The sequence below is a fragment of the Arachis stenosperma genome, chromosome 6 (assembly GCF_014773155.1).
Source record: "Arachis stenosperma cultivar V10309 chromosome 6, arast.V10309.gnm1.PFL2, whole genome shotgun sequence".
NCBI lineage: Eukaryota > Viridiplantae > Streptophyta > Magnoliopsida > Fabales > Fabaceae > Arachis > Arachis stenosperma.
Genome location: NC_080382.1, coordinates 46,803,142 through 46,875,230, shown reverse-complemented (window position 1 = coordinate 46,875,230; position 72,089 = coordinate 46,803,142). Strand labels below are relative to the sequence as shown.

Here is a 72,089-nt window from a genome sequence, read left to right as displayed (position 1 = left end):
TCAAAGAATGGGTCCACCTTAGTGATGGCGGCTAGTTCTTCCCCTTGAAGATCCAATGGAACGCCTGAGCTCCTCTATGTCTCTTCCTTGCCTTTGTTACTCCTCCCTCATAGCTCTTTGATCTTCTCTAATCTCATGGAGAATGATGGAGTGCTCTTGGTGCTCCACCCTTAGTTGGTCCATGTTGTAACTCAAGCCTTCCAAAGAGGTGTTGAGTTGCTCCCAATAGTTGTGTGGAGGAAAATGCATCCCTTGAGGCATCTCAGAGATTTCTTGATGAATTTCCTCATGCTCTTATTGAGGTCCATGAGTGAGCTCTCTTGTTTGCTCCATCCTCTTTTTAGTGAGGGGTTTGTCCTCTATAATGAAGATGTCTCCTTCTATGTCCATCCCAGCCGAATTGCATAAGTGACAAATGAGATGAGGAAAGGATAACCTTGCCAAAGTGGAGGACTTGTCAGCCACCTTGTAGAGTTCTAGAGGTATGATCTCATGAACTTTCACTTCCTCCCCAATCATGATACTATGGATCATGATGGCCCGATCCATAGTTACTTCGGATCGGTTGCTAGTAGGAATGATGGAGCGTTGGATGAACTCCAACCTTCCTCTAGCCACAGACTTAAGGTCCGGTCTTCTCAATTGAACCGGCTTGCCTCTTGAGTCTCTTTTCTATTGAGCTCCTTCCACACATATGTCCATGAGGACTTGGTCCAACCTTTGATCAAAGTTAACCCTTCTAGTGTATGGGCGTGCATTTTCTTGCATCATTGGCAAGTGGAACGCCAACCTTACATTTTCCGGACTGAAATCTAAGTATTTCCCCCGAACCATTGTAAGCCAATTCTTTGGATTCGGGTTCATACTTTGATCATGGTTCCTAGTGATCCATGCATTGGTATAGAAGTCTTGAACCATTAAGATTCCGACTTGTTAAATGGGGTTGGTGAGAACTTCCTAACCTCTTCTTCGGATCTCATGTCGGATCTCTGGATACTCATTTTTCTTGAGCATGAAAGGTACCTCAGGGATCACTTTCTTCTTGGCCATAACTTCACAGAAGTGGTCTTGATGGACTTTTGAGATGAATCTCTCCATCTTCCATGACTCGAAGGTGAAATCTTTTGCCTTCCCTTTCCCTTTTCTAGAGGTTTCTCCGGCCTTAGGTGTCATAATTGGTTATGGAAAAACAAAAAGCAATGCTTTTACCACACCACACTTAAAAGGTTTGCTCGTCCTCGAGCAAAAGAAGAAAGGAAGAAGGGGAAGAAGAGGAAAATAAAGGAGATGGAGGGAGAGATAGGTTCAGCCAAAGGAGTAGGAGAGGGTTTGTGATGTGTGAAAATGAAGGAGTGAAGAGAGGTATTTATAGGGAAAGAGAGGGAGAGTGGCCGAATGGAATTGGGTAGGCTTGGGAGGGAAAATGTTTGAGGGAAGAGGGATGGAGGTGATTGTTGAAGAGAATATAGGGAAGATAATAGGATTTGATAGGTGAGAGGTGTTTTGGGTAAAGTGTTATAGAGATGTGTGAGGGGGAGAGAGAGAGGTGGGGTAGGTGGGGATCCTATGGGGCCCACAGATTCTGAAGAGTCAAGGACTTCTCATCCCTGCTCTAATTAGCCGTGCAAAAAGGCCCTTAGAGTGCAATTCTCGTGTTTAACGCCAGACTGCTGCCTGTTTCTGGCGTTAAACGCCAGTTTTTATACCTTTCCTGGCGTTTAACGCCAAGCTATTGCTTGTTTCTGGCGTTTAACACCAACTTGGTGCTCTGTTCTGGCGTTAAACGCTAGTCTGGTGCCTATTTCTGGCGTTAAACACCCAGAATGGTGCCAAACTGGGCGTTTAACGCCCATTTTGCTACTCTTACTGGCGTTAAACGCCAGTAAGCTTATCCTCCAAGGTGTGCTGTTTTTAATGCTGTTTTTGAATTTGCTTTGATTTTTGTAGTTATTTTTGTGACTCCACATGATCATCAACCTAAAGAAAACTTGGAATAACATAGATAAATAAAAATTGGTTGTGGCCTCCTAACACCAAACTTAGAGTTTGAATGTGGGGACTTTGTTTGACTTTGTACTGAGAGAAGCTTTTCATGCTTCCTCTCCATGTGTACAGAAGGAGAACCTTGAGTCTTGAATACAAGGTAGTCCTCATTCAATTGAAGGACCAACTCTCCTCTGTCAACATAAATCACAACTTTTGCTGTGGCTAGGAAAGGTCTGCCAAGGATGATGGATTCATCCTCATCTTTCTCAGTGTCTAGGATTAAATCAGTAGGAATGTAAAGGCTTTCAAGCTTTACTAGCACGTCTTCTACAAGTCCATAAGCCTGTTTCATTGAATTGTCTGCTATCTCTAGTGAGATTCTTGCAGCTTGTACCTCAAAGATTCCTAGTATCTCCATTACAGAGAGTGGCATGAGGTTAATACCTGACCCTAGGTCACCCAAAGCCTTCTCAAATGTCATGGTGCCTATGGTATAGGGTATTAAGAATTTACCAGGATCCTGTTTATTTTGAGGTAAAGTGTGCTGAACCCAGGTATTCAGTTCATTAATGAGCAATAGAGGTTCATCCTCTCAAGTCTCATTACCAAATAGCTTGGCATTTAGCTTCATGATTGCTCCTGAATACTGGGCAACTTGCCCTTCAACAATCTCTTCATCTTCTTCAAAAGATGAATAGTCATCAGAGCTCATGAATGGTAAAAGGAAGGTCAAAGAAATCTCTATGGTCTCTGTATGAGCCTCAGATTCCTTTGGTTCCTCAAATGGGAACTCCTTTTTGTCCAGAGGACGTCCCATGAGGTCTTCCTCACTGGGATTCACGTCCTCCTCCTCCTCTGTGCATTCGGCCACTTTGGTTATATTGATTGCCTTGCACTCTCTTTTTGGATTCTCTTTTGTATTGCTTGGGAGAGTACTAGGAGTAGTTTCAGTAGCCCTTTTACTCAGCTGACCCACTTGTGCCTCCAAGTTTCTGATGGAGGACCTTATTTCATTCATGAAATTGAGAGTGGCCTTAGATAGATCAGAGACAATATTTGCTAAGCTAGATGGGTTCTGCTCAAAATTCTCTGTCTATTGCTGAGAGGATGATGGAAAAGGCTTGCCATTGCTAAACCTATTTTTTCTACCATTATTATTGTTAAAGCCTTGTTGAGGATTTTTTTGATCCTTCCATGAGAAATTTGGATGATTTCTCCATGATGGATTATAGGTGTTTCCATAGGCTTCACCCATGTAATTCACCTCTGCCATTGCAGGGTTCTCAAGATCATAAGCTTCTTCTTCAGAAGATGCTTTTTTAGTACTGTTGGATGCATTTTGTAATCCATTTAGACTCTGAGAAATCATATTGACTTGCTGAGTCAACATTTTGTTCTGAGTCAATATGGCATTCAGAGCATCAATTTCAAAAACACTCTTCCTCTGAAGCGTCCCATTATTCACAGGATTCCTTTCAGAGGTGTACATGAACTGGTTATTTGCAATCATTTCAATGAACTTCTGAGCTTCTGTAGGCATTTTCTTCAGGTGAATAGATCCACCTGCACAATGGTCCAATGACATGTTAGACAATTCAGACAGACCTTCATAGAATATATCCAGGATGAACCATTCTGAAAGCATGTCAGACAGACACTTTTTGATCAGTTGCTTGTATCTTTCCCAAGCTTCATAGAAGGATTCACCTTCTTTCTGCCTGAAGGTTTGAACATCCACTCTAAGCTTTTTCAGCTTTTGAGGAGGAAATAACTTGGCTAAGAAAGCCGTGACCAGCTTATCCCAGGAGTTCAGGCTATCTCTAGGTTGAGAGTCCAACTATATTCTACCTCTATCTCTTACAACAAAAGGGAAAAGCATAAGCTTATAGACCTCAGGATTAACTCCATTGGTCTTAACAGTATCACAGATCTAAAAGAATTCAGTTAAAAACTGAAAAGGATCTTCTGATGGAAGTCCATGAAACTTGCAATTTTGTTGCATACTAATTGAGGCTTAAGCTCAAAATTGTTTGCTCCAATGGCAGGGATTGAGATGCTTCTTCCATGGAAGTTGGAATTTGGTGCAGTGAAGTCACCAAGCATCTTCCTTGCATTGTTGTTGGGTTCGGCCATTACTTCTTTTTTGAGATTCTTTGTAAGGTTTTCTCTGGATTGTTGTGCTTTAGCTTCTCTTAGCTTCTTCTTCAGAGTCCTTTCAGGTTTAGGATCTGCTTCAACAAGAATGTCCTTATCCTTGCTCCTACTCATATGAAAAAGAAGAGGACAGAAAAAAAAAGAGGAATCCTCTATGTCACAGTATAGAGATTCCTTTATGTGAGTAGAAGAAGAAAAGAATAGAAGAATGATTTAGAGAGAAGAGATGAAGAATTCGAACACAGAGAGGGAGAGAGGGTTCGAATTATAAGGAGAAGATGAGAGTGTTAGTGATTAAATAAATAAATAGAAGAAGATGAGAGAGAGAGAGTTTTCGAAAATAATTAAAAGGAAAAGGAAAATATTTTTGTTTTTATTTTAAAATTTTGTTAGAATTCAAAAATTAAGAGAAGAAATAGGATAAAATTAAAATTTAAAACAATTAGTTAATTAAAAAGAATTTTGAAAAAGAAGTTAATGATTTTCGAAAATTAGAGAGAGAAAAGTAGTTAGGTGGTTTTGAAAAAGATAAGAATTTTTTAAAATCAAACAAAAAGTTAAGTAGTTAATTGAAAAAGATTTTAAAATCAAATTTGGAAAGATAAGAAGTTAAGAAAGATTTTGAAATTGATTTTGAAAAAGATATGATTTGAAAAAGATATGTTTGAAAAGATATGATTGAAAAGATATGATTAAAAAGATATGATTGAAATTTATTTTGAAAAAGATTTGAAAAAGAAATTTAGAAAGATTTGATTTTGAAAATTAAGTTAATAACTTGACTAACAAGAAACTAAAAGATATAATTCTAGAATTTAAAGGTTGAACCTTTCTTAACAAGAAAGTAACAAACATGAAATTTTTGAATCAATCACATTAATTGTTAGTAAAGTTTTTTGAAAATTTGAAATGAAATTAAGAAAAAAATTTTGAAAAACAATTTTTAAAATTTTCGAAAAGAACATGAAAGAAAAGATGAAAAAGGTTTGATTTTTGAAAAAGTTTTGAAAAGATAGGATTTTTGAAATTGAAATCTTGACTTGACTAACAAGAAACAACTTATTTTAAAAGTTTTTGACTAAGTCAACCCAAAGATTTCGAAATTTATGAGTGAAATATGGAAAAGATATTTTTTTGATCTTTTTGAATTTAATGAGGAAAGAGAAAAACCACAAAATGACTCAACACAAAAAAATTTTGGATTAAAATAAATAATGCATGAAAGAACACTTTGAATGTCAAGATGACACCAAGAAAACTTTAAAAATCATGATGAACATCAAGAACTTATTTTTGAAAAATTTTCAAGAAATGAAAAACATACAAGACACCAAACTTATAGATTCTTCATGTTTAGACACTATGAATGCAAAAATGGATTTGAAAAACAACAAAAGACACAAAACAAGAAAATAGGAAGATCAGACAAGAAGACTTATTAAGAACAACTTGAAGATCATGAAGAACACCATGCATGAGTTTTTGAAAAAAAGTTTTTGGATAAATTAAGAATATGCAATTGACACTAAACTTAAAATTTGATTCTAGACTCAAACAAGAAACATAAAATATTTTTGGTTTTATGGTTTTATGATTTTTTTTGTATTTTTTTTCGAAAATTATTATGGGAAAAAGAAAATAAGGAATTCAAAATTCTTAATGAGAATTCCAGGAATCATGCAATGTTAGTCTAAAGCTCTGGTCCAAGAATTAGACATGGCTTATTAGCCAGCCAAGCTTTAAGTAAAAGCTTCGGTCCAAAACACTAGACATGGCCAATGGCCAGCCAAGCTTTAGCAAAACATTGTATACAATAGCTATGTGTGTAACAACCAAATTGATGGGAGTCAAGTAACACGCTTTTGTATTGAAAAGTGGAAGCCTCGCTGCAACAGAATTAGACATGGCTTCACAGCCAGCCAGGCTTCAACATATCATCATGAAACTCTAGAATTCATTCTTAAAAATTCTGAAGAACAAAATAAAATATTTATTTTTGTTTATTATTATTATTTTTTTCGAAAATAAAAAGTAAAAAGCTTAAACATAAAATAAAATTACACAATCTAAGCAACAAGATGAACCGTCAGTTGTCCAAACTCGAACAAATCCCGGCAACAGCGCAAAAACGTAGTGCACGAAATTGTGATCTCAATGGCGCCAACAACTTGGTACGCACAATTGTAATCTCAACTCTTTTTCACAACTTCGCACAACTAACCAGCAAGTACACTGGGTCGTCCAAGTAATAAATCTTACGTGAGTAAGGGTCGATCCCATGGAAATTGTCGGCTTGAAGCAAGACATGGTCATCTTGTAAATCTTAGTCAGGCGGATTCAAATGGTTATGAAGTTTTGATAATTAAAAGATAAATAAACATAAAATAAAGATAGAGATACTTATGTAATTCATTGGTGGGAACTTCAGATAAGTGTATGGAGATGCATTATTCCTTCTGAATCTCTGCTTTCCAACTGCCTTCGTCCAATCCTTCATACTCCTTTCTTTGGCAAGCTGTATGTTCGGGTATCACCATTGTTAATGGCTACCTCCCGTCCTCTCAGTGAAAATGGTCCAGCTACGGGTTACGTAGGGCTAATCATCTGTCGGTTCTCACTTGTGTTGGAATAGGATCCAGTGATCCTTTTGCGTTTGTCACTACGCCCAAAAATCATGAGTTTGAAGCTTGGATGGACGCGTGACGCACTCAAAATGATCCACACGCTCTAATTGGGCTCCTGTGCGTACGCACAAGTAGCTGTGCGCACGCACACATCTCTAAACTCATCTCCTTTGATTCTTCAAGTTTCTTCCACTTTGTATGCTCTTCTTCCACTTTCTCCAAGCCATTCCTACCTTATGCACCTGAAATCACTCAGAAACAACATCAAGGCATCGAATGGAAATTAAATGGAATAAAATAGATTAAATTGGGCACAAAAGTGCATATTTTCATAATCAAGCACAATTTGGGAGGAAAGTTCAAAAGCATGCTATTCAAGGGAATAAGTGCAAGTTTATGTGACGAAATCCATTCAATTCTAACCAAAAATCATTATCAAATATGGATTCATCACTTGTGCCCAAGTTTATGGTTCGGTCCTTCATTTTTCTTGCTCTCTTTCATGACTGAGATTTATTACTTGTTGAGGCCAAATGCTCTGTGTCAAGGCAGCTCTTTAAAGTAAGCTTTCAGCCAGCATTCCCACCCAGTTGGTTCAAGATGCTAGGTTTTGAGACACCCCTAAGGGCTTACTTGCTCAAGCCTCTCCTTAGCATACATACATAATGGGCATTTAGCTTGTTTTATCTTTGGAAATTGATGCCTAACACCTCTTTGGGCCACTAAATGCTTTGTCTCAAAGTAGCTATTGATAGTGGACTTTTGGTTGGCACTCCCGAGTTAGTTAACCCAAGTTGCCAGGTGATGAAGCACCCCTTAGAACCTAATTATCCAAGCTTATCTTCGTACAAGAACATCACAGGCATATATCCAAATCTCAAGCCAGTGGTGCCCAGCCTTGTTTATTTCTTTTTGTTTCTTTCTCTTGCATTTTTTTTCTTTTATTATGGACCTTTTTTCACTTGTCAAGTCTCATAACATGTAACTCAAGTTCATATCTCAAAGTCATGCCAACCTCTAACCTTATTCATAAATCAACTAATGAACCAGCACATACCACCACATAACCTTATTCTGTCTCATATCAAACCATACCTTTACTCTTTCTCTATTTAACAATAATTTTTCTTTTATTCAAGCATAGGAAACAAAGCATACAACTTAAATAAGATGAAGATGAAGCAAGAACTTAGACTCGCAAGCCATAATAGAATGAAAACAAACAAATTAACCGATAGCAAATGACTCTAATAGGACACTAATCAACAGGGGACACTTGCACTTTCAATTAAGACATTTAAACTAAAGATAGGAAAGTAAAGATGCAAGCTTTTGGAGTCCACTTGTTTCCTCTTTGTCATCACCATCCTTAGCTTCTGTGCCCTTCTTCACCTCTTTAGATGATGGTGTCCATTCCTTCTAAGTGATTGAGTGTCTTCCTGCAAGAGATATTGAAAGTTGCTTGTCTCCCAAGCACTTGAGAGGTGGTTAGGATGCATGTATGCCTGTGATTTTATGGACCTAAGTTGGTGTGGAAACACCAAACTTAGTTCCTTCCCTACTTCTATATGCAGTAGAGTGAATACATGCATGAAACATCAAGTGCTTTTATTAAGAAAATAAACTATGAACTAAAAATTAAACAACTATTAAGTAGTTTCTCTGATTGTTTGGAACCGGTGACTAATTATGCTGAGGGATGCAATGTGCTCTTAATGAAATTTTGGTGTTTCCACCAAACTTAGAATTACACATTCACCCTTGAATTACCTTGGTGTGCAACACCAAACTTAGTTCTTTGCAATACAGAGAAGTCTACTTAACTCTTTTACTGAAGCTTCTAGGAAAAGAAAACTACCTTTGGTTGGGTTGCCTCCCAACAAGCGCTCTTTTAATGTCATTAGCTTGACATCTTGTCTTTTGATCATGGAGGCTGAAAATCATAGTGCCTCAGCTTTTCTCCTCTTACTGTGAACTTCCTTTCAGTTTCCTCTTTGATGATCTCCAGGTGTTCAAGTGAAAGGATCCAGTTTATAGTATAGTGCTCAGATAATTGTGGATACACCTTCATTGGTTGGTAGTTTAACATCACTTTATCCCCTGGTGAGAAACCTTCAGTGGAGATCTTCTTGTTTCTCTACCCTCTTGGCCTCTTCTTCTCCTTTTCAAGGGGTAACTCATGCTTTGGTGGCTCAATATCTGGCAAGTTCTTGTTGAGGATCTCATCTGGGGGTTTTGGTTCTAGTTTCTCATTGACTTCTTTTGTCTGTTGAACCATTTCTACTTCTTTCATGCATGGGTTCAGAAGCCTTGGAGTTAACTCCTAGAATGCCTCCTTCAAGCTTTGATCTCTGGTCTTATCCCTCATGCATTCTTATTCTTGAGTGGGCTCATGTAGGGTCTTGAAAACATGAAATGCTAGGTGCTCATCATGCACTCTCAGCAATAATTCCCCTTTTTCAACATCTATCAATGCTCTGTCTGTTGCTAATAAAGGCCTCCCCAGAATGATGGGAGTGTTAGGGTCCTCTTCCATATCTAGAATAACAAAGTCTGCTAGAAGAAAGAATTTTTCCACTTTCACTAGCACATTTTCCACAACTCCCAATGCTTGCTCAATGGATTTGTCAGCAATTTGGAGAGCTATTTGAGTGGATTTCAGCTCAAGAATTTGAAGTTTTCTCATGAGAGATAGAGGCATCAAGTTTATGCTTGCACCAAGGTCACATAATGATTTCTCAATTGTTATGTTTCCTATGGTGCAAGGTATATAAAGGCCTCCAGGATCATCTTTCATCTCTGGTAAGCCTCTTTGGAGGATAGCACTACACTCCATTGTCATATCAACAATTTATCCTTCTTTCAAGGACCTTTTCTTTGTCAGCACTTCCTTCATAAATTTGGCATATATCGGCATATGTTCAAGTGCTTCTAAGAAAGGAATATTGATGCTCAGTGTCTTGAATATGTCTAGGAATTTTGAGTATTGCTTATCCTCATTTTCTTTCTTGAACCTTTGAGGGTATGAAAGTTTGGGGACATATGGCTTCACCCCTTCCTTCTTCTCTTGTAGTTGTGGTTCAAGGATGTTCTTGTTTTCCCTTGAGTTTTGTGAGTTTTTAGTTTTGTGATTCTCCTTATTTCTCTCCTCTATCTATTTTTTTGAAACTTCTTTGTGGTGCTCTTCTCGAATGGTGGTTTCTTGTTCTATAGTCTTCCCACTTCTTAATGTCATTGCTTTGGAATCCTCCCATTTTGTGACTTTTTATTTGTCCTTTGAGTTGTTTTTAGTGGCACTTGGGAAGGCATTTGCTTTCTTCTCACCTATCTCTGTGATTTGTTTAGGTATTTGTCCCATGTGCCTTTCAAGATTTTTGATTAAAGCTTCTTGATCTTGTCTGGCCACTTCTTGAGTTTCAATGAGTTTTTCCACTAACATTTCTAAGTTGGAGATTCTTTGAGATTCTGGATGTGGCTGTGTAGGATTTGATGGTTGTTGGTGGAAGATGTTTGAGATGTTGGGGGGGTATTCTGTGGGTTAAATGGTGGTGTAGAGAAGTTATTTTGGGGAAATTGTAAAGTATGATGGGGTTGGAGATATGGGTTTTGTGGTAGTGTGTAATAGTTATTGTTAGCAGAGGGTTGGTTGTGCTTGTTGGTGTTGCAAAAGCTGTTAGAGTTGAAGTCCCTTTGTCCTTGATTCTGGTGCTCACCCCACCTTACTTTAGAATGAGTCCTCCAGGATGGATTGTATTCATCACCATGGAAGTCATATTGGAATGAACTTGAGGTGTTATTCATGTATTGCACCTGTCAGGGCCTTGTTGCTCATAATTGAATGTCCTAAAACCTTCTTCAGATTGATTCCATCCATATGATACTTGAGATTGGCTTTTTGTGTTTACTGCAGCAAGTTACAGTCCATCAATTCTCTTGGCCATCATCTCCATTTGTTGCTGAATTTGTTGGTGCATCTGCTTGTTTTGGGTCAGGATTGCATTTACTCCTTCAAGTTCCATCACTCCCCTCTTTGGGCTTGTGTCATAGTGCCTCTCAGATGAGTAAAAATATTGATTGTTGGCTACTATATCAATAAGATCCTGTGCTTCTTGGGTAGTTTTCATCATCTGGAGTGAACCTCTCGAGGAGTAATCTAGTGCTTTTCTTGCCTTCATGGTCAATCCTTCATAAAAGTTTTGAAGTTTCACCCACTCACTAAACATCTCTAGTGGACATTTCCTTATCTAGGCCTTGTATCTTTCCATTGCCTCGTAGAGTGATTCTCCCTCCTTTTATGTGAAGGTTTGCACCTCTGTTTTCAGCTTGATGATTCTCTGAGGTGGGTAAAACTTAGCTAGGAATTTGCTCACCAAATCATCCCAATTGTTGATGCTCTCCTAAGGAAAGGTTTCCATCCATTGGGCAACATTGTCCCTCAAAGAGAATGGGAATAAAAGTAACTTGTAGACGTCAGGATGTACCCCATTTGTTTTGACAGTTTCAGAAATCCTCAAGAAAACAGAGAAATGTTGGTTGGGGTCTTCAAGAGAGCCACCTTCATAGGCACAATTGTTCTGCACTAAAGTGATTAGTTGAGGCTTCAACGCAAAGTCATTAGCATGAACATTTGGGATGAGGATGCTGCTCCCATAGTGTCTGGAATTAGGGATAGTGTAAGAGGCCAACACCCTTCTTGCAGGTTGGGTATTGTTGGTCACTCCTTCCTCATGCACCTCATCCTCCATAACTTACACAATCACAAACAAAACAAATGAAAAGTGGGCATTCTAATGCTAGAATATGGTTAGAGTGTTAGGTGTCACAATGTGTCAAACAGTTAGTGTGCTTAAAAGAAAACAGAAGAAAAATGCTTAATCTAGATTATCACCTATTTAATCATTATCAATCTAAATCAATCCCCGGCAATGGAGCCAAAAACTTGATGTGCAAAAATTGAATTCCACACAAACTAACCGGCAAGTGTATCGGGTTGTATCAAGTAGTAAAACTCACCGGAGTGAGGTCGATCCCACAGGGATTGATGGATCAAGCAATTTTAGTTAGGTGATGAATTTAGTTAAGCTGACAGTTGTGGTTTGAGTGAGAATTCGATTAACAGAAACTAAATTGCAAGGAATTTAAAGTGCAGAATGTAAATTGACAGAAACTTAAATAGCAAGAAACTTAAATTGCACGAAAGATAAATTACAGGAAATGTCAATGGGGTTTGGGTGATGGAAAATTAAAGGAGGCAGTAAATTCAAAGACAATTAAAATGAAGATCAACAGAAAGAAAGATTCATTAGGGATTGGAGATATCATAATCCATCATGAATCAAATGGATCTCAACTCCTTTCTCAATCAAATGAATAGATCTATGGCGGGTTGAAATTGATTGGATCCCAATTCCTTGGCAATTCAAACTCTCTAATCACAATCAATCTTGCCAATTCCTTGATCTAATCGTCATGAGAAGAGGTTAAGTGCATATTTCTCATCCATAAGCCACACATACTCTCAAGATCTCAATTCCTTCAGAATGGTGTTGATCAAGAAAGTTGTGAAGGATACAGTCCCAATTCTAAGGCCGATGATTCCCCTTCTGAGGCTCACACAAGCATTCAACAAATTCAAACCCCCTTCCGGAGTGAATGAATCTCAATCAAAATAGAGGATATTCTATAGATACTCAAGCGGATTGAGAAGAAGAAGAAATTCACTCAATCATGTGAATTATAATAGAGCTCCTCCCTAATGAAGTGGGGTTCAATCAATCATCGCTCTTGGAACACTTGCAGAAATTCAAATTGCATGAAAGTAAATCACACTCAATGCCAACAGAAATGTAAAATTGCCGAAAGGTAAATTGCAGAAGAGAAATGTAAGAAATTGAAATTTCATAAACTAAACTAAAATCAATACAACTAAAATATAAAAGTGCAAAAAAGAACAAAAGTGTATCAAACTAAAATTCTATACTACATTCTCTGGAGTCTCTAATCCTCTAAGAGAGTTTTGGAGTCTCTAATCCTCCAGCCATCAGAGCCCCCTTAAGCCTTCAAACATTTCTCTAGTTATACTCTTCTTTCCATCCACAAAATGGGTCTTCAATGTACTTGGATATGGGCTTTTGGCCTTGGTTGAAGCTAGTCAGAATGGGTCTTCAGTCGGTACAGTGGGGATGCTTCACAAGATAATGTAGCGCTCTTGAAAGCAACGCAGCACTCATTCACCAACGCCTAAGCGTCCTATATGCGTGCGCGTCCTTTGCATTTTGGCTCATCGACACTTACGCGTCACCCACACATACGCATCCCTTGCAGCGCTCTCCAAACGAGCGTGGCATTCGCACCAAGAGTGCTCTCCCACGCGTACGTATCACCCACGTGTACATGTGGATTGCAAAATGCCAATTCCACGCTGTTGCTCCATCCACGCATTTTCATATTTCTTCACAAAAATCACACCCACGCGTACGCATTGATTGCCAACTTTGAATCCCAAATTTGAAAATTGTCGCAGGCGCTCGTTGATGAAGAGTGTAGCGCTGTTAGCTTGAGAGCACAAATTCACACCCACGCGTACGAGTGCATGACGCGTACGCGTGGATTTTCAAAAATGCCATTCTAAGCGTGCGCATCCTATATGCGTAAGCGTTGCTGGAGAGCATAGCGCTCTTTAGAAAGTGAGCGTAGCCCCAAGGGTGTGCTGTAGGGGAACGTAGAATTCTTCAAATGACTGCTACATTCTTCTACCCTGCCTCTTTCTCTGCTTCTTCCTCTTATCTTTTCATCTATCATCAATTAAACATGAAATCAAAGCTCTACCAGAATCATGGGATTTTGCATCATTCCCTAATAACTATTTAAATCTTGTATAAATCTTATGATAATGCATAAAATTAACAATGTTTGATTGAATCAAGACAAGCATAAAATTCCAATCCAAGCACTTATTTATTGCCTAAGAAATGCATGAAAAATAAGTAAAAATGAATGAAAAAGGCTTGTGAAACTAGCCTAAGATGACTTGTCATCTAGGACAACCTACACAACCCACCTGAGGAGGTTACCAACAACCATGGCTAACCTGCAAGGAGGGTGCTGGGCTCCTACACCATCCCTAATCCAAGGAATTATGGGAGTAGCATTCTTACTCCTAATGTTCATGCTTACAACTTTAAACTTAAAGCACAGCTTGATGGTGTTTTTGTGGAAAAACGAATTTCCAACACACAAATCCAACCGACAAGTATACCGGGTCACATCAAGTAGTAATAACTCACTTAGAGTAAGGTCGATCCCACAGGGATTGATGGATCAAGCAACTTTAGTGGGTGATTAGTTTAGTCAAGCTAACATTGAAGTGGAATTGAGTGAAATGTAGCCAACAGAAAGTAAATAGCAAGGAAAATTTAAAGTGCAGAAAGTAAAGTAACTGAAACTTAAAGAACAAGAAAATAAAAGAGCTGAGACTTAAATTGCAAGAAAAGTAAATTGGCGAAATCTTAAATGACAAGAAATGTAAATTGCATCAAATGTAAAGGGGATTGGGTGCAGGAAATTTAAAGGAAAGCATTAAGCAGCACTTAGAATAATTGCAGAATAATTAAATTGCATGAAAAGTAAAAGGGATTGGGTGCTGGGAATTAAAACTTCAACAAGAAAATGTAAAGTGCAATCAAGCAAAGAAGTAAAAGATGAAGTAAGTACAGCAGATTCAAACAGAAATGAAAAATTGCTTGAAGAACAAGACAGAAAGAAACTTAGCTCAATTGTAAAATCTAAAAGAGAATTTGAGGATCTAAGAAGAGCAATGAACTCAGGAAGCAAATCTAGATCTCAATTCTCCTTTGCTCAGTCAGAAAATATATTGCAGAAGAAAATGAGGTTTAAAGATAGCAGAGAAGATTAAAACCCAATCCTTAGATCAATTGAGAGGAAGAGTGGAAGATGATTCTCAGAATTTGAATCAATGGAGCTCTTCAACCTCAATTCAAGATCCAAAACAGAAAAGCTAAAGTTGCAGAAGAAGAAGATTTAAAACAGCAAATGAATTTTGAATTATGCAGTAAAAGAACAAGAGAGAACTCAAGGTGAGAATTGAAACAGAATTCCTTCAATTCTCCAATTCAAGTTAAGATGTAAAAGTGAGCTCTCTACTACTACTACTCCCTAATGGAACAAGCCTCCTAATTCAGCTCTAATTGATGCCTTTATATAGGCTTTACAAAATGAAAAATGAAAATGAAATTAAAACAAATTACAAAAATGAAAATCCTAATTTAATTGATCCATGTGCCTTTGAGTGATGATGTGGGCTTTGCTTGCTTTGGATTTGAGGAGAAATGGGTTTGGTTGACCTTGATTCAATTTGGAGAGGAATTGAATTTAAATGGAATTTTGGTTGAATTTTGGCCCATGAGTGTTTGCTCCCAGGAGGCTGCCCTGCTCTTATGGAGGGCAGAGCAGGGAAGTTGTGTGATGAAGCATGTTGCGTGCCAAGTGTGGGATAGGCATCAGGATGCTGCCCTGCCCTTGTGGAGGGCAGGGCAATGTTGCCATGGTGTGCTTTGCCTTGCTGCCCGTGTGTGCGTGCTGCTGGCCGTGTCATGCGCTCATGCTTGTGTGCGCCAAGGAGAGTTCCCAAGTTCAAACCCTTGTGTAAGCATTTGGGGGAGCAATTTTCCTTGATTTTTCATGAAGAGAGCACGACATTGCCCTGCTCTCCAAGAGGGCAGAGCAGAATAATGAGCGCTACTTTGCTTTGGAGTGAGGCTCCAGCTTCGAACCTTTGTGGAAGCACTTTAGTTTATTTTCGCTTATTTTTGGCCCTTAAAGATGCCTTTTACTCATACATCAATTGTACGCCAAATATGGATTGCTATATATCGTTGGAAAGCTCTGAATGTCAGCTTTCCAACGCAACTGGAAGCACATCAATTGGACGTCTGTAGCTCAAGTTATAGCCCTTTGAAGGAGGCATGGTCATGCTGTGAGCGCCCAGATTTTAACTTAGCGAAAATTTGCTTCCAACCTCACTTTGTTTCATCATGATATTGCCCTGCCCTTGGCAAGAGCAGGGAAATGTGCGTGCTGGTTGCTTCTTCCTTCAATTTGGTCATGGGCCACGCTTTTAAAAGCGTGGCCTAAGGCTCCAAAGTGTACCCCAACTTCAAAGTGTACCCCAAAGCTCTTTTTTCTCCTTTTTAGCTTATTTTGTGCTTCTTTGCTTCTTTTTATTCTTATTTCCTACAAGATTTATAAAATTAAAAGATCAAGAAAATATATCATTTAAGCACAAAAGAATGCAATATTTAAGCACTAATCATCAATTTATTGTATGAAAAAGCATAGAAAAATAGGTATATGATGACTTGTCATCACAGCTCATTACATTGGTTCAGAACAATTGCCAGTATGGAGGAAGTGCTTCGGAGGGCCCAAATCTACAAGCTCTTGCTATTTCCTTTCTCTTTAAGGGACAAGGTCTCTTAATGGTTAGAAACCTTCCCAAAGGAAAGCATCACAAACTGGGATGACTTGGTTAACAAGTTCTTAGCCAAGTTCTATCCCCCTCTGAGAATCATCAAGCTCAAAACTGAAGTGCAAACTTTTAGACAACTAGAGGGAGAGTCCTTATATGAGGCTTGGGAGAGGTACAAGGCATTAATCAGAAAGTGTCCTTCTGATATGTTTAGTGAATGGGTGAAGCTCCAAAACTTCTATGAAGGCCTACCATGAAAGCAAGAAAGGCTTTAGACTACTCTTCAGGAGGGTGACTGATAAACCACTATTTTATGGTTTATCTTGTGCTCAATTAAGTGGTTTTTATCAAGTCTATGCACACTCATTCATACAAATTGCATAGTTTTGCTCTACAATTGAAAACTTGCTTCCTAAGCCCTTAAATTGTGTGCTTTAATTCTTCTTTATACCATTCGATGTCGTCATCTGTGCGTTAAGTGTTTTTAGGCTTTATAAAGCAGAAATGGCTTAGAGGATGGAGAGGAAGCTTGCATAAACGGAAGGAGCACAAGAATTAAAGGAGATAGCCAGCGAGGAGTGACGCGTGCACGTACCTGACGCGTGCGTGTGAATTGGAGTTCGCACGGCGACGCATGTGTGTGCCTGACGCGTACGCGTGACACGCGAGGAAAACCAGCGACGCGTGATGTGTGGAAAACGATCCACCACAAAACTCACCGTCAAGTATACTGGGTCGCATCAAGTAATAATAACTCACATGAGTGAGGTCGATCCCATAGGGATTGAAGGATTGACCAATTTTAGTTTAGTGGTTGATTTAGTCAAGCAAACAAGAGTTGATTTGAGTGATTTGTGATTGACAGAAACTAAATTGCATGAATTGTAAAGGGAGAGGGAGGAATTGTAGTAAGTTAAAGAGAACAGAAAGTAGAAGTGCTGAATCTTAAAGAACAAGTAAAGTAAATGACAGAAACTTAGAACGCAAGAAATCTAAATTGCAGAAGCTTAGAGTGCAAGAAATGTAAATTGCTTGAATCGTAAATGGGTCAGGGAATTGGGATTGCAGAAATTAAACAAGGAAAAGTAAATTGCAACCAACAAAAGAGTAAAATAGGAATTGAATATGAACAGATCTCAAACAAGAAATTAAAATTTCTTGAAAGAAAGCATTCAGCAAAAGAACAGAATGAGAATGCAGATCTCAGGGGTCAAGAGACTAGAAAACCAAGTCTAGATCTCACTGCCTTCCTTGATCCAAATTCAGAAAAGAATTGTAGAGAATTTAAAATCAAACGGCAGAAGAACTAAATTCAAATCTCAATTTCTCAAATAGTGCAGTAAATCAAAATAGAGAGAGATCTCAAGGTGAGATTGATACAGAATTTCCTCAATTCTCAACACCCAAGACTCAAACAAAGTGTGTAGAAAAGAAAATAAGAAAACCCAGAGGAAGAGAATTCAATTCTCATTCCCAACTCTTCCCAGAGCTCTAATTCTTAATAACAACAATGAAAATTCAAAATGAGCTTCCCTCTGTAAGTCCTCTGAAAAAATTCTCAAAGAAAAGCTCTCCTAAAACTTAAATCCTAAGCTATTTATACACTCTCTTCAAATGATCATTAAGCCTTGAATTTGGGCCCTTGGCCTTGATGGAATTGGGTTGAAAATAGCCTCTGTTGATTGCTCTTGGTCTTGAGAAGAAATCTGTTTGCACTTTGAACTTTTGGAGTATTCACGTTTGAGTCAATGTTTGAGGCAAACATTGACTCAAACATCTTTGTGTGATGGCGTTATGCAAAACGGGTGGTTGCTGTCACTCACGTTTGAGTTCACGTTTGAGGTCAAATGTGAGCTAAAACATGATCCTCCCTAAGGCAATTTTCAGCCAACGTTTGACCTCACGTTTGAGGCAAACGTTGGTGCAGGCGTGGCTCATCCAATGCAGCAATCAGGAGCATTCTTCCTAGCTAAAATTCAGCCAACGTTTGACCTCATGTTTGAGACAAACGTTGGCGTAAACGTTGAGCTCCTCCTCCAGGTTGGCTTTAATGGCATTAGTAATGAAATGCATGCTTTTATTAATGCATTAACGTAAAGCATGAATTGCCAATTGCATTAGAAATGTATGGCTTTAATTAATAATGCTTATGCTTTAACTTTAAATCATTCATTCATTTAACACCTTTATTCATTAGCATTAGTAATTAATTGTTCCATGCATGCTTTCATTATATTATTACATTTAATCAGTAATGCCAATTACTTAACATAGCATTCATTTATTTCATTCAATTGAAATTATTAATTAAATGTTTTATGCATGCATTCATTCCATTCATCCGCTCACTTAATAATTAAATGCAAGCATGCATAAGAATTAATGCATGACAGTTCTTGATGCCAAGGTTCAATGGTCATGGGCCACGCTTTTTCCTTCCTTAGGCCACGTTTTCCTTGCTTCTTTCTTTTCTTCACCTACAAGTAATCAAAACAACCAATCAAAGTATCACAAAATTCACAAAGCTTAAAAGTCATTTAAAAATCAATTAATTTTAGCTTAAACCTCATGATTTTGTGTCAATTAAAGGGTGGTTGATTGATTTCAAGTACACATGAATTTCTACCCAAATGGCTTACTTGTAACTCAAGAAAGTGCATAAAACCAAATGAAACAAGTGAAATTAGCTTGAAAACAGGCATATGATGACTTGTCATCACAACACCAAACTTAAATCTTGCTTGTCCCCAAGCAAGCATAAAAAGTAAGAGGGGATGTAATGAAAAAGAGTGGTATGCATATCCTTATTAAGCACATAGTTGAACTTGGTTCATGGGGTTTTTATGCAGACAATGATAACTCAATTATTGCTTGCTGTTACATAAGGGACATTCCCTCAAAGGCTTACTAAACTTGCTGCTATAAGGTTTCATTTTTGCTTGTTCCCTCCCTAACTTTTCTTTCTTTGTTTTGCCTAAAGAGCTTATTATTCATTGAAGGCTTGGTGGCAAATATTGCAGCAGCCTTTGGCTTTATTTTTGCTCAATATTTCTTCACCACAGACACATGGCTCACCCTTTTCCTCCTAGGATCATTGATGCCCAGCATCTCTTTCGATAATTAAGTGTTTTGTAGCTAGGTTGCTCTTTATTGTGGACTTTCAGTTGGCAATCCCAAATTAGTTGATTTAAGTGACCAAGTTTTGAAAGACTCCTCAGAACTTACTTGTCCAAGCATATCCTAGAACAAAAATACCACAGGCATGTGTCCTAGGGTCCAAGCTATTGGTGCCTAGCCTTATTGTTTGTTTTCTTTGCCACTTTTGGCTTTTTCTCTTTCTTTTTCTTTCTATTTTATTTTATTCTTAAGGGATCTTTACTGATACAAGCATTTATAACAGCAAACTAGTTCATACTTCAAAGAAAATGACATTATACAGCATTTATTTCATGAGTTATGCATTTAATCAAACACATACCACCACTAACTTTCATTTTAGATAATGCAACATTGGATATTTACTTCCTAATTCAGACATTTCTCTTTTATTCTAGCATATGGGAAACAAACCAAAATTCAAAGCTAAGTAGTGGATGACAGACATTATGCATATCAGCATTCTTGACAAACAATTCCACTTGCAACCAAATGAACACTTTAGCAAGACATACAAGAATTCCCAATTTAAAGTACTTCTTTAACAACAAGGATTAAGTCCAAACACAACCTTTTGGATTGCAGCTTTTCATTCTGCCTCCTGCTGTATCCCTTTTGAGTCATAATGCAAATTGTCTTCAAATGTTGGCTAATTTCTTGCATAATTCTCAAAAGTTGCTTGCTCCTCAAGCCCTTAAGTGAATGGTTAGTATGCATGAATTGAGTGTGTCTTTTAGATTTATTTTGGTGTGGGAACACCAAACTTAATTCCTTGCCACTACCTCTGATGCAATAAGTTAACCAATTATGAATTCTCTTGGCCCATCTAAAGGTTATGGAGCTAAAAACTAGAAAGCAACTAAATGGTTGAATGACTTGTCTGATTGCTTGGAGCTAGCATTATGCAGAAAGTGAGAATATGCTTTTAGATAAAATTTTGGTGGAACACCAAACTTAGAATCCTTCATTCTACTTTAAAATATTTTGGTGTGCAACACCAAACTTAGCTCCTTGCAATATACACAAAAGTACTTAACCTTTTTATTGAAATAGCTATGAAAAGAGAACTACCTCTGGTTGGGTTGCCTCTCAACAAGTGCTCTTTTAATGTCATTAGCTTGACATGTTGTTATTCACTTTCTTCCTCTTCTTCCAATTTATTAAGAGGAATGACCTCAAGGGGGGAGAAGATTCAGCTATTGTCCTCTTTCTTGGTTTCTCCTCAGCAAGCTTTCTTCTGTAAATGGCTTGATTGAGCTTGCTTGCTGGATCAGGGGGATGATTGCTTGTAGTTGACCTTCTCTTCTTCATGAATATTGTCCTTTGTAGCTTGGTCACAACCCTCTTCTGGGTGCTTTTATTAAATTCCTTCACTTCCTTGAGCATAAGTCTTGGTGGTTGTGTGATTGGAGTGTTCTCTTCATCAAGAGCTTTTTGAATTGATGGTTCAGTGAGCTCTTCCTTCCTGTAATTTTCTGCTTCAATTGAGTGTGAACTTCCTTGATTGGCTTCCTCCTATTCTTTTACATGATCTTCCATTAAGTCTTTCGGGAGTGAAGTTTCATGTTCCTCTATCACCTCAATTAGCTTTTGTGAATATGAAGCCACAGGTTCAAACACCTCCACAACCTCTTTTTCCATTGAAATTTCACTTGACACAGAGGCTTCCTCATCTTGCTTTTCCACTTCCTCACCCACAAATTGGTCTTCATCCTCTCTGTTTGATGGTTCTAAGTTCCTCCTTGTTTGCTCTGAGGGCTCATTCATCTTCTTGAAGAGGATTTCTTTCCAAGATTGGGATTATGTGTGTCTTTTCACAAGTTGTCTGTGTATTTCAATGGCTTGGCATTGGCTTGTTGTGATGAAGTTGTGTTGAGGGGTGTGGAATGAGTTTTGTGAGTTGTGGAATGAATTTTATGGTTGGTAGGATGACTTGTATGGATTTTGGAGGAAACTTTGTACTGAGGCATAATCAAGTGATGAAGAACTTCCAAATGAGAAACTGGGAAGTGAGGGTGGATAATTTCTCATGACTTTATTGAGAGTATACTCCAGGGAAGATGTTTCTTGATGAATGGAACAGGAATCCTTGAGATTCCCTTCCCAGCCACGGTTTGTGTAACTATCATCACAGTGGGAGTCACTTTATGGCTCTGGGAGGTATTCATGCTCTTTCATTCCTTGGTGACACTCCCATCCACCATGAGGATAATGATATGGATTATTTTGTGGTGGTGGTTGGTATCCTATATGATTTTCTTGCTCATCTTGTGTTTCTAAAGCAAATCTCCATGGATTTGAGTGCTTAGAATTTGTATTTTCTTGGTGATATTCCCAGCCACCATTAGAGATTGGTGATGGTGAGTAATATCCCATAAAATTTGTTTGATCATAAGATGTGTTGGACTCCATCTGAGTTTTGTAAAACTCAACACCATTGAAAGTTGAAATTCATGTCTCAGATGAGATATGCTTAGTGAGGCAAAAACACAAACACCTTGGTTTCAATTTAAAACAGAGAAGAAAAATAAAGAAAATGCTTAATCTAGATCACCACCTCACTTAATCATTGTCAATCTATTTCAATCCCCGGTAACGGTGCCAAAAACTTGATGTGTGGAAAATGATCCAACACAAAACTCACCGGCAAGTATATCGGGTCGCATCAAGTAATAATAACTCACATGAGTGAGGTCGATCCCACAGGGATTGAAGGATTGAGCAATTTTAATTTAGTGGTTGATTTAGTCAAGCAAACAAGAGTTGATTTGAGTGATTTGTGATTGACAGAAGCTAAATTACATGAATTGTAAAGGGAGAGGGAGGAATTGCAATAAATTAAAGAGAACAGAAAGTAGAAGTGCTGAATCTTAAAGAACAAGTAAAGTAAAAGACAGAAACTTAGAACGCAAGAAATGTAAATTGCAGAAGCTTAGAGTGCAAGAAATGTAAATTGCTTGAATCGTAAATAGGTCAGGGAACTGGGATTGCAGAAATTAAACAAGAAAAAGTAAATTGCAACCAACAAAAGAGTAAAAGAGGAATTGAATTGGAACAGATCTCAAACGAGAAATTAAAATTGATTGAAAGAAAGCATTCAGTAAAAGAACAGAATGAGAATGCAGATCTCAAGGGTCAAGAGACTAGAAAACCAAGTCTAGATCTCACTGCCTTCCTTGATCCAAATTCAGAAAACAATTGCAGAGAATTTAAAATCAAACAGCAGAAGAACTAAATTCAAATCTCAATTTCTCAAATAGTGCAGTAAATCAAAACAGAGAGAGATCTCAAGGTGAGATTGATACAGAATATCCTCAATTCTCAACTTCTAAGACTCAAACAAAGGTTGTAGAAAAGAAAACAAGAAAACCCAGAGGAAGAGAATTCAATTCTCATTCCCAACTTTTCCCAGAACTCTAATTCTTAATAACAACAATGAAAATTCAAAATGAGCTTCCCTCTGTAAGTCCTCTGAAAAATTCTCAAAGAAAAGCTCTCCTAAAACGTAAATCCTAAGCTATTTATACACTCTCTTCAAATGATCATTAAGCCTTGAATTTGGGCCCTTGGCCTTGATGGAATTAGGTTGAAAATAGCCTCTATTGATTGCTCTTGGTCTTAAGAAGAAATCCATTTGTACTTTGAACTTTGGGAGTATTCACGTTTGAGTCAACGTTTGAGGCAAACGTTGACTCAAACGTCTTTGTGTGATGGCGTTATGCAGAATGTGTGGTTGCTGTCACTCATGTTTGAGTTCACGTTTGAGGTCAAACGTGAGCTCAAACGTGATCATCCCCAAGGCAATCTTCAGCCAACATTTGACCTCACGTTTGAGGCAAACATTGGCGCAGGCGTAGCTCATCCAATGCAGCAATCAGGAGCGTTCTTCCAAGCTAAAATTCAGCCAATGTTTGACCTCATGCTTGAGGCAAACGTTGGCGCAAACGTTGAGCTCCTCCTCTAGGTTGGCTTTAATGGCATTAGTAATGAAATGCATGCTTTTATTAATGCATTAATGTAAAGCATGAATTGCCAACTGCATTAGAAATGCATGGCTTTAATTAATAATGCTAATGCTTTAACTTTAAATCATTCATTCATTTAACGCCTTTATTCATTAGCATTAGTAACTAATTGTTCCATGGATGCTTACATTTAATCAGTAATGCCAATTACTTACATAGCATTCATTTATTTCATTCAATTGGCATTATTAATTAAATGTTTCATGCATGTATTCATTCCATTCATCCGGTCACTTAATAATTAAATGCATACATGCATAAGCATTAATGCATGACAATTCATGATGCCAAGGTTCAATGGTCATGGGCCACGCTTTCTCCTTCCTTAGGCCACGCTTTCTTTGTTTCTTTCTTTTCTTTACCTACAAGTAATCAAAACAACCAATGAAAGTATCACAAAATTCACAAAGCTTAAAAGTCATTTAAAAATCAATTAATTTTAGCTTAAACCTCATGATTTTGTGTCAATTAAAGGGTGGTTGATTGATTTCAAGTACACATGAATTTCTACCCAAATGGCTTACTTGTAACTCAAGAAAGTGCATAAAACCAAATGAAACAAGTGAAATTAGCTTGAAAAACAGGCATATGTTAACTTGTCATCAACGCGTATGCGTGACTGACGCGTACGCGTGACATGCGCTACCTGCAGAAATCGAAAAAAATGCTAGGGGCAATTTCGGGCCGAGTTTGGACCCAATTTTTAGCCCAAAAACACAGACTAGAGCCAGGAGACAAGCATAGACTCAACACACATTCTCATTCGCATAGGTTTGTTTTGATGCTTTTGCTTTTGCTTTTGATTCTTCACATTCATATATTTTGCTTTCCATTATTCTAGTTTGTTTCCTTATTCCTTACTCTTTTATTGCCCATTAACCCTGTTCAGATACGTATGTTTATGATTTTGGGATTTATTAATGCAAAGTACTATTTTTACCTTTAATTAATTTTTAATTATAATTTTATTTAGCTTATCATGTCTTCTCTTTATTCCCTTCATATGCCTGTAAATGCTGTATTCATTTCAATGGAGTAGACTCCCAACTTGACTTGGGAGTTGATTAATAAGAGACCCTTGAGTTGGAATACTCAAGAATGAATTGGTAATTGGAAGTTGTTGGCTAGCTCTCTAGTTACTAACGCTAATCCTTCCCAAGGGAGAGGATTAGGACTTGTGACTAGAAGTTGGCTCAATTACATGACTTTCCTTTATTCGGTAAAGGTTAACTAAGTAAAAACAACAGCCCATTATTAATTAATTAAATCTCTCGTGCAATTTCTTCGTTTTAATTCTATTCTCCAACTTCAAATTTCTCAGAAACTTCCTGATCAATAATTAGCACTCTCTTAGCAACTCGTTGGGAGACGACCTGGGATTCATACTCCCAATATTCTATTCTTAAATTATGACAAACCCCTTTCTAAATTGATACGCGGAAGCTTCATTGGTTAAGAGCTATACTCGCAACAATTTTCCGCACGTCAATTTTTGGCGCCGTTGCCGGGGGAGTTGCAATAGTGTGCTAAATTATTGATTAGTGTAAATATTTTTATTTACATATTTGCATATTCTACTTTATATTTTTTTATTACCATGAGCTGTATGTTTCTTTCATTGAATGACGCGTTCACTACTTGATTCGAGCTTAGCCGCGTTCGATCCACAAATTAAAAGAACTCTTTCACGAATAAGGTGAGCTCGGCGTCGGTTAGCCTCTGAGGATGGTGAAGTGGTTACTACCAATTCACCAATCTTATCTGAGAACGAATCTGAAGCTTCATTTATGGGAGAAACAAGCTGCTCTTCTACTGATTCTGTTGATCTACGCACAAATAACATGGCAGCACCATGAAGGGTTACTCTCCAGGAAGCAAGAGCTCCGGACTTTACACTGCCACCATTCCAAGCGCGTCATCCAAATCTGGGTACAGATATTGAACTGAAGACTGGGCTACTTAATCTATTGCCTAAGTTTCATGACTTGGCTGCTCAAGAGCCTCTCAAGCACCTCAGAGATTTTCAGACAGCCTGCTCTACTATTAGGCGTCATGGTGCAGATGAAACTACCATTCTGCTATCCGCCGTCCCATTTTCTCTTGAGGGAAAGGCGAGGGAGTGGTACTACACTCAACTTGAAGCAGTTGTTACAAACTAGGATATGCTCAGGAGAGAATTCTTGGAAAAATACTTTCCAGCTGAAGCTACTGATAAACTGAGGAAAAAAATTTCCTGTATTATTCAAGGCGACTCAGAGACTCTGTAATGAGTATTGAGAGCGATTCAGGAACCTCCTAGACGCATACCTCCACTACATGATTGACAAACTGGTATTGATCAGCTACTTCACACAAGGCATGAAGCCTCAAGACAAGACTACATTAGATGGTGCGAGTAATGGTTCTCTGAAAAAGTACAAGACTGCGGATGAAGCATGGCAACTGATCATCGACCTAGCTGAGTCTACTTAGAACGCCAAGCACAGGAACAACCATCCTAAGGCTGTTGCAGAGGTTTCCTCTAGCAGTAAAAATACTACTCTCAAACAGACTCTGTGAGAGATGACCAACCTACTGAAGTAGATACATCTGCATCAACAACAACCTCAGCCTCCCCCAAAATAACAGAGTCAACAGTTGGTTCCTCAAAGAGTATGCAGAATATGTGCTGATTATACTCATCACACTAATAAGTGCCCATAACTCCAACAAGAAGACAACACCTTGGCAGCTACTCATAATTTCTTTGACTGCCCGAATCAAGGATACTATCAACAAGGCGGTAATTACAACCAAGGTGGAAACTACAATCAAGGTTGGCAAGACAACTCCAACCAGGGATGGAGAGATAATTCCAACCAGGGATAGAGGGATAATTCCAACCAAGAATGGAGGGACAACTACAACAGAGGAGGCAGAGACAATAATAGAAATTAGAGGTGGAACAACAACAATAACAACAACAGACAGCAGAACCAAAATCAACTATACAGAGCACCTTACCAAAGGCAGTCCCAAGCACCTCAGAACAACCAACAACAGGCCCCTCAAATCACTTACCCCCTTCTTCTTCTAATGATGAGATGTTTCGCACTATGACGCAAGGACACCGAGTCATTCAGAATACACTTAACTCTTCCATGAATGGCCTGAATGCTACTTTACAAGCTCTTGTATTCCGGATGGATTCACTAATTGCCTCCAACAACCAACCTTCAAGCTCTGGTGCCATTCCTTCTCAGCCTTTACCCAACCCCAAAAGTGGCATCAATGCCATCACTTTGAGGTCCGGAACCACATTGCAAGGGAGGAGTCATGAAGAACCAAGCTCAAATGAGAACATTCAAGTTGAAGATGTTGAGGTAGAAGATGCCGAAGAGGAGGATGAAGTACAAGACATGGTTGAAGAAGAAGCAACCCAACCAGAGAATAGTGCCCCAAAGGAAGCCGAAGCTCTAGGAGGTGCCATTCCTACCATTTCCACACCTTGCTAAGAAGCCCAAAAAGCAGATGGAACTAGACCCCAAGATGGTGGAGATCTTCAAAAAGGTTGAGGTAACCATTCCACCTTTTGATGCTATCCACCACGTACTTAAATATGCGAAATTCCTGAAAGATTTATGCATGCATAAAGATAAAATAAATGAATTAGAAACTATTTCTCTAGGTAGTTCTATTTCTGCTTTAATGGATGCCATACCGAAAAAATGTGGGGATCCGGGTCCATGCATGGTTACTTGTTAATGGTGTACAATTTTTTGACTGCATGTGTGATTTGGGCGCGTGTGTGAGTATTATGCCATTATCTGTATATAATGCTCTGAGGCTCCCTCCCTTAAAAAGGTCGGCAGCATGTTTTGTTTTGGCAGGTAAGAGCATCATCTCAGTGGCTGGAATTGCTGAGGACGTACTAGTGAGCATTAAGGGGCTAACATTTCCTATTGACTTTTGGAGATGCCCCCTAATGAATCAGGAAGACCATCATCCATCCTACTTGGAAGGCCATTTCTGAAGACTTCAAGGTTTAAATTGGATGCCTTCTAAGGAACTTACTCTTTTGAGATAGATGGCAGAACAATGAGCTTCAACCTGGATGAAGCTATGAAGCACCTACCGGAAGATCACTCCATCTTCCAATGCGACATTATTGATGAGACTGTGGTTGAAGTTCATCAAGTAGTGGTAGAAGAGACACTTATGGAGCAAGAGGCAAGTGTGGGGACACCCACTGAGCTTACTGAAGATACCTTGCCACTACAATTGGCTCCAAATGATCAAGAACCTAGCCATGAACAGAAAATGGAGTTGAAGCCCCTTCTACCCCACCTCAAGTATGCTTACCATGAGGATAATCAGAAGCTCCCAGTTATCATTGCAAGGGAGCTCACTTCCCTACAAGAGGAGCAACTGCTTAGTGTGCTAAGAAGATATAAGAAGGCCATTCGGTGGAGCTTGGCAGATATAGTAGGCATCAACCCTCAAGTTTGTGAGCACCGAATATTTTTAGAAGAGGGAACAAGGTCTGTCCATCAACCTTAAAGCGGTAACCAGGCTGCTTGAAGCTAACATCATCTATCCAATCTTGGATAGTGAATGGGTCAGCCCAATACAGGTGGTTCCAAAGAAATCTGGAGTCACAACATTGAAGAATGAGCATGGAGAGCTCATTGCAACTACAATGTAGAATGCCTGGAGGGTATGCATTGATTTCAAGCGTCTCAACCAAGCTACCCGCAAGGATCACTACCCTTTGCTCTTTATCGATCAGATGCTTGATCGCCTGTCAGGTAAATCACACTATTGTTTTCTAGATGGTTACACTAGCTATTTTTAGATTCATATAGCTCCTGAAGATCAGGAGAAAAAAACAATATTTACATGTTCCTTTGGAACGTATGTGTATAACAGGATGCCTTTTGGCTTATGTAATGCATCGGCAATGTTCCAAAGATGCATGATCAGTATTTTCTCAGATCTTCTTGAGAACTGTATGGAGGTTTTTATGGATGACTTTAGTATGTATGGTGATTCTTTTAGCCTTTGCTTGGATAGTTTAGCTAGAGTATTAGACAGATGTGTTAGTTCAAACCTTGTATTGAATTTTGAAAAATGTCATTTTATGGTCCAACAAGGTATTATTCTAGGACATGTTGTTTCTAACACTAGTATTTCAGTTGATCCAGTAAAGGTAGATGTCATTTTTGGGTTACCTTACCCGTCTTCTGTGAGGGAAGTCCTCTCGTTTCTTGGTCATGCAGGTTTCTACCAGCGCTTTATCAAGGACTTCAGTAAGGTAGCATTGCCCTTATCCTGACTGCTGCAGAAGGATGTTAAGTTCGAGCTGAGTACAGACTGCAAGGAGGCGTTTGATAAGTGATGAGCGGATATTTTATATGCTTTTTGGGGGTAATTTCATGTAGTTTTTAGTATGTTTTAGTTAGTTTTTAGTATATTTTTATTAGTTTCTAGGAAAAATTCATATTTCTGGACTTTACTATGAGTTTGTGTGTTTTTCTGTGATTTTAGGTATTTTCTGGCTGAAATTGAGGGAGCTGAGCAAAAATCTAATTCAGGCTGAAAAAGGACCTGCACTCGGAATAGACTTTTTGGAGCTACAGGAGTTCAATTGGCTCGCTCTCAATTGGGTTGGAAACTAGACATCCAGGGCTTTTCAGCAATATATAATAGTCCATACTTTGCTCGAAGATAAATGATGTAAACTGTCGTTTAACGCCAGTTCCATGTTCCATTCTGGCGTTAAACGCCAGAAATAGATTACCAGTTGGAGTTAAACGCCCAAAATAGGTCACAACCTGACGTTTAACTCCAGAAACAGCCCAGGCACGTGAGAAGCTCAAGTCTCAGCCCCAGCACACACCAAGTGGGCCCCAGAAGTGAATTTCTGCACTATCTATCTTAGTTTACTCATTTTCTGTAAACCTAGGTATTTAAACAACTTTTAGAGACTTATTTTGTACCTCATGACATTTTAGATCTGAACTTTGCACTTTTTGACGGAATGAGTCTCTAAACTCCATTGTTGGGGGTGAGGAGCTCTGCAACGTCTCGATGAATTAATGCAACTATTTCTGTTTTCTATTCAAACACGCTTGTTTCTATCTAAGATGTTCATTCGTACTTCAATATGATGAATGTGATGATCCGTGACACTCATCAGTATTCTCAATCTATGAATGCGTGCCTAACAACCACCTCCGTTCTACCTTCGATTGAATGAGTATCTATTGGATTCCTTAATCAGAATCTTCGTGGTATAAGCTAGAATCCATTGACAGCATTCTTGAGAATCCAGAAAGTCTAAACCTTGTCTGTGGTATTCCGAGTAGGATTCAGGGATTGAATGACTGTCACGAGCTTCGAACTCGCGAGTGTTGGGCGTAGTGACAGACGCAAAAAGATCAATGGATCTTATTCCAGCATGATCGAGAACCGACAGATGATTAGCCGTACGGTGACAATGGTGATCCACCAACACACAGCTTGCCATAGAAGGAACTTTGCGTGTGTTAAGAAGATGACAGTAGGAAAGCAGAGATTCAGAAGACAAAGCATATCCAAAACTCAAATATATTCTCCATTACTGCGTAACAAATACTCATTTCATGCTCTTTCACTTTTTACAATTGAAACTAAAGAACCCTATTGGTATCCTGACTAAGAATAATAAGATAACTATAGCATGCTTCACGCCGGCAATCTCCGTGGGATCGACCCTTACTCACGTAAGGTATTACTTGGATGACCCAGTAAACTTGCTGGTTAGTTGCACGGAATTACATAGTGTGAGTGTAATTTTTGTGCACCAATAAGCTGAAGATCGCCTTGAACCAAGCCCCTATTGTGAGAGGGCCTGACTAGAGTCAACCCTTTGAGATAATGTGTGACGCCTCCAATTATGTAGTAGGAGTGGCGCTGGCTCAGCGCGAAGGTAAGGACCGTTTTATTATTGCCTATGCACCTAAGACTTTAGACGCTGCTCAATCTAATTACACTACCACTGAAAAAGAGCTTCTGGCTATTATTTTTGCTATGGATAAATTTCGAGCCTACTTACTTGGTACTAAGGTGGTAGTGTACTCAGACCATGTAACTCTAAAATATCTATTAGCCAAAAAAGAGTCCAAACCATGGTTAATACGTTGGATATTATTGCTGCAAGAATTTAATTTAGAAATTAAGGATAGGAGTGGTTCCCAGAATTTAGTGGCGGACCACTTGAGTCACATAGAGCACATTAAGAGTGATGCCACTCCTATCAATGATGCTTTTCCATTTGATAGCTTGCACGCAATATCTGAAGTAGTTCCTTGGTATGCCCCTGTAGCTAATTATCTAGTTAGTCATACATTCCCTCCTAATTTTACTAAGCATCAAAGGGACAAGCTGAAAAGCAGGTCCAAATATTATATATGGGATGACCCATATTTATAGAGGTATGGTGCTGACCAGATAATTAGAAGGTGTGTGCCTCAATCAGAATTTCAGTCAATTTTAGAGGCCTGCCACTCCTCTGAGAGTAGTGGACATTTTGGCCTTCAAAGGACAGCTAGAAAAATTTTAGGCTGTGAATTTTGGTGGCCCACTCTTTTTAAAGATGCTACTGCCTTCTATAAATCTTGTTTCCTATGCCAAAAGATTTGGTAATATATCCAAGAGGGATGAGATGCCCCAATAGCTTATGCTATTATGTGAAATTTTTTATGTTTGGGACACTGACTTTATAGGTCCGTTTCCGAACTCTTAACGGTTTCTTATATATACTGTTAGCTGTAGATTATATTTCTAAATGGGTGGAAGTAATTCCTACCGGTACTGATGATGCTAACGTTGTTGTCTCCTTTGTTAGAAATCATATTATCTATCACTTTGGATCACCACGAGCAATCGTGACTGATCAAGGCACCCACTTTTGTAACAGGAGATTAACAAGACTACTTAAGAAACATGGCGTTGTCCACAAGGTAGCAACAACTTACCATCCTCAGACCAATGGGCAAGCATAGGTGTCTAACAGAGAGATAAAGCACATTTTGGAAAAGATAGTCAAGCCTCATAAGAAGGACTGGAGCACACGGCTTGTTGATGTGCTTTGGGCTTATCGGACGGCGTTCAAGACACCCTTAGGAATGAGCCCCTTCCGCTTAGTGTACGGAAAGGCTTGTCACCTCCTAGTGGAGGTGGAAAACAAGGCTTTCTGGGCTGTAAGAGAATGCAACATGGGATTTGAGAAGGCTAGCACTGAAAGGAAGCTGCAACTGGCAGAAGCATATGACAACTCCAGACTATACAAAGAGAAGGTGAAGGCTGTGCATGACAAGCATATCAAGAGAAGAGAGTTCAGACCTGGGGAGCTAGTCCTCCTTTACAACTCAAGGCTGAAGCTCATGTCAGGCAAGCTGAGATCAAGGTGGGAAAGCCCTTACAGGGTAGAAAGGGCATAGCCATACGGAGTCTTCGACCTGAGTCATCCTTCAAGTTCCAGATTCATCAAGGTCAATGGACATCGCTTAAAGCTGTATCATGGTGAGAAGATGAAGGACACTAAAGAGCTTGAGGTCGTCCTCTTGGAGGACCCACCAACAGAAGCAGATTAAGCTTATGGATCGTCCAACTTAAGGACGTAAAAGCAAAGTGCTAGGTGGGAGACAACCCACCATGGTATGATCGTTTCTTCTCATTCCTAGTCTATTTTATTTTAATTTTTGCAGTAGTCATTCATAATTTCTGCATGCTACATTTTGCATTCTGCATAAAAAACAAAAAAAAGCACATGACGTGCAAGCATCGCTGACGCGTACGCGTCATATGTGTGTGTGAAAAATAAAATTGACCAGATAGTTGGGCAGGAGTGGTGCTAGTGGCGTGCCTTGCGCACAAGCAAGTCCACGTGTATGCGTCATTGGCGTTTTCCCTAGACCACGCGTACGCGTCCCTCACGCATACGCGTGACCCTGAAAATCGGCGTAAATGGGTATTTTCCCCGAAAGTTGTGCGTGCACGGGGCTGCCTTCGCGCGATTCGCACAAACTGAGATCATGCGTGCGTGTCCCAGATGATTACGCGTCACTTGAAGTTCATGCGATCCACGCGTACGCGTTGCATGCCCCGCGTGGTTAAACTAGAACGCCGCCAGATTTCACTTATCCTCTCTCTCCCAATCCTAATTTCTTTCTTTCTTTCTTATTCTTCTTCCTTCTTTCTTCTTCTTTCTTTCTTTCTTCTTCTTCTTCTCCTTTTATTTCTTTCCCACCTACATCCTCCATCACCTATCTCTTTTCATATTCTTCGCAAGGTTCTTTCTTCCTATCTTCTTTCTCTCCTTCTTACTATTTATCACTTCTTTTTGCATTCTTTTAATTGGAGTTAAAAATTTAATGAGTGACTGTTTTCTTCTATATTTTGCTTGTGGACATATTAGGGAGTGATTTGACAAATAATATTAATTTTTGGGTTGAATGCATGTTTGGATTTCATACTTTCCATAACATATTTTACGTGCATACAAAGTGTTTGTGAAAAAGCCCTTATGGCATTGTGAATTCTTAATTATTCTATTCCTCTACTCTACTGCCTGCTTTTCATCAAACCCTTGCAATCTTTTATTGCTTAAATATAATTGTCAATACAAACGTGATTGTTAGTTTGTTACATTTGATAATCAAATTAAGCTATTAATGCTTGATCTATGCTACTCATGCCTTTGCTGGCATGCTAATAAACATCTTGTATCTAATTGTCTTAATTTATCATGCTATATTTCCATTGATGTCCTAATTACATGGATTCACAACCATGTGTTTACGAAATTCTTCTTTACTTTGCCATTGATTATCACTTGTATTTTCCTCCTCCCGGCTCTCGCTATTTGATCTCATGTCCCTTTCTTTTCTCCCTTTTCAGGATGGCCACCAGGAAGGGTAAAGACAAAGCCTCTAACAAGCCACCGGCGAGGAAAGGAATGAAAAGAGCACCAGTTGCGGAACCATCCTCAACATCAGTCAAACCCTCCACAAAGCGGGTAAAGAGGATCATCAAGGTCGATGAAACCGAGAAAGCCTTTCCAGCAAGGGACACTTCACGGTTCACTAACCACTACTGTGAGTAGATGTTCCCCATTCTGGTTGAGCGAAACTACATCAATGAGCACCTACTCATCCTCCCTATCCACATTGTTGATCTTGTAGAGCTCCGCATTGAGCGCAGACAATGGAGATTCTTATGGAGGCAACCACGGCAGGTCAACCTCTCATGGATAGTTGAATTCTACTCCAATTTTCACATGCCAACCCTGCAGTCTGTCTATGTCCGTCAGAAGCAAGTCCCTATATCTGAAGGGGCCTTTCAGCGAGCTTTAGATCTCCCCCTGCTCCAAAAGGATTGGATGCATACCATGAAGCCTCTGTCAAGCGCCAAACATACCAATTTGACTGGGATGATGTCCTCAGCATTATAGCACAGCCTGACAGTAGTGGGATCTACGGATACCATCGATCCCGACCTAAGGGCATATTAGCTTCAGCACTTACCTTGGAGGCTCGAGTGTGGGCACAAATCATGTCCCACTATGTCTTTCCGAGCACTCACGAGTCCTCCTTCACTACAGACATGGCTGTTCTCATCTGGTGTATCCTTATAGACCAGTCTCTCAACTTACCGAGACACCTCCGGCAAGCCATGGAACACGTACAGATTGCGGGCAACCTACCCTTTCCCACGTTAGTTTCAGATCTAGTCTCAGCAGCCGGAGTCTCCTACAAAGCTGGGGACACCAAGGCTATAATTCCGCGGAATGATCAGTATGTCCCCAACGGAAAGTACATCCGACCCCCAACAGCCACTACCAGCCGGACTGTAGATCCGGCCGGAAATATTCCTTCTCCTTCCACATCACAAGCACCCTCAACAAATTAGCTGCTCCTTCAGATACTTCAGAGGTTGAACCGGCAAGACCAGCAGGCAAAGTGAATGGAGGGCCACAACAAGCACCGATTTACATACCACAAGGAGTGGATTATTGGCAACTGATGAGCGGATAATTTATATGCTTTTTGGCATTGTTTTTAGGTAGTTTTTAGTATGTTTTAGTTATTTTTTAGTATATTTTTATTAGTTTTTATGCAAAAATCACATTTTTGGTCTTTACTATGAGCTTGTGTGTTTTTTTGTAATTTCAGGTATTTTTTGGCTAAAATTAAGGGATCTGAGCAAAAGTCTGATTCAGAGGCTGAGAAAGGACTCCAAATGCTTTTAGATTCTGACCTCCCTACACTCGAAGTGGATTTTCTGGAGCTATGAAAACCCAATTGGTGCGCTCTTAATTGCATTGGAAAGTAGACATCTTGGGCTTTCCAGTAATAAATAATAGTCCATATTTTGCCCGAGATTTGATGGCCCAAATTGGCGTCCAAACGCCCACTAGAGACCATTTTCTAGCGTAAAACGCCAGAATTGGCACTAAAGCTGGAGTTAAACGCCCAAACTGGCATCCAAGATGGAGTTTAACTCCAAGGATGGCCTATGCACGTGAAAGCTTCAAAGCTCAGCCTAAGCACACACCAAGTGGGCCCCGGAAGTGGATTTCTGCACTATCTACACTTAGTTACTTATTTTCTATAAACCCTAGTAACTAGTTTAGTATAAATAGAACTTTTCCTATTGTATTCGGACATTATCATCTTATGCCAATTTTCATATTGGGAAGCTGGCCATTCGGCCATGCCTAGACTATTTGTTTTTTTGTATTTTTGATGCTTGAGTTTCTACACCTCATAGATTAAGGTGAGGAGCTCTGCTGTTCCTCATGAAATAATGCAAGTACTATTGTTTTTCTTTCAATTCATGCCTACTTCCTCTCCAAGATATACTCTCGTACTTAATTCAGTTAAGTCAGAATGAAGGGGTGACCCGTGACAATCACCCACTATCTTTGTTACTCACTTAGCCATGATCCGTGTGCTTGACAACCACAAGCGGTCTATATTATGTTTAACGTAGTCATTGGACGACAGCCGGAGTATATTCTCTTGGGTCTCTGATTTGTGATACGCATCATCTCTCCTGACAACAGAGCATCCGAATATGAGATTAGAACCTTCTTGGTATAGGCTAGAAACAATTGGCAGCATTCCTGAGATCCGAAAAGTCTAAACCTTGTCTGTGGTATTTCGAGTAGGATCTGGGAGGGGATGACTGGGACGAGCTTCAAACTCGCGACTGTTGGGCACAGTGATAGTACGCAAAATGATCAATGGATCTTATTCTAACACAAGTGAGAACCGACAGATGATTAGCCATGCGGTAGCTGTGCCTGGTATTTTTCATCCGAGATTAGACATCCGACAGTTGATTAGCCGTACAGAAATTATAGAGGACCATTTTCACTGAGAGGACGGATGGTAGCCATTGACAATGGTGATCCACCAACTTACAGCTTGCCATGGAAGGGAGAATGCATGATTGGATGAAGACAATAGGAAAGCAGAGGTTCAAAAGCAACAAAGCATCTCCAAACGCTTATCTGAAATTCCCACTAATGAATTACATAAGTATCTCTATGTTATTTTCCGTTTTATTTATCTTTTAGTTATCAAATCCTCATAACCATTTGAATTCTTGCCTGACTGAGATTTACAAGATGACAATAGCTTGCTTCAAGCCGTCAATCTCCGTGGGATCGACCCATACTCACGTAAGGTATTACTTGGATGACCCAGTGCACTTGCTGGTTAGTTGTGCGGAGTTGTGAAAAGTGTGAATCACAATTTACCAAGTTTTTGGCACCGTTGCCGGGGATTGTTTGAGTTTGAACAACTGACAGTTCATCTTATTGCTTAGATTGGGTAATTTTATTTTATGTTTAAACTTTTTATTTTTATTTTCGAAAAAAAAATATTTGTTCTTCAGAATTTTTAAGAACGAATCCTAGAGCTTCATGAGATATGTTAAAGCCTGGCTGGCTGTTAAGCCATGTCTAATCATTTGAACGAATCATTTGGCTGGTTTCCACATATCTGTATTTGTTATGCTAAAGCTTGGCTGGCGAATTGGCCATGCCTAATTCTTTTGGACCGAAGCTTTAGACTAACATTGCATGAACTCTGGAAGTCTTATTAAAAATTTTGAATTTCTTTATTTTCCTTTTCCAAAATAATTTCGAAAAAAATATAAAAAAATTTAATAAAATCATAAAAAAACAACAAAATTTTGTGTTCCTTGTTTGAGTCTAGTGTCAAACTTTAAGTTTGGTGTCAATTGCATGTTTTAAGTTTTCTTAAATTTTCGAAAATTCATGCATTGTGTTCATCTTTGATCTTCAAGTTGTTCCTGATGATTTTCCCTGTTCGATCTTTAAATTTTCTTCCTTTGTGTCTTTTCATGTTTTTCTCGTGCATTTTCAAAGCCATAGTGTCTAAACATTCGAAATTTCTAAGTTTGGTGTCTTGCACGTCTTTCTCTTCTAAAAAAGTTTCAAAAATATGTTCTTGATGTTCATCATGATCTTCAAAGTGTTCTTGGTGTTCATCTTGACATTCAAAGTGTTCTTGCATGCATTACTTGTTTTGATCTTAAAAGTTTCATGTTTTGTTTCATTTTGTGTTTTCCTCATCCCTCATTAAAAATTCAAAAGTCAAAACAGAGGAATCACAGAGAAGAAGAGCTCACTGGTGTCAAAACGCCAGTAAGGAGGCATTCTGGGTGTTAAACACCAGAATGGCTATCATTCTGGGCATTTAACGCCAGTAAAGGTAGCATTCTAGGCGTTTAACGCCAGAAATGGCAGCACTCTGGGCGTTCAGAAAAATGCCCAGTAAAGAAGGATTCCTGGCGTTTAACACCAGCCAAGGTATCTGGCAGGGCGTTAAACGCCCAAAATGGCAGACAAGTGAGCGTTAAACGCCAGAAATGATAGCATTCTGGGCGTTTAACGCCAGGATGACAAAAGGGAGGTAAGTTCGTTTCCAATTCAATTTTTTTTTAATTTTCATGTTTTAATTCATATTTTTCTGCATAAAAATGTTCAAAATGTGATCTTTTTCACATCATGTTTATCTTTTATCAATCATATCTTTCTATGTCATCTTTTTCATTTTTCTTTTTATGATTTTGAAAACTTTCAAACTAATTTTTCAAAAATCCTTTTCTTAATTTCATTTCACATTTTCAAAAATCCTTGCTAACAATTAATGGTTTGATTTAAAATTTCATGTTTGTTACCTTCTTGTTAAGAAAGGTTTAATCTTTGAATTTTAGAATCATATCTTTTAGTTTCTTGTTAGTCAAGTCATCAACTTTAGTTTTAAAAATAAAACCTTTTTAATTTCTCTTTCAACTCATTTTCAAAATAAATTTCACTCATATCTTTTTAAAAATTCAATTTCAAAATCTTTTCCTAACTTCCTATATTTTCAAATCTTTTTCAACTAACCACTTCACTTGTTTGTTTTAATTTAAAAAAAAAAGTTTACTTTTCTTATCTTTTTCAAAACCACCTAACTACTTTTTCACTTCTAATTTTTGAAAACAACCAACCACTCTTTCAAAACTCTTTTTAATTGTTTTAACTTCTAACTTTATTTTAATTCTTTTTCAGGTTTTTGAATTCTAACTTAATTAATTAAATAAAAACAAAAATATTTTCCTCTTATTTAAAATTAAAATTTGAATACTCTCTCTCTCTCTTTCTCATCTCCTTCTACTTATTTAATTGCTAACACTTCTCTTCCACTCATAATTCGAACCTCTCTCTCTTCTCTCTTTTCGAATTTGCTCTTCTCCTCCCTCTTCTCATTCTTTTTTTCTTCTATTCTTATACTCACATAAAGGAATCTCTATACTGTGACATAGAGGATTCCACTACTCCATTTGTTCTCTTCTTTTTCATATGAGTAGGAACAAGGATAAAAATATTCTTGTTGAAGCTGATTCTAAACCTGAAAGGGCTCTGAAGAGGAAGCTAAGAGAAGCTAAAGCACAACACTCTGGAGATGACCTTACAGAAAATTTCAAAAAAGAAGCATACATGGCAGCCAAACCCAACAATAATACTAGAGATGCAAGGAAGATGCTTGGTGACTACACTGCACCAACTTCCAACTTCTATGGAAGAAGCATCTCAATTCCTACCATTGGAGCAAATAACTTTGAGCTTAAGCCTCAATTAGTTTCTCTAATGCAGCAGAATTGCAAGTTTCATGGACTTCCAGCAGAAGATCCTCATCAGTTCTTAGCTGAATTCTTGGAGATCTGTGATACTGTTAAGACCAATGGGGTTGATCCTGAGGTCTACAGACTTCTGCTTTTCTCCTTTGCTGTAAGAGATAGAGCTAGGATATGGTTGGACTCACAACCTAGAGAAAGCCTGAACTCTTGGGACAAGTTGGTCAATGCTTTCTTGACCAAATTCTTTCCACCTCAGAAGATGAGCAAGCTTAGAGTGGAAGTCCAAACCTTCATACAAAAGGAAGGTGAATGCCTCTATGAAGCTTGGGAAAGATACAAGCAATTAACCAAAAGGTGCCCTTCTGACATGCTTCCAGAATGGAGCCTCATATGTATGTTCTATGATGGTCTGTCTGAATTATCCAAGATGTATTTGGACCATTCTGTTGGTGGATCTCTTCATCTGAAAATGCCTGCAGAAGCCCAGGAACTCATTGAGATGGTTGTAAATAACCAGTTCATGTACACTTCTGAAAGGAATCATGTGAATAATCGGATGACTCAGAAGAAATGAGTCCTTGAGATTGATACTTTAACTGCCATATTGGCTCAGAACAAAATGTTGACTCAGCAAGTCAATATGATTTCTCAGAATCTGACTAGATTGTAAGCTGCATCCTGCAGTACTAAAGAAGCCCCCTCTGAAGGAGAAGCTTATGACCCTGAGAATCCTACAATGGAAGAGGTGAATTATATGGGAGAACCCTATGGAAATACCTATAATCCTTCATGGAGAAATCACCCAAATTTCTCGTGGAAGGATCAACAGAAGCCTCAACAAGGCTTCAATAATAATAATGGTGGGAGAAATAGGTTTGGCAATAGCAAGCCTTTTCCATCATCTTCTTAGCAACAGACAAAGAATTCTGAGCAGAGCCCCTCTGGCTTAGTAACCATAGTCTCTGATCTATCTAAGGCCACTCTCAGTTTTATGTCTGAAACAATGTCCTCCATCAGAAAGTTAGAGGCACAAGTGGGTCAGCTGAGCAAAAGAGTTACTGAAACGCCTCCTAGTACTCTCCCAAGCATTACATAAGAGAATCAAAAAAGAGAGTGCAAAGGCAGTGAGTTCCAGTGAGGAAGACCTTAATGGACATCTACTGACCACTAAGAAGTTCCCTAATGAGGAACCAGAGGAATCTGAGGCTCATACAGAGACCATAGAGATCCCACTGAACTTCCTATTGCCATTCATGAGCTCTGATGAGTACCCTTCATCTGAAGAAGATGAAGATATTGTTGAAGAGTAAGTTGCTTGGTATCTAGGAGCAATCATGAAGCTAAATGCCAAGTTGCTCTGAGCACCTGTGAAGCTCCATAAGAGCTTCCAGTCAAGCTATTGACATTAAAGAAGCGCTTATTGGGAGGCAACCCAATTTTATCTATATTAATTACTTTTTCATTTTATTTTTTATTATTTGTTTATGATTTCTATAAGTTGATGATCATGTGGAGTCACAAAAATAGCTAGAAAAAATTATAACAGAATCAAAAACAGCATAAAAAATAGCACACCCTAGAGGACAGGCTTACTGGCATCTAAATGCCAGTAAGGATAGCAGAATGGGCGTTTAACGTCCAGTCTGGCAGCATTATGGGCATTAAATGCCAGAATGGGCAGACAGACTGGCATTTAATGCCAAAAAAAGGTGTCTGGTGTCCGGCTGGCGTTAAACGCCAGTAAGGCTAGCAGAATGGGTGTTTAACGTCTAGTCTGGCAGTATTCTGGGCGTTAAACGCCAGAATGGAAAGTCAGACTGGCGTTTAATGCCAGGAAGGGCAGCAGAAGGGCGTTTACCCGCCAGAAAGGTGCATGGTTGTGAATTCCTTGACACCTCAGAATCTGTAGACCCCACAGGATCCCCACCTATAAAATCCTTTACACCTTTCCATAACACTCTTCCCCAAACACCATTCACCTATCAAATCCTACCCTCTTCCTCATAATCCCTCCACCACTCACATCCATCCACTCTTCCCCAAAAACCCCTCATAAAACCCCACCTACCTCACCATCCAAATTCAAACCATTTCCCCCCCAAACCCACACATTCCCACACGGATTCCCTATCTCCCTTACCCTATAAATACCCCTCCTTACCACCATCATTTTCATACATCACAAACACTTCTAACCCCCCTTGGCCGAACCACTCATACCCTCCCATCTCTTCCATTTCTTCTTTTTCTACTCCCTTCTTTTTTCTTTTGCTCGAGGACGAGCAAACCTTTTACGTTTGGTGTGGAAAAAAGATCCGCTTTTTGTTTTTCTATAACCATGAATGGCACTTAAGGCCGGAGAAACCTCTAGAAAGAGGAAAGGGAAGGCAGTTGCTTTTACCTCCGAGTCATGGGAGATGGAGAGATTCATCTCAAGGGTCCATCAAGACCACTTCTATGAAGTTGTGGCCAAGAAAAAGGTGATCTTCGAGGTCCTCTTCATGCTAAAAAAGGGTGAATATCCGAAGATCTGACGTGAGGTTCGGAGAATAAGTTGGAAAGCTCTCACCAACCCCATCCAACTAGTCGGAATCTTAATAGTTCAAGAGTTCTATGCTAATGCATGGATGACTAAGAACCATGATCAAAGTATAAACCCGAACCCAAAGAATTGGCTCACAATGTTTCGGGGGAAATACTTGGATTTCAGTGCAGAAACTGTAAGGTTGGCATTCAACTTGCCAATGATGCAAGGAGATCCTCATCCTTTCACTAGAAGAGTCAAATTTAATCAAAGGTTGGACCAAGTCCTCATGGACATCTGTGTGGAAGGAGCCCAATAGAAGAGAGACTCCAAAGGCAAGTCGGTTCAACTAAGAAGGCCTGACCTCAAACCCATGGCTAGAGCATGGTTGGAGTTCATCCAACGCTCTATCATTCCTACTAGCAACCGGTCCGAAGTAACTGTGGATCGGGCTATCATGATCCATAGTATCATGATTGGAGAGGAAGTGGAAGTTCATGAGATCATACCTCTAGAACTATACAAGGTGGCTGACAAGACCTCCACTTTGGCAAAGTTAGCCTTTTCTCATCAAATCTATCACCTATACAATTTAGCCGGAATTGTCATAGAAGAAGACATCCTCATTGGAGACGTCAAGCCCATCACTAAAAAGAGGATGGAGCAAACAAGAGAGCCCACTCATGGACCTCAACAAGAGCATGAGGAAGTCCCTCATCAATGAATTCCTTAGATGCCTCAAGGGATGCATTTTCCTCCACACAACTATTGGGAACAACTCAACACCTCTTTAGGAGATTTGAGTTCCAATATGGAGCAACTAAGGATGGAGCACCAAGAGCACTCCATTATCCTTCATGAAATTAGAGAGGACCAAAGAGCCATGAGGGAGGAGCAACAAAGGCAAGGAAGAGATATTAAGGAGCTCAAGCACTCCATAAGATCTTCAAGAGGAAGGATGGTGCACGAAATTGTGATCTCAATGGCGCCAATAACTTGGTACACACAATTGTAATCTCAACTCTTTTTCACAACTTTGCACAACTAACCAGCAAGTGCACTGGGTCGTCCAAGTAAAAAACCTTACGTGAATAAGGGTCGATCCCACGGAGATTGTCGGCTTGAAGCAAGCTATGGTCATCTTGTAAATCTCAGTCAAGCGGATTCAAATGGTTATGAAGTTTTGATAATTAAAAGATAAATAAACATAAAATAAAGATAGAGATACTTATGTAATTCATTGGTGGGAATTTCAGATAAGCGTATAGAGATGTGTTATTCCTTTTGAATCTCTACTTTCCTACTGCCTTCGTCCAATTCTTCATACTCCTTTCTATGGCAAGCTAAATGTTCGGGTATCATCATTGTCAATGGCTACCTCCCATCCTCTCAGTGAAAATGGTCCAGCTAAGGGTTACGTAGGGCTAATCATCTGTCGGTTCTCACTTGTGTTGGAATAGGATCTAGTGATCCTTTTGCGTCTGTCACTACGCCCAACAGTCATGAGTTTGAAGCTCGTCACAGTCGTCCCATACCAGATCCTACTCGGAATACCACAGACAAGGTTTAGACTTTCCGAATCTCAAGAATGCTGCCAATCAATTCTAGCTTATACCACGAAGACAATGATCTCAAGGAATTAAAGGCTCTGTTGTCAGGAGAGGCAATCAAACGCATGGACCAGGAATCCAAGAGATATGCATTCAAGCTTATTTTCATGTAGAACGGAAGTGTTTGTCAGGCACGCGTTCATAAGTTGAGAATGGTGATGAGCGTCACATAATCATCACATTCATCATGTTCTTATATGAGAATGGATATCTTAGAACAAGAATAAGCATGAATTGAATAGAAAACAGTAGTAATTACATTAATACTCGAGGAAGAGCAGAGCTCCACACCTTAATCTATGGTGTGTAGAAACTCCACCGTTGAAAATACATAAGTGATAATGGTGTTCATTGGCTTTGGCCCCAGAGGGGGAACCAGAATAACCAAGCCTTCGGTCTAAGGACTACACGTCTAAAGATCCTCCCCAGTACAATAGTAAAAAGTTCTATTTATACTAAACTAGTTACTAGGTTTACAGAAATAAGTAAATGATGCAGAAATCCACTTTCGGGACCCACTTGGTGTGTGCTTGGGCTGAGCATTGAAGCTTTCATGTGTAGAGACTTTTCTTGGAGTTAAACGCCAGCTTTTATGCCAATTTGGGCATTTAACTCCAGCTTGTATCCTGTTTCTGGTGTTTAACGCCAGATAGGGCAGGAAGTTGGTATTTGAACGCTAGTTTGCATTGTCAAAACTCGGGCAAAGTATGGACTATTATATATGTCTACTTTCCAACGCAATTGAGAGCGCACCATTTGGGTTTCTGTAGCTCCAAAAATTCCATTTCGAGTGCAGGGAGGTTAGAATCCAACAGCATCAGTAGTCCTTTTTTAGCCTTTGAATTAGATTCAGGTCCCTCAGTTTCAGCCAGAAAATACCTGAAATCACAAAAAAACACACAAACTCATAGTAAAGTCCAGAAATGTAAATTTTTCTTAAAAACTAATAAAAATATACTAAAAAGTAGCTAGATCCTACTAAAAACTATCTAAAAATAATGCCAAAAAGTGTATAAATTATCCGCTCATCACAACACCAAACTTAAATTATTGCTTGTCCCCAAGCAACTGAAAATCAAAATAGGATAAAAAGAAGAGAATATACAATGAATCTCACAATATCAATGAAACTTAGTCCTAATTAGATGAGCAGGGCTAGTAGCTTTTTACTTCTGAACAGTTTTGGCATCTCACTTTATCCTTTGAAATTCAGAATGATTGGCATCTATAGGAACTCAGAATTTTAGATAGTGTTATTGATTCTCCTAGTTCAGTGTGTTGATTCTTTAACACAGCTACTTTATGAGTCTTGGCCGTGACCCTAAGAACTTTATTTTCCAGTATTACCACCGGATAACATAAATGCCACAGACACATAACCGGGAGAACATTTTCAGATTGTGACTCAGCTTTGCTAAAGTCCCCAGTTAGAGGTGTCCAGAGTTCTTAAGAACACTCTTTTTGCTTTGGATCACGACTTTAACCGCTCAGTCTCAAGTTTTTCACTTGGACCTTCATGCCACAAGCACATGATTAGGGACAACTTGATTTAGCCGCTTAGGCCAGGATTTTATTCCTTTAGGCCCTCCTATCCATTAATGCTCAAAGCCTTAGATCCTTTTTACACTTGCCATTTGGTTTTATGGGCTATTGGCTTTTTCTGCTTGCTTTTTTTTTCTTTCTCTTTTTTTTCGCCATTTTTTTCGCAACTTTTTCTTTCTCATTGCTTTTTCTTGCTTCAAGAATCAATTTCATGATTTTTCAGATTATCAATAATATTTTTCTTTGTTCATCATTCTTTCAAGAGCCAACAATTTTAACATTCATAAACTTCACTATAAAAAATATGTACTGTTCAAGCATTCATTTAGAAAACAAAAAGTATTGCCACCACATCAAAATAATTAAACTAATTTCAAGATAAAATTTGAAGTTCAAGTACTTCTTGTTCTTTTATAATTAGGCACATTTTTCATATAAGAGAGGTGAAGGATTCATGGAATTATTCATATCTTTAAGACATAGACACTAGACACTAATGATCATGTAATGAAGACACAAACATAGATAACACATAAAGCATCAAATTTGAAGAAACAGAAAAATAAGAACAAGGAAACCAAGAAACGGGTCCACCTTAGTGATGGCAGCTAGTTCTTCCCCTTGAAGATCCAATGGAACGCCTGAGCTCCTCTATGTCTCTTCTTTACCTTTGTTGCTCCTCCCTCATAGCTCTTTAATCTTCTCTAATCTCAAGGAAAATGATGGAGTGCTCTTGGTGCTCCACCCTTAGTTGGTCCATGTTGTAACTCATGCCTTCCAAAGAGGTGTCGAGTTGCTCCCAATAGTTGTGTGAAGGAAAATGCATCCCTTGAGGCATCTCAGTGATTTCTTGATGAATTTCCTCATGCTCTTGTTGAGTTCCATGAGTGGGCTTTCTTGTTTACTCCATCCTCTTTTTAGTGAGGGCCTTGTCCTCTTCAATGAGGATGTCTCCTTCTATGTCAATCCCAGCCAAATTGCAAAGGTGACAAATGAGATGAGGAAATGCTAACCTTGCCAAAGTGGAGGACTTGTCAGCTACCTTGTAGAGTTCTAGAGGTATGATCTCATGAACTTCCACTTCCTCCCCAATCATGATACTATGGATCATGATGGCCCGATCCACAGTTACTTCGGATCAGTTGTTAGTAGAAATGATGGAGCGTTGGATGAACTCCAACCATCCTCTAGCCACAGACTTAAGGTCCAGTCTTCTCAATTGAACTGGCTTGCCTCTTGAGTCTCTTTTCTATTGAGCTTCTTCCACACATATGTCCATGAGGACTTAGTCCAACCTTTGATCAAAGTTGACTGGTGCGTGGAATTGTGATCATCAATGGCGCCATCAACATGGTACGCTCAATTACAATCTCAACTCTTTATCACAACTTCGTACAACTAACCAGCAAGTGCACTGGGTCGTCCAAGTAATAAACCTTACGCGAGTAAGGGTCGATCCCACGGAGATTGTTGGTATGAAGCAAGCTATGGTTATCTTGTAAATCTCAGTCAGGCGAATTCAAATGGTTATGGAGGGTTGATAATTAAAAGATGAATAAAACATAAAATAAAGATAGAGATACTTATGTAATTCATTGGTGAGAACTTCAGATAAGCATATGGAGATGCTTTCTCCCTTCCATCTCTCTGCTTTCCTACTGTCTTCATCCAATCCTTCATACTCCTTTCCATGGCAAGCTGTATGTTGGGCATCATCGTTGTCAATGGCTACAGTCCCGTCCTCTTAGTGAAAATGTTCAACGCGCTCTGTCACAGCACGGCTATTCAGCTGTCGGTTCTCGATCATGTCAGAATAGAATCCAGTGATTCTTTTGCGTCTGTCACTAACGCCCCACAATCGCGAGTTTGAAGCTCGTCACAATCATTCAATCCTTGAATCCTACTCAGAATACCACAGACAAGGTTTAGACCTTCCGGATTCTCTTAAATGCCGCCATCAATTCTAGCTTATACCACGAAGATTCTGATTAAGGAATCCAAGAGATAAACATTCAAGCCTTGTTTGCTTGTAAAACGGAAGTGGTTGTCAGGCACGCGTTCATAAGTGAGAATGATGATGAGCGTCACATAATCATCACATTCATCATGTTCTTGGGTGCGAATGAATATCTTAGGACAAGAATAAGGTGAATTGAATAGAAGAACAGTAGTAATTGCATTAATACTCGAGGTACAGCAGAGCTCCACACCTTAATCTATGGTGTGTAGAAACTCCACCGTTGAAAATACATAAGAACAAGGTCTAGGCATGGCCGAATGGCCAGCCTCCCCATGATCTAAGAAGTAGACATCCAAAGATGATCCTAAGATCTAAAGTGATCAAAAGATGAAAATACAATAGCAAAAGGTCCTATTTGTAGAGAACTAGTAGCTTAGGGTTTACAAAGATGAGTAAATGACATAAAAATCCACTTCCGGGCCCACTTGGTGTGTGCTGAGCTGAGCATTAAAGCTTTCATGTGTAGAGACTTTTCTTGGAGTTAAACGCCAGCTTTTATGCCAGTTTGGGCGTTTAACTCCCATTCTTGTGCCAGTTCTGGCGTTAAACGCCAAAATTCTTGAGATGACTTGGAACGCCTGTTTGGGCCATCAAATCTCGAGAAAAGTATGGATTATTATACAATGCTGGAAAGCCCAGGATGTCTACTTTCCAACGCAATTAAGAGCGCGCCAATTGGGTTTCTGTAGCTCCAAAAAATCCACTTTGAGTGAAGTGAGGTCAGAATCCAATAGCATCTGCAGTCCTTTTTAGCCTCTGAATTAGATTTTTGCTCAGGTCCCTCAATTTCAGCCAGAAAATACCTGAAATCACAAAAAAACACACAAACTCATAGTAAAGTCCAGAAAAGTGAATTTTAACTAAAAACTAATAAAAATATACTAAAAACTAACCAAAATATACTAAAAACATACTAAAAACAATGCCAAAAAGCGTACAAATTATCCGCTCATCACAACACCAAACTTAAATTGTTGCTTGTCCCCAAGCAACTAAAAATTGAATAAGATAAAAAGAAGAGAATGAATATTCAATGAATTCCAAAAACATCTATGAAGATCAGTATTAATTAGATGAGCGGGGCTTTTAGCTTTTTGCCTTTGAACAGTTTTGGCATCTCACTTAATCCTTTGAAATTCAGAATGTTCGGCTTCTATAGGAACTCGGAATCCAGATAATGTTATTGATTCTCCTAGTTAAGTATGATAATTCTTGAACACAGCTACTTTATGAGTCTTGGCCGTGGCCCAAAGCACTCTGTCTTCCAGTATTACCACCGGATACATACATGCCACAGACACATAACTGGGTGAACCTTTTCAGATTGTGACTCAGCTTTGCTAGAATCCCCAAGTAGAGGTGTCCAGGATTCTTAAGCACACTCTTTTTGCCTTGGATCACAAATTTTTTTTTTTGAATTCACTGCTTTTTCTTGCTTCAAGAATCATTTTTATGATTTTTCAGATCCTCAGTAACATGTCTCCTTTTTTCATCATTCTTTCAAGAGCCAACATTCATGAACAACAAATTCAAAAGACATATGCACTGTTCAAGCATACATTTAGAAGTTAAAGTATTGCCACCAAATCAAAATAATTAATCTGTTATAAAATTCAAAATTCATGCAATTCTTCTCTTTTTCAATTAAGAACATTTTTCATTTAAGAAAGGTGATGGATTCATAGGACATTCATAACTTTAAGGCATAGGCACTAAGACACTAATGATCACAAGACACAAACATAGATAAACATAAGCATGAGAATTCAAAAAATAGAAAAATAGAGAACAAGGAGATTAAAGAACGGGTCCACCTTAGTGATGGCGGCTTGTTCTTCCTCTTGAAGATCTTATGGAGTGCTTGAGCTCCTCAATGTCTCTTCCTTGCCTTTGTTGCTCCTCTCTTATGATTCTTTGATCTTCTCTAATTTCATGGAGGAGGATGGAATGTTCTTGGTGCTCCACCCTTAGTTGTCCCATGTTGGAACTCAATTCTCCTAGGGAGGTGTTGATTTGATCCCAATAGTTTTGTGGAAGAAAGTGCATCCCTTGAGGCATCTCAGGGATTTTATGATGAGTGGGATCTTTTGTTTGCTCCATCCTTTTCTTAGTGATGGGCTTGTCCTCATCAATGAGGATGTCTCCCTCTATGCTAACTCCAACTGAATTACAGAGGTGACAAATGAGATGAGGGAAGGCTAACCTTGCCAAGGTAGAGGACTTGTCCGCCACCTTATAAAGTTCTTGGGATATAACCTCATGAACTTCTACTTCCTCTCCAATCATGATGCTATGAATCATGATAGCCCGGTCTATAGTAACTTTGGACCGGTTGCTAGTGGGAATGATTGAGCGTTGGATAAACTCCAACCATCCCCTAGCCACGGGCTTGAGGTCATGCCTTCTCAGTTGAACCGGCTTCCCTCTTGAATCTCTCTTCCATTGAGCGCCCTCTTCACAAATGTCTATGAGGACTTGGTCCAACCTTTGATCAAAGTTGACCCTTCTAGTGTAGGGGTGTTCATCTCCTTACATCATGGGCAAGTTGAATGCCAACCTTACATTTTCCGGACTAAAATCTAAGCATTTCCCCCGAACCATTGTAAGCCAATTCTTTGGGTTCGGGTTCACACTTTGATCATGGTTCTTGGTGATCCATGCATTGGCATAGAACTCTTAAACCATTAAGATTCTGACTTGTTGAATGGGGTTGGTAAGAACTTCCCAACCTCTTCTTCGGATCTCATGTCGGATCTCTGGATATTCACTATTTTTGAGTTTGAAAGGGACCTCGGGGATCATCTTCTTCTTGGCCACAACTTCATAGAAGTGGTCTTGATGCACCCTTGAGATGAATCTCTCCATCTCTCATGATTCGGAGGTGGAAGCTTTTGCCTTCCCTTTCCTCTTTCTAGAGGTTTCTCCTGCCTTAGATGCCATAATTGGTTATGGAAAAACAAAAAGCAATGCTTTTTCCACACCAAACATAGAAGGTTTGCTCGTACTCGAGCAAAAGAAGAAAGAAGAGAGTAGAAGAAGAAGAAATAGAGGAGATGGAGGTGGCTTTGTGTTTCGGCTAAAGGGGAAGAAGTAGTGTTTAGGTTGTGTGGAAATGAAGGAGTGAAGATGAGTTTATATAGGAGTAGAGAGAGGGTGAGGGTTCGGTTATGTATAGGTGGGTTAGGGAGGGAAGGTGGTTTGAATTTGAATGGTGAGGTAGGTGGGGTTTTATGAAGGATGGATGTGAGTGGTGAAGAGAATGGTGGGATTTGATAGGTGAGGGGTTTTGGGGAAGAGGTGTTGAGGTGATTGGTGAATGGGTGAAGAAGAGAGAGAGTGGTGGGGTAGGTGGGGATCCTGTGGGGTTCACAGATCCTGAAGTGTCAAGGATAATTCATCCCTACACCAAGTGGCGAGCAAAAATGCTCCTTCTGCCAATCCTGGCATTAAACGCCGGGCTAGTGCCCATTTCTGACATTTAACGCCAGCTTGTTACCCATTCCTGTCGTTAAACGCCAGTCTAGTGCCCCTTTCTGGCGTTAAACGCCCAGAATGGTGCCAGACTGGGCGTTAAACGCCCATTTGCTGTCTTCACTGGCGTTTAAACGCCAGCAGGTTTTCCTCCAGGGTGTGCTGTTTTTCTTTCTGTTTTTCATTCTGTTTTTGCTTTTTCAATTGATTTTGTGACTTCACATGATCATCAACCTACAGAAAAAATAAAATAACAAAGGAAAATAGATAAATATAACATTGGGTTGACTCCCAACAAGCGCTTCTTTAATGTCAGTAGCTTGACAGTGGGCTCTCATGGAGCCTCACAGATACTCAGAGCAATGTTGGAACCTCCCAACACCAAACTTAAAGTTTGAATATGGGGGTTCAATACCAAACTTAGAATTTGGTTGTGGCCTCCCAACACCAAACTTAGAGTTTGACTGTGGGGGCTCTGTTTGACTCTGTTTTGAGAGGAGCTCTTCATGCTTCCTCTCTATGGTTACAGAGGGATATCCTTGAGCCTTAAACACAAAGGATTCTTCATTCACTTGAATGATCAATTCTCCTCTGTCAACATCAATCACAGCCTTTGCTGTGGCTAGGAAGGGTCTGCCAAGGATGATGGATTCATCCATGCACTTCCCAGTCTCTAGTACTATGAAATCAGCAGGGATGTAATGGTCTTTAACCTTTACCAAAACATCCTCTACAAGTCCATAAGCTTGTTTTCTTGAATTATCTGCCATCTCTAGTGAGATTCTTGCAGCTTGTACCTCAAAGATCCCTAGCTTCTCCATTATAGAGAGAGGCATGAGGTTTATGCTTGACCCTTGGTCACACAGAGCTTTCTCAAAGGTCATGGTGCCTATGGTACAAGGTATTAAGAACTTCCCAGGGTCCTACCTCTTTTGAGGTAATTTCTGCCTAGTCAAGTCATCTAGTTCTTTGGTGAGCAAAGGGGGTTCATCTTCCCAAGTCTCATTACCAAATAACTTGTCATTTAGCTTCATGATTGCTCCAAGGTACTTAGCAACTTGCTCTTCAGTGACATCTTCGTCCTCTTCAGAGGAAGAATACTCATTAGAGCTCATGAATGGCAGAAATAAATCCAATAGAATCTCTATGGTCTCAGTGTGAGCCTCAGATTCCCATGGTTCCTGTAACAACCCTGATTTTAGAGTATGCGAGATATTTTCTGAAGGCACGGATTTCTCCGGTAGATCAGTAAAGGGAACACCTCTTCTATATCAACAAGTACCTCAATCCTCATTGTCATTATGTCATCTTTAAGTTAGAACCTTTTATGAGGCAAGCTCGATAATGCAGTTACGAAGAACATAGTTTTTGAACCGTATCGGTTAGGAGTTTTGATCTGGTTTTTCGTAGATAGTCTCAGTTTGACGAACTGGACTCGATTCATGAGAGAAGAGAGATAATAGGGTAATATTATCATTATATTAGTAATAAAAGTTTCTTGAATGATATTATAAGGTTACCTGGTCAGTTCTAGTTAAAAACAGAAAATCGGTTTAACCGGGTTCACAGTTTACTGGTGCAGCTTAGCACCAGCACTCTCTGATGACTTTAGCAATGCTAAGGCCTCATTATTCATGTTTTATTCTTACAATAAATATGTTACTAGTGTCATTTATGCTAGTAGCTCAGAAAATAATTTTTAGAGATGTTTTTGCAAGTGTTCCGATACACCTAGTTTTAGTAGTTATACACCTGAGATATTTTAATATTATTTTAATCCACCTCCAAGCCAACCAATCACAACTCACCCTACACCCCCAAAACCCCCAAGGCTGCCTCATTTGCTCATTGTGGCCGAAAATCACCAAGAGAAAAAGGAGAGAAAGTTCTTGGTTCATAAATCTTCAAAGCTTGATTTCTTCTGAACTAAAACTCAAATCAAAACTCCGATTTCACCAAAATGATCCTCTCTTCTTCCTCTACAAAACCATGTGAATTATCAAGGCTGGAAATAAGGTGAGATGGCTGTCTCCCTCCCTCTTCAATTCGGTTTCAAGGAAACATGGGTAAATATGTGTTTTCTTGATGTGTTTTAGGAGGAGAAAGTGCTTAAGGACCACCTGAAAGTTTGATTGAATTAGGAGCAGCAAAACCAGGTAGGGTGTCACGAAATTAATCTTGATTATTTGTGTTTGATTTGTGTGAATGTTGTATAAATTGGCTGTGCTAAAAATTGGTTGCATATATGATTGATTCTTGGTGAAAATTTGGTGAAATTTTGATGAAATTTGATGAAATTCAAGCTTTATGTTCATGTTCTTGGAGCAGCTGGAAAAACGAAACCCTAGGCTTAAATTGAGGTTCAATTTGTGATGAAATCATGTAGAAAAGATGGGGTTTTAGTGGCTGATAATTTATTATGAATTTTGGTAAAAATCGGTTGCTGAAAAGATTGAAAACGGGTGAAAACAGAGAAAGAATCTGAAGAATTTATGAAGAACACGAAGAACACTTTGAGTGTGGTGAAGAACAATGAAGAACACCTTTTTGATTCATAAAAGGGCAAGGAAGTAATTATTTTGGTGTTTGAGGGGTTATTTTGTAATTTCTGAAAGTTAGGGTGGTAAAAGTAGAAATATTAAAAGTTACTGGGGTAAAAAGTGAATTTTAAAGGTTAAAGGTTAAAGTAAAGTTAATTTTCGAAAATTTAATAATAAAATAATAAATAATAAAATATTAAATAATAATATTTAATTAAAAATAATATTTTAATAAAAATAATAAAATAATGCAGAAAAGGCAGTTTTCTGTAAAAGCTTTAGAAAGACAACTTTAAGAGCAGAATCTCATAATTACCTTCATAAAACACTTAGGGAGTGGTAATAACATGTTAGTGAGGAAAAGATAAAGAAAAGATAAAAGTTGAAGAAAAGATAAGAATCGAAGAAAAAGTCTGTAAAGTTTTAATAACAGAAGAACAGACAGAGACTAGCGAACGAACTAGGGCAACATAGTTAGTCCTTGAGTTGCGACTAGGGTTAGGTATTATATGAAAAGTTAAACTGTTTCAGTATAGACTTAATGAACCTATACTTGGGACAGGCTAACTATTCATACCGAAATTTACATAAGCTTTAAATACATATGTTAAGCAGAGAAACCAGAGCAGAGTAAAGAAACACAGAGAACAGAGTAACCAGAGCAGAATAGAGGGATACAGAGAAAAGAGTAATCTGAGCCAAGTAAAAAGACATAGAGAAGAGAGTAATGTGACAAAGAGAAATGGTTTGAGTTAAGATGTAAAAGTAAAAGCTGTAGAGTTTGTATGGCGTGATTGAACAGAGAAAGAAAGAGTTACAGCATAAGAATGTGAAAGTGATGATGAATAATGAGAATGTTAATGAATGATGATAATGAGAATGATTATGTAAGAATCTGCTGCAGAGAGGCAGTCAGATAGATGGTGGTACGACCACTGAGAACGCTTTCCTGGGATACCTTGCTATAATGCTTTGCTGTAAGACAAAGGTTGCTTACAGAGGTATCAAGATGAATGTGCTCCTGTAAGACAGAGGTTGCTTACAGTGAGTGTGTTGTGGCTCCTGTAAGACAGAGGTTGCTTACAGGGAGTGTGTTGTTGCACCTGTAAGACAAAGGTTGCTTACAGTGTGTTGGGCGTATATTGGCTAATAAGTGCCGCCCTGCAAGACAAAGGTTGCTTGCAGTGGATACCCAGCAAGACAAAGGTTGCTCGCAGTGGTTATTGCCAACAGGAAAGCCTTATCCAGACAAAGGTTGCTGGGTAACGTCGGGAGCGGGTATGTAACCGACAAATGAGCTCATTACCTGCACTAGGGCTAGACATGCATCATTCTTGTCTGCGCATCATTCTCTGTTGCACTCCTTTCTGTGTGTGATCTATTTCTTGGTGTTTGTCTGCTTGTATGCTATTTCTATGTTTTATTTTCTTGTATTCTTTTGTTTGTGTTCTGCTTTCTATTGCCTCTACTTTTTCTTTCTATCTTTATCTTTTGGTTACTGCTTCACTATATTCTATTATTCGTCTGCTAATCGACCCCAAATAAATGAATATAACTAATAACCCCGGCCCTACTAAGAACTCCCCAGTTCTTACCCCTTCTCTCTCCCTTCCCCCTTCAGATGGAAGCAAGAGTTTCTTTCCGTAGTTCGCTGACGACCGTTCACAAAAAGGATTCTGCTCTAGGTAGTCTTCTGAGTCTAGGGTGAATCCCATTCTCTGTTTATATGTATATACTGTGAGGCCAGCCAACGTCTGCACCCTGCTTATCTACAAACTTTAACCTAAGTCCTCCGTACGATGTTGCTATTATGTGGCCACTCGATGAAGTACTTGAGAGACGCTCTTTGATGACATATGATCGTGCAGAGGACTAGTAGACGACCTTCCACCTTTTGATGACGATCCACCTGACTTGAGTTTTGAAGACCTAGAACGTACTTTCCCTCGCTTTAGTAGTTTAGAGGGACTAGGTGAGTATAGAGTCTAGGCTAGCCTAGGTGCCAGCTTAGGGACCTCTTGAACAGGTCAGGGCCTGGGATGTTGTATGTATGTATATGTATATAGTTATTATCTAGCTATATCTAGGGGTGTTCTAACTAAAGGTCTATACTCTAATAAAGGCTGGATCACTGAATCTTGTTAGCTGCTTGTGATGTATTTATGTGTGGTTGTTTATAACTGTTTTATCTGTTATTATGTGTGAATTGATTATAAATGATTATGTTTATTAATCCAAACTTTTTCAGAAAAAAAATACACCTCGCAAATTAACTACGCTTTTAACAACGAATCAGGCTCATATGATAAATAATAGATAATAACTAGGAAGACAAATTAGTAGCGCTCAGTTTCCGGTGTGTCCTAGGCGTACTGAAAATTGGGTCGTTACAATTTGGTATCAGAGCAGTTCGTTCCCAGTAGAGCCTGGGGAGTGGACTGACTATGCTTCATTGCATACTCTGCTTGTATGTCTCATGCTGTTAGGGTATCTTTAAGATACATTGGGCATGAATGTCTATGAGTGCTCATTTTGGGAATGTTCACACTTGACTTGAAGTGTTAAGACTGATCACCTTAATACTGATTGTTTGGTGCGGATAAGACCTCAATGACTGTGAATAGGCATGGTTTAACCGAGTTCCGAACGACAAATTCGTGTCAGGTACAACTATTCTTATAGCTATTATGATCTCCATGGCCATGGCTATGTGATATTTAGATGCTGTAAGGAACGAACTGATATCTTCGTCAGGATGGCTTGAAGGAAATAGACTGCTTGAAGATGGATTCTTGCATGTGGCTGAAATTTTGAGGGCAAAATTTTCTTTTAGGAGGGTAGAATGTAACAACCCTGATTTTAGAGTATGCGAGATATTTTCTGAAGGCACGGATTTCTCTGGTAGATCAGTAAAGGGAACACCTCTTCTATCTCAACAAGTATCTCAATCCTCATTGTCATTATGTCATCTTTAAGCTAGAACCTTTTATGAGGCAAGCTCGATAATGCAGTTACAAAGAACATAGTTTTTGAACCGTATCGGTTAGGAGTTTTGATCTGGTTTTTCGTAGATAGTCTCAGTTTGACGAACTGGACTCGATTCATGAGAGAAGAGAGATAATAGGGTAATATTATCATTATATTAGTAATAAAAGTTTCTTGAATGATATTATAAGGTTACCTGGTCAGTTCTAGTTAAAAACAGAAAATCGGTTTAACCGGGTTCACAGTTTACTGGTGCAGCTTAGCACCAGCACTCTCTGATGACTTTAGCAATGCTAAGGCCTCATTATTCATGTTTTATTCTTACAATAAATATGTTACTAGTGTCATTTATGCTAGTAGCTCAGAAAATAATTTTTAGAGATGTTTTTGCAAGTGTTCCGATACACCTAGTTTTAGTAGTTATACACCTGAGATATTTTAATATTATTTTAATCCACCTCCAAGCCAACCAATCACAACTCACCCTACACCCCCAAAACCCCCAAGGCTGCCTCATTTGCTCATTGTGGCCGAAAATCACCAAGAGAAAAAGGAGAGAAAGTTCTTGGTTCATAAATCTTCAAAGCTTGATTTCTTCTGAACTAAAACTCAAATCAAAACTCCGATTTCACCAAAATGATCCTCTCTTCTTCCTCTACAAACCATGTGAATTATCAAGGCTGGAAATAAGGTGAGATGGCTGTCTCCCTCCCTCTTCAATTCGGTTTCAAGGAAACATGGGTAAATATGTGTTTTCTTGATGTGTTTTAGGAGGAGAAAGTGCTTAAGGACCACCTGAATGTTTGATTGAATTAGGAGCAGCAAAACCAGGTAGGGTGTCACGAAATTAATCTTGATTATTTGTGTTTGATTTGTGTGAATGTTGTATAAATTGGCTGTGCTAAAAATTGGTTGCATATATGATTGATTCTTGGTGAAAATTTGGTGAAATTTTGATGAAATTTGATGAAATTCAAGCTTTATGTTCATGTTCTTGGAGCAGCTGGAAAAACGAAACCCTAGGCTTAAATTGAGGTTCAATTTGTGATGAAATCATGTAGAAAAGATGGGGTTTTAGTGGCTGATAATTTATTATGAATTTTGGTAAAAATCGGTTGCTGAAAAGATTGAAAAACGGGTGAAAACAGAGAAAGAATCTGAAGAATTTATGAAGAACACGAAGAACACTTTGAGTGTGGTGAAGAACAATGAAGAACACCTTTTTGATTCATAAAAGGGCAAGGAAGTAATTATTTTGGTGTTTGAGGGGTTATTTTGTAATTTCTGAAAGTTAGGGTGGTAAAAGTAGAAATATTAAAAGTTACTGGGGTAAAAAGTGAATTTTAAAGGTTAAAGGTTAAAGTAAAGTTAATTTTCGAAAATTTAATAATAAAATAATAATAATAATAAAATATTAAATAATAATATTTAATTAAAAATAATATTTTAATAAAAATAATAAAATAATGCAGAAAAGGCAGTTTTCTGTAAAAGCTTTAGAAAGACAACTTTAAGAGCAGAATCTCATAATTACCTTCATAAAACACTTAGGGAGTGGTAATAACATGTTAGTGAGGAAAAGATAAAGAAAAGATAAAAGTTGAAGAAAAGATAAGAATCGAAGAAAAAGTCTGTAAAGTTTTAATAACAGAAGAACAGACAGAGACTAGCGAACGAACTAGGGCAACATAGTTAGTCCTTGAGTTGCGACTAGGGTTAGGTATTATATGAAAAGTTAAACTGTTTCAGTATAGACTTAATGAACCTATACTTGGGACAGGCTAACTATTCATACCGAAATTTACATAAGCTTTAAATACATATGTTAAGCAGAGAAACCAGAGCAGAGTAAAGAAACACAGAGAACAGAGTAACCAGAGCAGAATAGAGGGATACAGAGAAAAGAGTAATCTGAGCCAAGTAAAAAGACATAGAGAGAGAGTAATGTGACAAAGAGAAATGGTTTGAGTTAAGATGTAAAAGTAAAAGCTGTAGAGTTTGTATGGCATGATTGAACAGAGAAAGAAAGAGTTACAGCATAAGAATGTGAAAGTGATGATGAATAATGAGAATGTTAATGAATGATGATAATGAGAATGATTATGTAAGAATCTGCTGCAGAGAGGCAGTCAGATAGATGGTGGTACGACCACTGAGAACGCTTTCCTGGGATACCTTGCTATAATGCTTTGCTGTAAGACAAAGGTTGCTTACAGAGGTATCAAGATGAATGTGCTCCTGTAAGACAGAGGTTGCTTACAGTGAGTGTGTTGTGGCTCCTGTAAGACAGAGGTTGCTTACAGGGAGTGTGTTGTTGCACCTGTAAGACAAAGGTTGCTTACAGTGTGTTGGGCGTATATTGGCTAATAAGTGCCGCCCTGCAAGACAAAGGTTGCTTGCAGTGGATACCCAGCAAGACAAAGGTTGCTCGCAGTGGTTATTGCCAACAGGAAAGCCTTATCCAGACAAAGGTTGCTGGGTAACGTCGGGAGCGGGTATGTAACCGACAAATGAGCTCATTACCTGCACTAGGGCTAGACATGCATCATTCTTGTCTGCGCATCATTCTCTGTTGCACTCCTTTCTGTGTGTGATCTATTTCTTGGTGTTTGTCTGCTTGTATGCTATTTCTATGTTTTATTTTCTTGTATTCTTTTGTTTGTGTTCTGCTTTCTATTGCCTCTACTTTTTCTTTCTATCTTTATCTTTTGGTTACTGCTTCACTATATTCTATTATTCGTCTGCTAATCGACCCCAAATAAATGAATATAACTAATAACCCCGGCCCTACTAAGAACTCCCCAGTTCTTACCCCTTCTCTCTCCCTTCCCCCTTCAGATGGAAGCAAGAGTTTCTTTCCGTAGTTCGCTGACGACCGTTCACAAAAAGGATTCTGCTCTAGGTAGTCTTCTGAGTCTAGGGTGAATCCCATTCTCTGTTTATATGTATATACTGTGAGGCCAGCCAACGTCTGCACCCTGCTTATCTACAAACTTTAACCTAAGTCCTCCGTACGATGTTGCTATTATGTGGCCACTCGATGAAGTACTTGAGAGACGCTCTTTGATGACATATGATCGTGCAGAGGACTAGTAGACGACCTTCCACCTTTTGATGACGATCCACCTGACTTGAGTTTTGAAGACCTAGAACGTACTTTCCCTCGCTTTAGTAGTTTAGAGGGACTAGGTGAGTATAGAGTCTAGGCTAGCCTAGGTGCCAGCTTAGGGACCTCTTGAACAGGTCAGGGCCTGGGATGTTGTATGTATGTATATGTATATAGTTATTATCTAGCTATATCTAGGGGTGTTCTAACTAAAGGTCTATACTCTAATAAAGGCTGGATCACTGAATCTTGTTAGCTGCTTGTGATGTATTTATGTGTGGTTGTTTATAACTGTTTTATCTGTTATTATGTGTGAATTGATTATAAATGATTATGTTTATTAATCCAAACTTTTTCAGAAAAAAAATACACCTCGCAAATTAACTACGCTTTTAACAACGAATCAGGCTCATATGATAAATAATAGATAATAACTAGGAAGACAAATTAGTAGCGCTCAGTTTCCGGTGTGTCCTAGGTGTACTGAAAATTGGGTCGTTACAATTTGGTATCAGAGCAGTTCGTTCCCAGTAGAGCCTGGGGAGTGGACTGACTATGCTTCATTGCATACTCTGCTTGTGTGTCTCATGCTGTTAGGGTATCTTTAAGATACATTGGGCATGAATGTCTATGAGTGCTCATTTTGGGAATGTTCACACTTGACTTGAAGTGTTAAGACTGATCACCTTAATACTGATTGTTTGGTGCGGATAAGACCTCAATGACTGTGAATAGGCATGGTTTAACCGAGTTCCGAACGACAAATTCGTGTCAGGTACAACTATTCTTATAGCTATTATGATCTCCATGGCCATGGCTATGTGATATTTAGATGCTGTAAGGAACGAACTGATATCTTCGTCAGGATGGCTTGAAGGAAATAGACTGCTTGAAGATGGATTCTTGCATGTGGCTGAAATTTTGAGGGCAAAATTTTCTTTTAGGAGGGTAGAATGTAACAACCCTGATTTTAGAGTATGCGAGATATTTTCTGAAGGCACGGATTTCTCTGGTAGATCAGTAAAGGGAACACCTCTTCTATATCAACAAGTATCTCAATCCTCATTGTCATTATGTCATCTTTAAGCTAGAACCTTTTATGAGGCAAGCTCGATAATGCAGTTACAAAGAACATAGTTTTTGAACCGTATCAGTTAGGAGTTTTGATCTGGTTTTTCGTAGATAGTCTCAGTTTGACGAACTGGACTCGATTCATGAGAGAAGAGAGATAATAGGGTAATATTATCATTATATTAGTAATAAAAGTTTCTTGAATGATATTATAAGGTTACCTGGTCAGTTCTAGTTAAAAACAGAAAATCGGTTTAACCGGGTTCACAGTTTACTGGTGCAGCTTAGCACCAGCACTCTCTGATGACTTTAGCAATGCTAAGGCCTCATTATTCATGTTTTATTCTTACAATAAATATGTTACTAGTGTCATTTATGCTAGTAGCTCAGAAAATAATTTTTAGAGATGTTTTTGCAAGTGTTCCGATACACCTAGTTTTAGTAGTTATACACCTGAGATATTTTAATATTATTTTAATCCACCTCCAAGCCAACCAATCACAACTCACCCTACACCCCCAAAACCCCCAAGGCTGCCTCATTTGCTCATTGTGGCCGAAAATCACCAAGAGAAAAAGGAGAGAAAGTTCTTGGTTCATAAATCTTCAAAGCTTGATTTCTTCTGAACTAAAACTCAAATCAAAACTCCGATTTCACCAAAATGATCCTCTCTTCTTCCTCTACAAAACCATGTGAATTATCAAGGCTGGAAATAAGGTGAGATGGCTGTCTCCCTCCCTCTTCAATTCGGTTTCAAGGAAACATGGGTAAATATGTGTTTTCTTGATGTGTTTTAGGAGGAGAAAGTGCTTAAGGACCACCTGAAAGTTTGATTGAATTAGGAGCAGCAAAACCAGGTAGGGTGTCACGAAATTAATCTTGATTATTTGTGTTTGATTTGTGTGAATGTTGTATAAATTGGCTGTGCTAAAAATTGGTTGCATATATGATTGATTCTTGGTGAAAATTTGGTGAAATTTTGATGAAATTTGATGAAATTCAAGCTTTATGTTCATGTTCTTGGAGCAGCTGGAAAAACGAAACCCTAGGCTTAAATTGAGGTTCAATTTGTGATGAAATCATGTAGAAAAGATGGGGTTTTAGTGGCTGATAATTTATTATGAATTTTGGTAAAAATCGGTTGCTGAAAAGATTGAAAAACGGGTGAAAACAGAGAAAGAATCTGAAGAATTTATGAAGAACACGAAGAACACTTTGAGTGTGGTGAAGAACAATGAAGAACACCTTTTTGATTCATAAAAGGGCAAGGAAGTAATTATTTTGGTGTTTGAGGGGTTATTTTGTAATTTCTGAAAGTTAGGGTGGTAAAAGTAGAAATATTAAAAGTTACTGGGGTAAAAAGTGAATTTTAAAGGTTAAAGGTTAAAGTAAAGTTAATTTTCGAAAATTTAATAATAAAATAATAAATAATAATAAAATATTAAATAATAATATTTAATTAAAAATAATATTTTAATAAAAATAATAAAATAATGCAGAAAAGGCAGTTTTCTGTAAAAGCTTTAGAAAGACAACTTTAAGAGCAGAATCTCATAATTACCTTCATAAAACACTTAGGGAGTGGTAATAACATGTTAGTGAGGAAAAGATAAAGAAAAGATAAAAGTTGAAGAAAAGATAAGAATCGAAGAAAAAGTCTGTAAAGTTTTAATAACAGAAGAACAGACAGAGACTAGCGAACGAACTAGGGCAACATAGTTAGTCCTTGAGTTGCGACTAGGGTTAGGTATTATATGAAAAGTTAAACTGTTTCAGTATAGACTTAATGAACCTATACTTGGGACAGGCTAACTATTCATACCGAAATTTACATAAGCTTTAAATACATATGTTAAGCAGAGAAACCAGAGCAGAGTAAAGAAACACAGAGAACAGAGTAACCAGAGCAGAATAGAGGGATACAGAGAAAAGAGTAATCTGAGCCAAGTAAAAAGACATAGAGAAGAGAGTAATGTGACAAAGAGAAATGGTTTGAGTTAAGATGTAAAAGTAAAAGCTGTAGAGTTTGTATGGCGTGATTGAACAGAGAAAGAAAGAATTACAGCATAAGAATGTGAAAGTGATGATGAATAATGAGAATGTTAATGAATGATGATAATGAGAATGATTATGTAAGAATCTGCTGCAGAGAGGCAGTCAGATAGATGGTGGTACGACCACTGAGAACGCTTTCCTGGGATACCTTGCTATAATGCTTTGCTGTAAGACAAAGGTTGCTTACAGAGGTATCAAGATGAATGTGCTCCTGTAAGACAGAGGTTGCTTACAGTGAGTGTGTTGTGGATCCTGTAAGACAGAGGTTGCTTACAGGGAGTGTGTTGTTGCACCTGTAAGACAAAGGTTGCTTACAGTGTGTTGGGCGTATATTGGCTAATAAGTGCCGCCCTGCAAGACAAAGGTTGCTTGCAGTGGATACCCAGCAAGACAAAGGTTGCTCGCAGTGGTTATTGCCAACAGGAAAGCCTTATCCAGACAAAGGTTGCTGGGTAACGTCGGGAGCGGGTATGTAACCGACAAATGAGCTCATTACCTGCACTAGGGCTAGACATGCATCATTCTTGTCTGCGCATCATTCTCTGTTGCACTCCTTTCTGTGTGTGATTTCTTGGTGTTTGTCTGCTTGTATGCTATTTCTATGTTTTATTTTCTTGTATTCTTTTGTTTGTGTTCTGCTTTCTATTGCCTCTACTTTCTCTTTCTATCTTTATCTTTTGGTTACTGCTTCGCTATATTCTATTATTCGTCTGCTAATCGACCCCAAATAAATGAATATAACTAATAACCCCGGCCCTACTAAGAACTCCCCAGTTCTTACCCCTTCTCTCTCCCTTCCCCCTTCAGATGGAAGCAAGAGTTTCTTTCCGTAGTTCGCTGACGACCGTTCACAAAAAGGATTCTACTCTAGGTAGTCTTCTGAGTCTAGGTTGAATCCCATTCTCTGTTTATATGTATATACTGTGAGGCCAGCCAACGTCTGCACCCTGCTTATCTACAAACTTTAACCTAAATCCTCCGTACGATGTTGCTATTATGTGGCCACTCGATGAAGTACTTGAGAGACGCTCTTTGATGACATATGATCGTGCAGAGGACTAGTAGACGACCTTCCACCTTTTGATGACGATCCACCTGACTTGAGTTTTGAAGACCTAGAACGTACTTTCCCTCGCTTTAGTAGTTTAGAGGGACTAGGTGAGTATAGAGTCTAGGCTAGCCTAGGTGCCAGCTTAGGGACCTCTTGAACAGGTCAGGACCTGGGATGTTGTATGTATGTATATGTATATAGTTATTATCTAGCTATATCTAGGGGTGTTCTAACTAAAGGTCTATACTCTAATAAAGGCTGGATCACTGAATCTTGTTAGCTGCTTGTGATGTATTTATGTGTGGTTGTTTATAACTGTTTTATCTGTTATTATGTGTGAATTGATTATAAATGATTATGTTTATTAATCCAAACTTTTTCAGAAAAAAAATACACCTCGCAAATTAACTACGCTTTTAACAACGAATCAGGCTCATATGATAAATAATAGATAATAACTAGGAAGACAAATTAGTAGCGCTCAGTTTCCGGTGTGTCCTAGGCGTACTGAAAATTGGGTCGTTACAGTTCCCATTAGGGAACTCATTGGAGGCAAGTGGACGTCCATTGAGGTCTTCCTCATTGGCGATCACTACTTCTTCCTCCTTTCCAAATTTGGCCATATTGATGGCCTTGCACTCTCCTTTTGGATTCTCTTCTGTATTGCTTGGAAGAGTACTAGGAGGGAGTTCAGTAACTTTCTTACTCAGCTGACCCACTTGTGCCTCCAAGTTCCTAATGGAGGACCTTGTTTCAGTCATGAAACTTTGAGTGGTTTTGATTAGATCAGAGACCATGGTTGCTAAGTCAGAGTGGCTCTACTTAGAATTCTCTGTCTGTTGCTGAGAAGATGATGGAAAAGGCTTGTTATTGCTAAACCTGTTTCTTCCACCATTATTTTTGTTGAAACCTTGTTGAGGTCTCTGTGGATCCTTCCATGAAAGGTTTGGATGACTTCTTCATGAAGGATTATAGGTGTTTCCATAGGGTTCTCCCATGTAATTCACCTCTTCCATTGAAGGGTTCTCAGGATCATAAGCTTCTTCTTCAGATGAAGCGTCCTTAGTACTGCCTGGTGCAGCTTGCATTCTAGACAAGCTTTGAGAAATCATATTGACTTGCTGAGTCAATATTTTATCCTGAGCCAATATGGCATTCAGAGTATCAATCTCAATAACTCCTTTCTTCTGATTCGTCCCATTGTTCACAAGATTCCTTTCAGAGGTGTACATGAATTGGTCATTTGCAACCATTTCAATGAGTTCTTGAGCTTCTGCAGGCGTCTTCTTCAGATGAAGAGATCCTCCAGCAGAGCTGTCCAATGACATCTTGGATAGTTCAGACAGACCATCATAGAAGATACCTATGATGCTCCATTCAGAAAGCATGTCAGAAGGACACTTTCTGATAAATTATTTGTATCTTTCCCAAGCTTCATAGAGGGATTCACCTTCCTTCTGTCTGAAGATTTGGACTTCCACTCTAAGCTTACTCAATTTTTGAGGTGGAAAGAACTTTGCCAAGATGGCATTGACTAGCCTTTCCCAAGAGTTCAGGCTTTCTTTAGGTTGTGAGTCCAACCATATCCTAGCTCGGTCTCTTACAGCAAAAGGGAATAGCATAAGTCTGTAGACCTCAGGGTCAACCCCATTAGTCTTGACAGTGTCGTAGATTTGCAAGAATTTAGCTAAAAACTGATGAGGATCTTCCAATGGAAATCCATAGAACTTGCAATTCTGTTGCATTAGAGAAACTAATTGAGGCTTAAGCTTAAAGTTGTTTGCTCCAATGGCAGGGATAGAGATGCTTCTCCCATAGAAGTCGGGAGTAGGTGCAGTAAAGTCACCCAGCACTTTCCTTGCATTGTTGGCATTGTTATTGTTTTCGGCTGCCATATATTCTTCTTGTTTGAAGATTTCTGTTAGGTCCTCTACAGAGATTTGTGCTGCAGTTTCTCTTAGCTTTTGCTTCAGGGTCCTTTCAGGTTCACGGTCAGCCTCAATAAGAATCCTTTTGTCTTTGCTCCTGCTCATATGAAAGAGAAGAGAACAAGAAAATATGGAATCCTCTATGTCACAGTATAGAGATTCCTTGAGGTGTCAGAGGAAAAGAAAAATAGAAGGAAGAGGTAGAAGAATTCAAACTTATCAAGAAAGATAGAGTTCGAATTGTGCATTGAGGAGGAGTGTTAGTCCATAAATAGAAGGATGTGAGAAGAGGGGAAGAAATTTTCGAAAATTAAAGTGAATTAATTAAAAGAAATTTTGAAAAATGGTAATTGATTTTCGAAAACTAAGATTGCGAAAGAAATAAAGTGAAATTGAAAAAGATTTTGAAATTAGAAATCAAAAAGATATGATTGAAAAATTAATTTAAAAAAAATGTGATAAAAAGATATGATTGAGAAGATATGATTTGAAAAACAATTTAAAAAGATTTGATTTTGAAAATTAATGACTTGGCTAACAAGAAATTTAAAAGATATGATTCAGACATTAAACCTTTCTCAACAGAAATGGCAACATAATTGAAATGTTGAATCAAATCATTAATTGTTAGCAAGTATTTTTGAAAAATGGAAAGAAATTAATTTTGAAAATATATGATTGAAAAGATATGATTTGAAAAAGATTTGATTTTGAAAAATTATGAAAACTTGAAAGAAAATTTGAATTAAAAACAAAATCTTCCCGCTTGTGCCATCCTGGCGTTAAACGCCCAGAATGGTATACATTCTGGCGTTTAACGCCCAAAATGCTACCCTTTTGGGCGTTAAACGCCCAGCCAGGTACCCTGGCTGGCGTTTAAATGCCAGTTTTCCTTCCTCATTGGGCGTTTTGAATGCCCAGCTTTTTCTGTGTAATTCCTCTGCTATATGTTCTGAATCTTTAATTCTCTGTATTATTGACTTGAAAAGACACAAATTAAAAATTTGTTGGATTTTTTAATAATGAGGAATAATCAAAATGCAACTAAAATCAAATAAACAATGCATGCAAGACACCAAACTTAGAAGTTTGTATACTATTGACACTAACAAATTGAAAATGCATATGAGAAACAACAAAACACACAAAACAAGAGAATTTAAAGATCAGAGCAAGAAAATCATCAAGAACAACTTGAAGATTAATAAAGACACATGAATGAATTCGAAAAATGCAAGAAGAACAGAAACATGCAATTGACACCAAACTTAAAATGAGACACTAGACTGAAACAAGGAACATAAAATATTTTTGGTTTTTATGATTTTGTAATTTTTTTGGATTTTTTTGAAAATTGAGTGAAAAGGAAAATAAGGATATCAAAATTCTTAATGAGAATTCCAGGAATCATGCAATGTTAGTATAAAGCTTTAGCCTAAAGAAATTAGACATGGCTAGCCAAGCTTCAGCAGGACATTACATTCAAGAGCTAAATTGATGAGAATCAATCAGCTTTGGTGATGATTGGTGCACGAAATTGTGATCACTACTTTTCACAACTCAAATAATCCCTAGTAATGGCCCCAAAGACTTGGTGCTCAATACCATGGCATAAACACAACTTCGCACAACTAACCAGCAAGTGCACTGGGTCGTCCAAGTAATAAACCTTACGCGAGTAAGGGTCGATCCCACGGAGATTGTTGGTATGAAGCAAGCTATGGTCACCTTGTAAATCTTAGTCAGGCAGACTCAAATGGTTATGGATGATATATGAATAAAAGATAAAGATAGAGATACTTATGCAATTCATTGGTAAGAACTTCAGATAAGCGAATGGAGATGCTTTGTCCCTTCCGTCTCTCTGCTTTCCTACTGTCTTCATCCAATCCTTCTTACTCGTTTCCATGGCAAGCTGTATATTGGGCATCACCGTTGTCAATGGCTACAGTCCCGTCCTCTCAGTGGAAATGTTCAACGCACCCTGTCACGGCACGGCTATCCACCTGTCGGTTCTCGATCATGTCGGAATAGAATCCAGTGATTCTTTTGCGTCTGTCACTAACGCCCCACAATCGCGAGTTTGAAGCTCGTCACAGTCATTCAATCATTGAATCCTACTCGGAATACCACAGACAAAGTTTAGACCTTCCGGATTCTCTTGAATGCCACCATCAATTCTAGCTTATACCACGAAAACTCTGATCTCACGGAATGGCTGGCTCGGTTGTCAGGCGAGCGCTCGGTTGTCAGGCGAGCAGCAACCATGCGTCGTGTATCAGGAATCCAAGAGATATCCACCCAATCTAAGGTATAACGGAGGTGGTTGTCAGGCACATGTTCATAGGTGAGAATGATGATGAGTGTCACGGATCATCACATTCATCAAGTTGAAAAACAAGTGATATCTTGGAATAAGAACAAGCTGAATTGAATAGAAGAACAATTGTAATTGCATTAATACTCGAGGTACAGCAGAGCTCCACACCTTAATCTATGGTGTGTAGAAACTCCACCGTTGAAAATACATAAGAACAAGGTCTAGGCATGGCCGAATGGCCAGCCTCCCAAAGAGGGTTCAATCATAAAAACATGGTCAAAAGATGAAAATACAATAGTAAAAGGTCCTATTTATAGGGAACTAGTAGCTTAAGAATTACAAAGATGAGTAAATGACATAAAAATCCACTTCCGGGCCCACTTGGTGTGTGCTTGGGCTGAGCATTGAAGCATTTTCGTGTAGAGACTCTTCTTGGAGTTAAACACCAGCTTTTGTGCCAGTTTGGGCGTTTAACTCCCACTTTGGTGCCAGTTCCAGCGTTTAACGCTGGGAATTCTGAAGGTGACTTTGAACGCCGGTTTGGGCCATCAAATCTTGAGCAAAGTATGGACTATCATATATTGCTGGAAATCCCAGGATTTCTACTTTCCAACGCCGTTGAGAGCGCGCCAATTGGGCTTCTGTAGCTCCAGAAAATCCACTTCGAGTGCAGGAAGGTCAGAATCCAACAGCATCTGCAGTCCTTTTCAGTCTCTGAATCAGATTTTTGCTCAGGTCCCTCAATTTCAGCCAGAAAGTACCTGAAATCACATAAAAATACACAAACACATAGTAAAGTCCAGAAAAGTGAATTTTAACTAAAAACTAATAAAATATACTAAAAACTAACCAAAATATACTAAAAACATACTAAAAACAATGCCAAAAAGCGTACAAATTATCCGCTCATCACAACACCAAACTTAAATTGTTTCTTGTCCCCAAGCAACTGAAAATCAAACAAGATAAAAAGAAGAGAATATGCAATGAACTCCAAAAACATCTATGAAGATCAGTATTAATTAGATGAGCGGGGCTTTAGCTTTTTGCCTCTGAACAGTTTTGGCATCTCACTTTATCCTTTGAAATTCAGAATGATTGGCTTCTTTAGGAACTCAGAATCCAGATAGTGTTATTGATTCTCCTAGTTAAGTATGATGATTCTTAAACAAAGCTACTTTATGAGTCTTGGCCGTGGCCCAAAGCACTCTGTCTTCCAGTATTACCACCGGATACATACATGCCACAGACACATAGTTGGGTGAACCTTTTCAGATTGTGACTCAGCTTTGCTAGAGTCCCCAATTAGAGGTGTCCAAGGTTCTTAAGCACACTCTTTTTTGCCTTGGATCATAACTTTATTTCTTTCTTTTTCTTTCTTTTTCTCTTTCTCCCTTTTCTTTTCGTTTTTTTTTGTATTCACTGCTTTTTCTTACTTCAAGAATCATTTTTATGATTTTTCAGATCCTCAGTAACATGTCTCCTTTTTCATCATTCTTTCAAGAGCCAACAATTTTAACATTCATGAACCACAAATTCAAAAGACATATGCACTGTTTAAGCATACATTCAGGAAACAAAAGTATTGCCACCACATCAAAATAATTAATCTGTTATAAAATCTGAAATTCTTGCAATTCTTCTCTTTTTCAATTAAGAACTTTTTTTCATTTAAGAAAGGTGATGGATTCATAGGACATTCATAACTTTAAGGCATAGACACTAAGACACTAATGATCATAAGACACAAACATAGATAAACATAAAGCATAATTTTCGAAAAATTGAAAAATAAAGAACAAGGAGATTAAAGAACAGGTCCACCTTAGTGATGGCGGCTTGTTCTTCCTCTTGAAGATCTTATGGAGTGCTTAAGCTCCTCAATGTCTCTTCCTTGCCTTTGTTGCTCCTCTCTCATGATTCTTTGATCTTCTCTAATTTCATGGAGGAGGATGGAATGTTCTTGGTGCTCCACCCTTAGTTGTCCCATGTTGGAACTCAATTCTCCTAGGGAGGTGTTGATTTGCTCCCAATAGTTTTGTGGAGGAAAGTGCATCCCTTGAGGAATCTCAGGGATTTCATGATGAGTGGGATCTCTTGTTTGCTCCATCCTTTTCTTAGTGATGGGCTTGAGGTCATGCCTTTTCAGTTGAACCGGCTTCCCTCTTGAATCTCTCTTCCATTGAGCGCCCTCTTCACAAATGTCTATGAGGACTTGGTCCAACCTTTGATCAAAGTTGACCCTTTTTGAGTTTGAAAGGGATCTCAGGGATCACCTTCTTCATGGCCACAACTTCATAGAAGTGGTCTTGATGCACCCTTGAGATGAATCTCTCCATCTCCCATGACTCGGAGGTGGAAGCTTTTGCCTTCCCTTTCCTCTTTCTAGAGGTTTCTCCGGCCTTGGATGCCATAAATGGTTATGGAAAAACAAAAAGCAATGCTTTTACCACACCAAACTTAAAAGGTTTGCTCGTCCTCGAGCAAAAGAAGAAAGAAGAGAGTAGAAGAAGAAGAAATGGAGGAGATGGAGATGGCTTTGTGGTTCGGCCAAAGGGGTGAAGTAGTGTTTAGGTTGTGTGAAAATGAAGGAGTGAAGATGGGTTTATATAGGGTTGGAGAGAGGGGTAGGGTTAGGTCATGTGAGGGTGGGTTTGGGAGGGAAAGTGGTTTGAATTTTTGAATGGTGAGGTAGGTGGGGTTTTATGAAGGATGGATGTGAGTGGTGAGGTAGGAGGGGATCCTGTGGGGTCCACAGATCCTGAGGTGTCAAGGAAAAGTCATTCCTGCACCAAGTGGCGAGCAAAAATTGCTCTTCATGCCAATTCTGGCGTTAAACGCCGGGCTGATGCCCATTTCTGGCATTTAACGCCAGCTTCTTGCCCTTTCCTGGCGTTTAACGCCAGTCTGGTGCCCCTTTCTGGCGTTAAACGCCCAGAATGGTGCCAGACTGGGCGTTAAACGCCGAACTGCTACCCTTACTGGCGTTTAAACGCCAGCAGGATCTTCCTCCAGGGTGTGCTGTTTTTCTTCCTGTTTTCATTCTGTTTTTGCTTTTTCAATTGATTTTGTGACTTCTCATGATCATCAACCTACAGAAAACATAAAATAACAAAGGAAAATAGATAAAATATAACATTGGGTTGCCTCCCAACAAGCGCTTCTTTAATGTCAGTAGCTTGACAGAGGGCTCTCATGGAGCCTCACAGATGCTCAGAGCAATGTTGGAACCTCCCAACACCAAACTTAGAGTTTGAATGTGGGGGTTCAACACCAAACTTAGAGTTAGGTTGTGGCCTCCCAACACCAAACTTAGAGTTTGACTGTGGGGGCTCTGTTCGGCTCTGTTTTGAGAGAAGCTCTTCATGCTTCCTCTCTATGGTGATAGAGGGATATCCTTGAGCCTTAAACACAAAGGATTCTTCATTTACTTGAATGATCAATTCTCCTCTGTCCACATCAATCACAGCCTTTGATGTGGCTAGGAAGGGTCTGCCAAGGATGATTGATTCATCCATGCACTTCCCAGTCTCTAGGACTATGAAATCAGTAGGGATGTAATGATTTTCAATCTTCACCAGAACATCCTCTACAAGTCCACAAGCTTGTTTTCTTGAGTTGTCTTCCATCTCTAGTGAGATTCTTGCAGCCTGTACCTCAAAGATCCCTAGCTTCTCCATTACAGAGAGAGGCATGAGGTTTATGCTTGACCCTAGGTCACACAGAGCCTTCTCAAAGGTCATGGTGCTTATGTTACAAGGGATTGAGAACTTCCAGGGTCCTGCCTCTTTTGAGGCAATTTATGCCTAGACAAGTCATCCAGTTCTTTGGTGAGCAAAGGAGATTCATTCTCCCAAGTCTCATTACCAAATAACTTGTCATTTAGTTTCATGATTGCTCCAAGGTATTTAGCAACTTGCTCTTCAGTGACATCTTCATCCTCTTCGGAGGAAGAATACTCATCAGAGCTCATGAATGGCAGAAGTAAATTCAATGGAATCTCTATGGTCTCAGTATGAGCCTCAGATTCCCATGGTTCCTTATTAGGGAACTCATTGGAGGCCAGTGGACGTCCATTGAGGTCTTCCTCAGTGGCGTTCACTGCCTCTCCTTCCTCTCCAAATTCGGCCATGTTGATGGCCTTGCACTCTCCTTTTGGATTTTCTTCTGTATTGCTTGGAAGAGTACTAGGAGGGAGTTCAGTAATTTTCTTGCTCAGCTGTCCCACTTGTGCCTCCAAATTTCTAATGGAGGACCTTGTTTCAGTCATGAAACTTTGAGTGGTTTTGATCAGATCAGAGACCATGGTTGCTAAGTCAGAGTGGTTCTGCTTAGAATTCTCTGTCTGTTGCTGAGAAGTTGATGGAAAAGGCTTGCCATTGCTAAACCTGTTTCTTCCACCATTATTGTTGTTGAAACCTTGTTGAGGTCTCTGTTGATCCTTCCATGAGAGATTTGGATGATTTCTCCATGAAGAATTATAGGTGTTTCCATAGGGTTCTCCCATGTAATTCACCTCTTCTATTGAAGGGTTCTCAGGATCATAAGCTTCTTCTTCAGATGAAGCTTCCTTAGCACTGCCTGGTGCAGCTTGCATTCCAGACAGACTTTGAGAAATCAAATTGACTTGCTGAGTCAATATTTTGTTCTGAGCCAATATGGCATTCAGAGTATCAATCTCAAGAACTCCTTTCTTCTGATTTGTCCCATTGTTCACAGGATTCCTTTCAGAAGTGTACATGAATTGGTTATTTGCAACCATTTCAATTAGTTCCTGAGCTTCTGTAGGCGTCTTCTTCAGATGAAGAGATCCTCCAGCAGAGCTATCCAAAGACATCTTGGACAGTTCAGACAGACCATCATAGAAAATACCTATGATGCTCCATTCAGAGAGCATGTCAGAAGGACATTTTCTAATCAATTGTTTGTATCTTTCCCAAGCTTCATAAAGGGATTCTCCTTCCTTCTGTCTGAAGGTTTGGACTTCCACTCTAAGCTTACTCAATTTTTGAGGTGGAAAGAACTTTGCCAAGAAGGCATTGACTAGCTTTTCCCAAGAGTTCAGGCTTTCTTTAGGTTGTGAGTCCAACCATATCCTAGCTCTATCTCTTACAGCAAAAGGGAATAACATAAGTTTGTAGACCTCAGGGTCAACCCCATTAGTCTTGACAGTGTCACAGATTTGCAAGAATTCAGCTAAAAACTCATGAGGATCTTCCAATGGAAGTCCATGAAACTTGCAATTCTGTTGCAT

The 72,089-nt window shown here is 38.9% G+C and overlaps 2 non-coding genes across 2 annotated transcripts; one reads left to right on the top strand and one right to left on the bottom strand.

Annotated features, from left to right (window-relative positions):
* Positions 1–38,877: 38,877 nt before the first annotated feature.
* LOC130937079 (small nucleolar RNA R71) lies at positions 38,878–38,985 on the bottom strand. Its single transcript, XR_009068313.1, has one exon. It is a non-coding gene; the product is annotated as a small nucleolar RNA R71 (small nucleolar RNA).
* A 24,984-nt stretch (positions 38,986–63,969) lies between these two features.
* On the top strand, positions 63,970–64,077 carry LOC130937185 (small nucleolar RNA R71). Its single transcript, XR_009068414.1, has one exon. It is a non-coding gene; the product is annotated as a small nucleolar RNA R71 (small nucleolar RNA).
* The last annotated feature ends 8,012 nt before the right edge of the window (positions 64,078–72,089 follow it).